Source organism: Leishmania infantum, chromosome 31 (genome assembly GCF_000002875.2).
Source record: "Leishmania infantum JPCM5 genome chromosome 31".
NCBI classification, from domain to species: Eukaryota; Euglenozoa; class Kinetoplastea; order Trypanosomatida; family Trypanosomatidae; genus Leishmania; species Leishmania infantum.
In genome coordinates this window covers 644642-706796 of record NC_009415.2, presented here as the reverse complement: position 1 = coordinate 706796, position 62155 = coordinate 644642, and the positions used below count along the sequence as shown (strand labels likewise).

At 60.3% G+C, this 62155-nt stretch overlaps 9 protein-coding genes across 9 annotated transcripts in view; all 9 read left to right on the top strand.

Annotated features, from left to right (window-relative positions):
* The window catches only part of LINJ_31_1540 (conserved hypothetical protein), a gene marked incomplete at both ends in the record, with an annotated part of 5085 nt that extends 3032 nt beyond the window's left edge, over positions 1-2053 (top strand). The window contains one exon of the mRNA XM_001467411.1: positions 1-2053. This exon is cut by the window's left edge and continues 3032 nt beyond it. Within this exon, the coding sequence (XP_001467448.1) occupies positions 1-2053 (2053 nt within the window).
* Positions 2054-4706: 2653 nt separating this feature from the next.
* Positions 4707-8153, top strand: LINJ_31_1530 (conserved hypothetical protein; the record flags this gene model as incomplete). The annotated part of the gene is made up of 1 exon (XM_001467410.1): positions 4707-8153. One exon carries the CDS (start codon positions 4707-4709, stop codon positions 8151-8153), a length of 3447 nt encoding a protein of 1148 aa, XP_001467447.1.
* Positions 8154-14847: 6694 nt separating this feature from the next.
* On the top strand, positions 14848-19458 carry LINJ_31_1520 (conserved hypothetical protein; the record flags this gene model as incomplete). Its single annotated transcript, XM_001467409.1, has 1 exon — positions 14848-19458. The coding sequence occupies one exon, from the start codon at positions 14848-14850 to the stop codon at positions 19456-19458; it is 4611 nt and encodes a 1536-aa protein (XP_001467446.1).
* A 1006-nt stretch (positions 19459-20464) lies between these two features.
* On the top strand, positions 20465-25354 carry LINJ_31_1510 (hypothetical protein, unknown function; the record flags this gene model as incomplete). Its single annotated transcript, XM_001467408.1, has 1 exon — positions 20465-25354. The coding sequence occupies one exon, from the start codon at positions 20465-20467 to the stop codon at positions 25352-25354; it is 4890 nt and encodes a 1629-aa protein (XP_001467445.1).
* A 2997-nt stretch (positions 25355-28351) lies between these two features.
* Positions 28352-31471, top strand: LINJ_31_1500 (hypothetical protein, unknown function; the record flags this gene model as incomplete). Its single annotated transcript, XM_001467407.1, has 1 exon — positions 28352-31471. The coding sequence occupies one exon, from the start codon at positions 28352-28354 to the stop codon at positions 31469-31471; it is 3120 nt and encodes a 1039-aa protein (XP_001467444.1).
* A 1115-nt stretch (positions 31472-32586) lies between these two features.
* LINJ_31_1490 (surface membrane protein gp46-like protein) lies at positions 32587-33495 on the top strand (the record flags this gene model as incomplete). Its single annotated transcript, XM_001467406.1, has 1 exon — positions 32587-33495. One exon carries the CDS (start codon positions 32587-32589, stop codon positions 33493-33495), a length of 909 nt encoding a protein of 302 aa, XP_001467443.1.
* Positions 33496-42052: 8557 nt separating this feature from the next.
* On the top strand, positions 42053-43555 carry LINJ_31_1480 (hypothetical protein, unknown function; the record flags this gene model as incomplete). The annotated part of the gene is made up of 1 exon (XM_001467405.1): positions 42053-43555. The coding sequence occupies one exon, from the start codon at positions 42053-42055 to the stop codon at positions 43553-43555; it is 1503 nt and encodes a 500-aa protein (XP_001467442.1).
* A 6119-nt stretch (positions 43556-49674) lies between these two features.
* LINJ_31_1470 (hypothetical protein, unknown function) lies at positions 49675-50997 on the top strand (the record flags this gene model as incomplete). The annotated part of the gene is made up of 1 exon (XM_001467404.2): positions 49675-50997. The coding sequence occupies one exon, from the start codon at positions 49675-49677 to the stop codon at positions 50995-50997; it is 1323 nt and encodes a 440-aa protein (XP_001467441.2).
* Positions 50998-58973: 7976 nt separating this feature from the next.
* PRP1 (pentamidine resistance protein 1) overlaps positions 58974-62155 on the top strand; it is a gene marked incomplete at both ends in the record, with an annotated part of 5421 nt that continues 2239 nt past the window's right edge. Inside the window, one exon of the mRNA XM_001467402.1 lies at positions 58974-62155. This exon is cut by the window's right edge and continues 2239 nt beyond it. Within this exon, the coding sequence (XP_001467439.1) occupies positions 58974-62155 (3182 nt within the window).

Sequence of the window (62155 nt, the reverse complement as noted above, 5' to 3'; positions counted from 1 at the left end):
CGCTGCTGTTGTTACTCAGCTCAACTCTACGAAGGGAGCAAAGACGACTCCAGCGGAGAAGAACTCGAAGAGGGCAGGGGCGGCAACGAAGGGGTCATCGGAGACTGTGACTCACACTGATGCTGTAATAGAAGACAAGCAGAGCAAGCCTTCAGCATCGTTAACTCCCATCGTGTCTGCCGCCACAAAAACAAAGACGACCAAGTCCACCGCTCGTGCTCCTGGCGCTTCAGCGACCGCGGAGAAGGCAAACGAGCTGAAGGCAGGCAACACCGCTTCCCGCAGTGGCGCCGCGAGAGCCGCCGAAACCTTCGCGAGAACAACTCCCACCGCGAAGCATGCGACCATCCCAACGGCAGAGAGGCAGAAAAAGAAGTCATCACCGCCGCGACCCCTGCAGCCCCCGGTGCCGGCTGGCGAGTATGACTCGAACAGAAAGAGCAACAAAGCCGCTCCGGGTGGCAAGTACCCGAACCCCTCCACCGCCAGCTCGTTTGGTGGCGCCAGCGCGACAGCTTGTGCACCGCCCCACCCGCCAGGGGGCATCTACTACCCGGCCCCGCCGTCGTACGAAGCCAAGACGCTGCAGCAACTGCTGCGAGACCCCTACGAGCAGCACGGCTACGGCTACCAAGTACCGCCACCGCCTCTGCCTTTCGCAGACCCGCACAGCAGCTCCAACGCCATACCGAGCTGTGTGGGCTACTACTACAGCTCCGATGGGTATCAGCCGCACGCCGTCTACGGCGGCGGCTTCGTCAGCACCAACAGCCATGCCGCTGCGTACTACAACACAGACATGCGCAGCGGAGTAGCAGTCGCTGCTGATGCCGGCAAACACATGGGCGACGGCGGCTACGGCGATTCACCATATGTGTACGCAGCGCAGCCACAGCAACTGCAGACGCTGCTCCCACCGGGCCAGCCGCCGCGGCACACGGGAACGACGAAGGAGATTCGTGGGGAAGGCTTGTTCTCCCCCGTTGGATCCTACTCGCTGCCCTCGAAGGAAGAGGGCAACAGCTGCGAGGCCGTCCCAACGGTGGCGCCCGGCAGCCGACAGGGAGCGGCGCCTTCCCTGCGGCATCACGTGAGCTTTGAGGCGGGCGTGGCCCTGTCGAAGGAGGCCGTGGCAGACAAGGCGGCCCTCAGCTCTCCAAGGCGGGCAGCGACGCTTCTGCGCCCCGGAGCGCTGTGCAGTGGTTCGCCCACCACGATGTCTCTCGCGTCCCCCAACGCACACTGCCCCAGCCACCACCACACAACCTCAATGCCGCCACCGCTGCTGCTCCAGGGCTCCGACATCGGCGAGTCGATGTCGCACGACTTCGAGTACCACCACAACAAGTCTGTGAGCGGCACCGGCTCGCACCTGCACTTTCAACTGGATGAACTCAACTCGCCCGTCACGAACGACAGCAGCATTGTGATGTCGAACGGGCATCACTGGCACCACACCAGACACGCAAGTAGCCCCTACCAGACCAGCACCACAATAATGGAGGACGCCGGGGTGCCGTGCGGCCAGGGTTGTGGTTCTGTAGGCGGATCGGTGAATGTGACGGTGCGGGTACGCCATCACCATAGTCGCACGCACTCCCACGCCGCCAGCTACTTCAGCGATGCCACCCTGGACTCTGCAAGTACGCACCATCACCACCACCACCACGACACGGTGCATCACATGAACTGCAGCACCTCCGTGGCGAGCGGTGGCGGTGTGGGGGCCGGGGCTGCCAGCCTGAACGGAACGCAGACGTCGCACAGCTGTGCGAGTTTGGAGCACTCGTCGAATGCGTTCCACAGGCTATCCGGCGCCGGGTGTGGCTCTCCTCATGAGCACATCATCGCTACGGAGGGCGATCACCACCACCACGCCTCATCCCCTCGCCAACACTACGAGCACCAGCCCCGCCACCATGCGCCTGGGGCGACGGCGAGCAGCACGCGAAGCGGTGACACGGCGAGCGCAGCGCGGATGACGGACAAGCGTACGGGAACGTACCGGTGGGACTGGCGCACGGCATCTCTAGACATGGGATATGAAGACTGAGCGGGGCGTCTGTGATGTGCGCGTTGCCTTCTTCCCTTTTCCTCCCGCTTTGCTTTCGCCACATGGCGTCGTCTCCTCCACGAATTCATCATGATGGCGTTTCTGTGCTAGCGAGTGAGCCGGCGAAGTCGTTCGCAGAGCCATTGAGCAGGAGAGGTGACTGCGGCGCGTCTGACGCGGCTCTTTCTGTTTTGTGTGCGGGGTGGCGGGCTGAAAGGGGAGGGGCGCGTATTCGTCTGTCCGTTTTATTTTCGTATGCTCTCTCTCCATCTCTCCGTCCCTCCGTCCGCCTCTGCTTTCTCTTCTCGTCGTCGCTGCAGTCCTTGACCGTGTAGTGAATGGAGGAAGGGAGACGCATCCCTCCCTCCCTCTCTGCCCTCTCCAGCTGTCACTGCGGTTGTCTTGTCCAAGTCTCGTGGAGGAGCTGTGCTTCTTTTTCGCTCGTAGAGAGGTGCTGCTGCGTGTGAAGGTCATGGAGGGAGCCAGAGGGCGAGGGGAGAGGGGGCAATCCATTTCTCTCCCCTTCACTTATGACGACGTTCGTTTGTGGGTGCTTTCACTGCCACGTGTCTTTTCGTGGTGGTGTCTGTGCAACGGCGGCTCCCTTTAGCGCTACATGCTGTTGTTGTGCTTGCGCGCTCAGTATGACGTACTGCCTCTCTTGCAGCCGCTCTGCTCTGCTCTCCTTACTCTTTTTGCGAAGGCCTCCGCACCTCTTCTCTTTATCGGCCTCTTCCTTTCTTTTTTTTTTTCGAGTCGCGCTTCGCCGTCGTCGTCGTCGATGCTGTCGTCACCGTTACCGTTGCCCTCTGCACCTTTCTCTCTCCTCCTCTTACGGCCTTTACGTCTCTCTCTGTCTGCTTACCTTCCTCTCTCTGCGTTTTTATTTTCTTCTCTGTTGTTTTTCTGTGCTACTTTTTTCCCTATTACCCTGAGGCCGGAGGGGGACGCACCCCTCTCAGTGCGTGGCATCTCAGGGTCCAGTGCACCCCCACTCTGTGTGTTTGTGTGGGGAAGCCGAGCCGCCCCCCTATCCCCTGCCGATGCCGCACCGCTTCTGGCCGTAGCAGGGTCAGGCACCTACCTACGTAGGGAGCTCGTAGCAATGTATCGCTGCTGATGCCGGCGGTGAGGCCGCGGATGGCGTTGCGTGTGAGAGATCCCCGACAGTGGGCACGCGTGTACCACCCGTGTGATGGGGAGGGTGTCGGCGTGACTCGAATGTATCCCGCCCGGCCCTCGCACTGCCTCCCGGTGCGGGGAGCCTGAGTCACCGGGAGGGGGATGAACCAGGTGGCGACCGACACGATGTGCGCGGCTGTGAGGTGCCCTGTGAAGCAGGGGCGGGCAGAGTGTGAGGCAGGGGCCCTGCTCTCAGATGACTGTGTCGACGGCTGCTTCGCACGAGGCGATGGGGCCCTGTGGCAGGCCGAGTGGAGTAGTGTATGGCTGATGCGCTGCGGCAGAGAAGTGGGCACGCTGATCAAAAAACCGGATAGGGGCCCTTCGGACTTGCCACCGTGACAAACACCCAAAAGACACGCCACAAATCTTTTTTTTTTTATGGGGCAATTCTGCAGCAAACACTCCAAGACGTATTTGCATGCAACCACAGCTCGACTACCTCCACGGCACCATGGCTGAATCCTCGTCGTCTAGGACGTACCGTCTGCCATTGACGTGATGCATGCATCTAAAAGGCTGCTTGGTTCTTCTCGGTCTCCTTTTTTCTTTGGGTGCGTGCTGCGCTTCAGCAGGACGGCGCTGCAAAGAAAACTGCGAACCCCCCTTTGGGGGGGGCTAACACTTGCTTAGAGTGACTCAGCGCCGCACTGATACTCGTGCGAGTTTCTCGCTCTCTCGACCTCCTTAGCCCTTCACCTCTGACGCGTGCGCGCCTACTGTCTGGAGCTCTCCCCTCTCCGCTGCTTCTGCTGCTCTGTCTGACGACGCCGCTGGGGAGGGGGATCAGCTGGCAAAGGACTGCGGCGCCCTTTCATGCAATGCGTGCCCGGAGAGAAAGTGACGGGACGGAGTGTGCTCCTGCTGAAACTTTCGCTGACCCTTCAGCGCCAGTGCTGGGTCTTCGAAACAAAAAGCGACACGGCCCTCGTGTATCTTTCCCCCCTTTTCCTCCATTCGCAGCGCTTCTTCAACTCATCTGCCTTCTCTCGTCTACCTCTCTCTTCGCCTTCGCCCTTGTGGTGCGTCCGCTCTCCGCACTCTACTGCCCTGCCGGGGCATGACGGTGCCCCCTTGCCCATCCATGATGGCCGTGCGCACATCCATGCCGACTCGCTCGCATACACACCCACCAACTGCTGTCGGGGCTGCGCAGGAGCAGGCGCTTCGTGCACGAACATGGATTGAAGAACAAGAAAGAAGAAAACTCGGAAATCGATTAAAAATCAACGCCAACCGACGAAGAATAGACGAGCAGAATCGAGGGCGTCTGGCGGAACTAGTTTCGTGCTCGAGAGAAATCCTACGAAGCGGTGTACGGGAATCGGACGACGGGCAGTCAGACATCAGGCGCGACCTCCGCGTGCAGTTCTGCTGCCCCTCCTCTTTTTTCACGAGAGGGCAGAGCACGTTTGCTGGCAGCGGCACCCCACACAGAGGCATACCGCTCACCTTCAGCGATACGCAGACCATGGGCGTTGCACCAAGCCGTGAGACGATCCGGCGAGGCTTCTTCAATGTGAGTCAAGCAAACTCGACGGCCGCCGGCAGTGGCAGCGGAGGTGGGGGTGGCAGCAGCAAGCGCCAAGACATCATCCTCATCCCTCTCACAAAGGAGTACTTCCCAAGCCCCGACTGTCCGCTGTTTGTGCAGTTCCACAAGGCGCGCTGCGATGCTGCGGTGAACTACTATTTCCGACGGCCCGGCAATCCGGGAGACCTTAGCCGTATTCCCAACTACGCGAGCTCCTACCGATTACCCGGAGATGAGACGCGCGCTCAGCGGCGCCGTCGTCGTCAGCAGGAGCGCGAAGCACGTGCCGTCGCTGCTGCTGCCGAGTCGGCCCCGGAGAGTGGCGTAGACGCCGATCTGCAGGCTGCCGGGCTAATGCCGGAACGAGGCCACAGCAGCAGTGAGGGGGACGACGATGACAACGAGGATGACTCGTACCCCTCACGTGAAGCCCTATACCGCGGCGTCATCGAGCACGTGGAGGAGATGCTCTTCGACACAGACGCAGAGATGCGGCAAGCCTACGAGTGGGCGCTCGCTCACCCGCACACCACCATGGGGCCCGATGGCAAGAAGCAGCGGAAGGTGCTGCCCGTCTTATGCGCCGTGGCGTTCCGGTCAGACATTAGCAAGGTGCTCAACCTGCACAATGCCGTTCCTGGTGGTGCTGCAGCGCGAACGGCAACTCCTGTGTCCTCTGCTTCCCCGCCGTCGCCATCCTACTGCGGGAGTAGTGCGTCCACGGCCATGAACAACATGCAGGCGGCGCTAGAGAGCGGCGTATACATGTTCGGCTCCATCATCAACATTGTCGGCTGCTTCGGCTTCGCTTCCATGCAGGAGGACGTGGAAGACGCACAGCGGGTGTCGACGCAGGCCTCGGCCATGGCGAACCAGACAACCAGCCTGCTCACCCCAGGTTCCAGGCAGTCGCCCTCGCTGACAGCAGGGGGCACGTATCACAATGACCCGTACTCCTTCACCAGTAGTCAGGCGAGCAGTGGTGGCATGAAGGCGACGTCGCCGATGACGAGCAGTGGAACGCTTCTGAGGACGCGTGGGGTCGGTATGAAAGGTGGCAGCTATCTCGCCCGCATCGGCACGTCCGAGGATGTCATGACGCTGCCGCCTCCGGTGGCCGCCCCGCTAGCGGCCATGGTGTTCCTCACAAAATCTGCCGGCGAGCAGAATCTTGGCCGCGTGACGTACATTGCCGCTAGCACCTACTACTACCAGATGATACAGGCAGGGCTGATCGAGCGGCAGCCCAGCCTGCGAATGGAGGGCCCGATCGCCTATCAGAGCCCGGCCGCAGCCTCGGCACCGCCTCTGCCTCCCTACGACAGCGGAGTCAACAGTGCTGTTCCCGTGCCTGCAGCGGATGCACCGCCGCCGATGTACGGTGCTGCCGCCGGCGGCGGCTCCTCTGCTTCGCCTGCCACGCTTCCGACGCTGTCGGCCGTCGCACAGGGGGCACCGCGGCCATTCCTGCCGCCGATGGAGACGTTCAGCTTCTCGAGCCTTCTCACCAACATTCCGATTCTATCGTTCCTGTACGAAATGAAGTGGCGCTGGGGCTACCTCGGTGTGCTCAAGGGTGGCACCCCAACGGCCGGCCTGAGCCGCAACAGCAGTTTCAGCGGGCCCTTGTCGAGCTACCACATGGACGGCATGACGGCTCGCGGCCCGGGCACTATGATGGGTAACCACAGCTCCGGCGGCTTGTCTGCTGTTGACCGCAGCGTGGGCCAGGGCGTCACGGACGAGATGGAGATGTGGATCACAGCGGACCAGATGATCCACGGCCGCATCTCGAAGGATCTGGCGCAGCGTCTGTGCTGGTCCCTCGCGGAGCGTCCGGAGGTGATGCAGGAGCGCGTGACGCAGCTGCCGAGTGAGGAGAGCGGGTACTGGCGGTACCGCGGGCTGGTGGATCAGGCGCATCCGCCGCCGGTTCCAGAGCCGGGCCACGTGGTGACGATTCACCCAAAAGACGTCTACGTCATGGGCAGCGATGTCCTGCCGGGCTTCAACGAGGGCGACATTTTGCGCTTCGATCCAGGCCGTCTTGTGTGGTTCGCAGACCACTCGATTCCCCTCGAGGGTGTCGTGCTGGCGGCGATGCGACCATACTGCAAGCAGGCGCGCGAGGCGGACTCCGACGACCCGGCTTGGGTGACGCGGGTGTGCGACCGTGAAGAGCTCGAGACTCTGCACAGCGGCGATGGAGATGTCTGCTACCCACCCCCGCGCGCGAGTGCAGAGGAGCTGGCAGTGCTGGAGTCGTGCCCGAACATGGTGCACGTCCACGAGCACATTGGAAACTTCTACGTCTATCGGTTTGAGCGGGATGGCACTACGTACTACCACGGAACGGTGCCGAACTTTGCGAACCCGAACAAGAAGAAGCAGGCGGCCTCTGGCGGCTCACTCGGTGCCTCCATGCCGGGGTCCCAAAATAACGCTAACCCCCCGCCATCCACCGCAGCCGTAGCGACCGCTCCTTACGCGTCCCCGATGGCACGGCCGCCACCGATCTTGTCTGCCTCGACGACCGCTGCCAGCGCAAGCAAGCCGGCGAGCGTGCCGGTGCCCAAGACGATTGCCAGCGCCTTGTTCTCACTGCTGCCAGCGTCACGCGCAACGGCGCAGAAGGGCAGCACCGACACTAGCAGTGCCAGTGGTAGTGCGGTGGCAAGAAGCGGAGCCGGGGAGCACGGCGGGCAAGCCTCTTCACAGACTGGCGCAGGCAACACGTCGGCAGCCCCAACGGCTGCGTACCTTGCCACACCAGTCGTGTCGTCAGCTTCGTCGGAGGCCATGAGCACTGCGCGAAAGTGGATGCAGGCAATATACAGCTATGCCTACGGTGTGCAGAACGTGCAGGCCACGCGTCGCGGCTCCAGCGCAGCGAACCGGACTGGCGCCGCTGCAGGGCCGTCGCGCCCGCCAGTCCTGGGCGGAGTGCCAACGCCCGGCGCTGCCGGAATAAATCACAGCGGTGGCAGCTACCCATCGACGCCAGTGCACGGCTCGCGCGGGATGACGCCGACCTCGATTGGAGCGTCCGCTGGCTTCCCAAATGTAGTTACCGTCGACGTAGCTGTGTGGCCGCCGCAGCGGCGCATGCCCGCTGTCACAACACCGCTGCTATGCCCGGTGACTAGTACTAGCCCTTCCGCCACTCCTAGCACGCCAACGCTTACTGCAGGCAACGGCCCAGCGGTGGCCCGACACTCCCGCTCCTCCTCGCGAACACAGATGCCGCAGACGGGCGCGCCAGCTGCGAAGGGGGTCTCGCCAGCGGTGCCGTTCGGCGGTATCACTGGCACCGCTGGCACCTCTGCTTCAAAGCCGATCAAGCGCTACGTGGAGGGTGGCAGCTACGAGTGGGACTGGCGGTGATAATGGACGTGCGTGCGATGTCTTCATCAAATGGGCATGCGCGCGGCTCACAAAGAGAGGGAGGCGCCGTTTGTGTGCTTGCCTATGCGTTGGCGGCTCTGGCGTGTCGGCCGGCTTCTCTCTTCTTCCAGCCACGCTGCAAGGTTTGCTGTATTTCCTCACCCCGCCTTCTCCCCTGCAAGTCTCTCTCTATCGGTGTAAGCCCCTCTGATGGTTGTCCTGTTAGAGGGGGTCCCTCCCTCCGCCGTCTTCCCTCAGCCATTCCGCGTCTCTCTTCCTTTTCTATCGAGGCGCAGCACGCACGCTGCCGTTTTCATCTGCACATCATGTTTAACGCGAGAGTAGGATAGCGAGGGAACTCCGCGCAGTATTCGGCACGCAGGCGTGCTGAGGAAGGAGGTGAGTCAGCGTCCTCCACGGGAGAAGAATAGCACCGTCGCAGCCTCTCCCTCCTCTCCCTTCTCTCCAATCTTTGCTGTTGTTTACGCAGCTCCGGGCGATACCGCTCCATGGTGTGCTTCTTGTGCTTCCTTCCCTCCCGTCTTCGTGTTTCTATCCCTTCCTTGCCACACCTTTCGTCCGAATGAAAACGTCTTTTTTCCTCGTCAGACTAAGGCACCTAAAGTTTGTAGCGGGCCTGGCGCATGTTAGGCACCCCGCTCTTCACGGCTAACGTTGTCCCCCTTTTTCCTTTGTTGGCCTTCGCTGTCTCGGCTGTGTGTGCTGGCTCGCTTCTGTATATACTTCTTCACCCCCCCTGCGCTGTCGTGTTTTCGCACTCCCGTGTTCTTGTTCCTTGCCACGCCCGGTGACTTATCTTTGCCTGTTGGTGTTGTTGCTTCGTAGGATACGTCTCAGTCGATGGCGTGGGTGGGCGGGTAAGTGTGGCCATGTGGGGCAGGGAAGGTCGCCGATATCGTAGTGCGTGTGCGACATCTCATGCCCTCTTGCTGCGCTTCACACTCCCTCCCCATTCTGTGTCTCATTGTTTTTTTTTTTCGTTTTATTTATATCTTCATCTTTTCCGTGCTCTTGTTACGTTGCTCTGTTTTGTGTTGTCTCGCTGTGACTGTTGATGGTGCGCTGGCGTGCCGCGTTTGAGTGCGTTACTCTGCTCGCGTGCGGCGCATTCTTTTCTTGTTGTTCACCCTCCCCCTTTTCGGTTGTTTCCTGTTCGGTGTGTGTGTGTGTGCCTTCGCCCGTTACGGCATGTAAGCGTTGCACAGCAGTTGAGCGCAGGGGCGAAGTGTGTGATGCACAGGTGAGTGGAGGGCGAAACACCAACAAACACATAAAAGGGAACTCTCGCAGTGGTGGTGTTGGTGGGCTCTTCCCTCCCCTTTTTACTGCAGTTTGACAAGCTGTCGTCTGGATCTTACTTGTTTCACGTGCGGCCGCTACGGACTTCTCGCCGTTTTGTCTCTCCTTCCTTTTTTTTGTTCGATACCGCCGAATACGATTCTTTGTTGGTCTCAGCGTAGGATGTATCGCTGGGGTGGGGCGAGAGAGGGGAGGGGGCTTGTTTTGTATGTTTACAAGTTAGCGTGAACCTCCACGCATGCGCGTGTACATGTGACCGACTGAACGTATGTCTTTTCCTTCCTAACGCCCGTCTTTACACATCGTCGTTTTATTCATTTTTCTTCGTTTCGCCCTTTCTGGCTTTAACGCGTCTAATACACGCGCGTGTGCATCAACGGCCTCGCATTCTCTGGCAGACGCGAACAAGGGCAAATATGTGACACTCGCGGTGACCATGCAGGCGTATCAAGACCGGCGCTCTGTGGTGAAGAAGAAGTTCACCTCACAGCACTCAGCTACGCACACCCGAGTATATTGCACATGCAGTGGTGAAAAATCGATGCTTCTTTTTTTTGCCTGTTTTTCTTGCGCTCACCCGTCCCCAACCAGTCGCGCGCCTCGCCTTTTCAGCCTTTGTGCTTGACACGCTTGTTCCAGTGCCTCGACGGCTACACTACGTTTCTTTTTTATCTTACTGTGCCTTCGGCTCTGTACCGGCTCCGTGCAGGTAGCAAGATACGTGCTACTCTGCGCACCTTTATCACGGTCTCGTGGCTGGTTGTCTCCGTCGCGGGCAACGAAGGGGCATCCGCTGCTGCTGATGCTGCTGCTGCTGCTCCTGCTACCGCAGCAGCGGTGTGGATGAGTGCGAGGGAGAGCAAAACGAAAGGCGACGTGGGGAGGCGGCTGACCATCAGCGTACGTGTGAGTGTAATATAAGAAGTAGCCTTGTTTTCCACTTTTGGAAGTGCTGTATTATTCAAGCTTTCTTTTCGCTGTTGCCTCCCTGCCGTACAAGGCGCGGACACTGCAGCGCACGAGCACTGCAAGCACGTGAATGTGGAGGTGCAAGAAGAAGGCATGGGCCTCGCAGCACGATTCCATGCGTTCTCTCACATGCTGGGCGCTGCGCACGTCGCGTGTGTACCTGTGCGGCGCGGACAGCTTAGCGTGAAGAACGGTGATGCCCATCCCCGTGAGAGCACGATGCGCCACTCTCAGTGGCACTCCCTTTACCCTTCGCTGACGCACACAAGCCTCCACTGCATTCGCTTGCAAACTCCTCTCTCTTCTTCACCGCTTCATGGCGGTGCCACCGTGCTCCACTTCGGCCTTGATGTCGTTCAGCACACGGCTCTATTATGTGCTTTCCTTCTGAAAATCTACACATCAACACGGCTTCCGCCACTGTTCCTACAAAGTGCGTACACGAACTCGAGCACACACGCGCGTAATCGTGCCTGCCCATTCCTTCGATGCGCTCCAAACCGGGTCCTCGGCGGCGTTTTGCTTCTCTTCCCTCCCCACCTTCACTCCCACTCTCCAACACGAAAGACTTGACCAAGGTGAGGCGAGCGAGGCGATCTTACACGCGACCGCGCTTCTCTTTTTGCCTATTTTTCTTGATTCGCGTGTTGTCGGCTCCTCTTGCACGGCTTATGGGAGGCGAGTGAGAGATGACATGAGGAGTATACGCGACTACAGCAAGCAGCCCTCCCCCACTTTTATCTGCACTCCTTTCGCCCCTGCTATCACGGGTAGTCTTCACTCCCTTCACAGACACGCTTGGCCGAGAGCAGTCGCCCCCCCCTGCTTGCGCCTTCTCCGGTCGTATCGCTGCGGTGCCTTCATAGGGAGGCGTGCTCGCACATGGCTGTGCGTGCTGCACGCAAGCAGCCAGTGATAAGCACGAACTCTGTTTGCGTCCCCCATACGGCATGCCACAACTCTCGTTGTTATCGACAACGTCGCATAGGGAGGACACTCTTGAAGCGCCTTCTCTGCGTGCTCTGATTCGCAGCGACGTGGCGAATGGGTGCCTCCCTTCCCACTCCAACAAGCTCGCAGAGCGGCACGCGTCTCTTCTACCGACGTTTTTGCCTTCACCTGCAACACCCGTCCCTTCGCTGTCTCAGACGCACAGCGGTGTGGTCTCTTTACAACCGCTTCTCTAGGCTCGCGTCGCTCGATCTGTGCTGCACACGCGACTTCGTGGCTGCGTCTTGGGGCGCCGCAGCCTTAATGCGGGCCGCCGAGTACTTCAAAGACGCCTTGGAGGAGTACTGCGGGCCGCGCGCTGGTTGACTGAAGGGGGCAGTGAAGGGCCTTCAGCACTGCGCCTGGCCCCGAAAGACCGTGCACAGCTGACGGCCTTGCTGTGGGCCGCTTGATCGCCCGAAGAGACCAAGGGCACAAGGGCTCCGAGCATCAACGCCGCTGCCGCCATGGGACCCGATCAATCTAGCTCACGTCGCTGGGGAAGAGGTGGCGAGGAAGATGAAGCTCACGGCTTGGCCGACGTCGTTGTTGCCCTCCCCCCCTCAGCTGCTCTGTTGGTAGCGGCGCTTCTCCTCGCTACAGGCACAAAGAGCTCGGCTCTCTCGAAACGTCTCTGACGCCTGTCGGAGCCCACTTCGTGTGCTGTCCTGCAGCTCGCTCTCTTTATCCTACTAACGCTGTGCCGGCGCGCTTGGCTCCTCCGGTGAAGTGCGACGCGCCTTGAACGACGTTGTCGCCTACGCCGCCTGCCGAGTGGATGATGGAGGCTCGGCACGTTGTGAGCGCGACCCCCGCGCTGCAGCAGGTGCTGCAGTGCTGCGGGACGCCCATCCTGGACATGCTGGGTCGGGCGGAGGCGGCTGATCCGACGGTGGCGTGTTCATCTCTTAGGCGTGAGCGGCTGACGGCGATCCGCTCCTTCGATGCCCTTTTTTTTCATCTCTGCGGGGCCAAGGGCGTGTTGGAGCGCGAGAGCTACGTTGAGCAGCTGGCGTATGATCGTATTGAATATGGTTTGGCAGAGGATGGACCGCGTGCCTTCCGTCAGCTGTTGGTGGACGCGGGTGGTTACTTTGTGAACCGCAGTTTGTGCCCTGATGTGTGGACGCTGCACGCGTGCCAGCTCATGAGACTCTACCTGGGAGCTTCTCTCCACGTACTGGATCAAATGCATTGGCACGCCATGACAGGCGCTCATGAGCGCGAACATCTGCGTAGTGGAGACGAAAGTGTTTTATCCTGGATGTGCCACGAATCTGCCGCGAGCCCACGGATGGCTCTGCAGGGAGGCGTGCTCCCTGGCATGAGCGGCTGCATTTACTGGAACGGACAGCCTTCATTTTTTCCTTTTTTTTTTCGCTGCTGGTAGGGGCTACGCTGGAGCGCTTATCTCTCGGCACTGGACGTCGGCGAGTCTCCGTTTTCGTTTTTTCTTCGTTTTCGAATTTCTTTTCCCTTTTCCTAGGTAGTGCTTGTAAGCTCACATTGCGGGCTTCTGGAGCTCTGACATTGGTGAGGATACTGCTTGGTGCTCCCTCGAGCCAGCGCTGATGATAGTGTGCCAACAGGGAAGCAAGCAAGGTTGATGCGCTCTGCCGCCGGAGATGAGCGTGTTGGTGCGATGCGGTATCCTTTCATATTATTTTCCCTTTTCGCTGTTTATCATCTTGTTTGTTACGGAGGCGACTGCACGCCTGCTTGTGTGTCCGTGTGTTCCTCCATCTGCGTCTCCACACTTCTGTTGATGTACTCGCACTCATGCTGCTTGAGTTGAATATGCGAGGCACATGGCTCATGCCGCTTTTTTTGTACATACTCGGTGGTCCCATCACACAACCGCGTGCACGCCCTCACGGTCGCCTACTTCTCGGTTTTCGTTGATTTCCAGGGGCGCCCTGCACTGACCATACTCCACGGCCTACAATAGAAGGCCTCGTGCGTGGGGGCTTCTCATTTTTTTCTTCTGAACACTCTCTTGTTCTGCATATCATCTCGCATGCCACACGAGCAGAGAAGAGTAGGAAGGGGGAGTTATGGCCGGCGAAGGAACACGTGCAAGCGCATACACCCAATACCTCAGCCGAAGCTGTTGGAAGAGGCTGCTTCGCAGCTTGGGTTGCTCATGATGATGTGTTCTCTTTTAGCTTTTTTTTTCCGCTCCCATGTTACGTTGTTCATACCGCTTTTTCAATCCCTCTTTGTCTCTCCGCTTTTCTCTGTGTGACCTCCACATCTTCTTCCTTAGTTTCGTACTCTTGCGCCTCTGATGTGCGTTCTGTAGTCAAGGCGACCCATAGCCGCTGCTCTCTCTCCTTCTTCCGCTCCCCTCCCTCTTCTCCTCTTTTCTTTGTGTCCTCTCTGAATCTGACTCATTCTCTCTCTTTAACGCTGCCAGATTTTCCGTTGGGTCTCTCTGGCTCGGCATGAAACGCTTCCTCGTCACAGGGCTTCTGCTTGCTCACCGGACGACGCCACGGCTGGTGCTGTTTGCATGCGCGCCAAAAAAGCCGCACGCGATGCCAGCTTTTATTCTCTGTAACACAGACACCCAACAACACACCGCATTGTGCGAGGCACATTTCCTTTTTCGACGCCTCTGTGATGCGCCTCTGTCTTTTCCACTACCGCCGCGCACGGGCGCCTCGTTCTTTGCATATGTTCCGCGACTCTGTGCGTGTCTGCGGAACGAAAAATGAGTCGTCTTTATGTGTGCTCCTCTTAGTGTTCGTGTGCGAGTGTGTGGCGACGCTCTCGTCTATCTTGCTTCTCCGTGCCTTTGCCGCTCACCTTTCCACCTCGGGGTCGACCCTCGCTTTTCCCGGTGTTGTTGCTTCGGCGCCGTCCTCCGTCATTCATTGCACGCCTTCCTTCACCACACGCTCTCTCGCCTCTCTCTTCGCTTCGCTTCGGCGTTTTCTTCAGCAGCGAGTGCCCGAGTGAGCGGAGATGAGCGCGGCCCATCAACGAAGGCGGGCGAAAAGAAATTCAAAGAAGAACAGCAGCGCTATTTGCGCTGCGTGACGCACCACCTCTCCTCCCCTCTGGAACGGAGTTGAGGGAGCGGGAAGGGATGTCATCCTCTTCTCTTCCATCGCCGTGCTACTTGCCACTTCTCAGACGTAGTAGAGGAGAAGAGCGATAGGAACGGGGTGCAGCGGTGAGGCAGCTCGCCTGCATCGGCCTGCTTCACCGCTGGCTGGACGCTGCTGTTTTGGATGTCCTTTTGTTTCTCGTTTTGTGTGGCGCGCAGCGATACCCCCCTCCCTGGCGCCGATGTCAGTCCTTGCCGAAGGTGAAGGAGCGCGCCAACGAAGCCACTATTGCAACCCTTTCCACCCCCTCTGGCCCATCTCCATACCTTTGCTGTTTTTTTTTTTGTTCCCCCCTCCCGAACATGCTGCTCGATGCGTTGGTCATGCGCATGCATGCGCGTGTGCGTGTATGCATACTGCACATTGCATCTCCCTCGCTCACGTGCGCCGCAACTCGCACCGCGCACGCTCTTTCCTTGCTTGGAGGCACGCGTGTGCGCGTCTGCCGCTGCGAGCGTCTGTGTGTGCGCGCTGCCACACCGCCTCTCTTCCTACCTCGCATTCTGCCGTGTACTGCGTTGCAGCTTTTCAATAACGCCATGTCTGCGCATGGTCCGAGCGTCGATGCTCCGCTTCCCATGGTGGCCGATATTGTGGAGCGTCATGTAGATTTCATCTCCAACACAGCGGCAGCTTCGTCTCCGGCGCTCGTTGGGCCCCTGCTGCGCCCCATTCAAGCAATCACAGGTCAGGCCTTCCCTGTGGTGAGGACGCGACACTCGTACGGCCGGCAGCGTGCAATCGCGGGCGAGGCAACCACTCATCTATCAGCGCTGCAGTCCTCTCCAGCATCGCTGCCTTCTGCTTCCGCCGCCGCACGTGTGACAGGCTTCAGCGCACATGTGCAGCCCCGAGATGCCATCACGGCGTCGGCAGACCCGTACGCGGCCGGTGGGGAGTTCTCGAGCATTCCTGGCACCCGTACGCGGATGCATGGAGGAGAGACAGAGCTTGCGCTTGCCGCCGGTGGCTCTGCTCAGCAGCGCTTGCCGGCACACCAGTGGTCTCTCTTGGAGTTTGAGCAGCTCCAATCTGGTTACTACGTGAGGCCTGTGGACGTCTCCTACTCAAAGACCGGTGACACTGGGAAGGAGGAGGCGGCCACCACTTGCCCCACCTCACTCGGGCCATCGCACTCGTCTTGTGTACGCGGCGAGGCGTTCTTCTCGTTGCTGTTTCAGTGCCTTCGCAGCACAGTGCGCAAGCATCAGCAGCTAGCGCTCGAGGTTCTACTGGCACATCTGCACGGTTTGGAAATGAGGACCACGGCGTCAAAGTCGGCAAGAAGGACGGAGGCGGTGGCGTTGCGAGACCGCTGCCTGCACGGCCCCAACTGCGCCCCGTTTGTCTTTTTCCTTCTTGAGATTCTCGTCTCGGCGGGGCACCCGGCGATGATTGAGCTGGCCGCGACTTGCTTGCTGCTGCTGTTCCGCGGGATGACTCGCGGCGAGCCGGCCGGCTCAACAGGCAGCACAGAAGCCCCTGCATCTGTAGAGGACGCGCTCGGGGGCTGCAGCACTGTTTTGCATTTCGCGGAGGCCGTCGCTGAGCTTGGCAGCCCGGCAGGGGGCGCTCCGGAGGAGGACACGGAGGAGGGTCGCAGCGATGGCAGAAGCGTCGACGTCGAAGGCAGCGGCGCTGAGAAACCGGCAGATGACCCTGATCTCCCGTTTAGCGAGGTATCGGAGCTGCTGCGCGGGCCAGATGCCCGGCTGGGACTGGAGCAATTAGGCTTTACGAACAAGGTGCTAGGGGCAATGCACCCGCTGCTGCGGAATTCCTCACCGGCTTCGATGGTGCCGAGGGGCGACGGAGAGGAAACGGGTCGTGAGGGCGTCGAGAGCGAGGCACACCGAGGATGCGTCGAACCGACCGCAACATCGTCGACTTCTCCCTTCTCTTCTCTCGCCTCGATTCATGCGGAGGTGCTCTTTCTGGAGCTGCTGCTCTGCGGAGGCGTCGGGGTGGGCCTGCGTGCGGCGTGTCGGCGCGTCACCGAGGACCCTGCCTTCCTGACCTGGGCTGAGACACAGCTGTCGGCGGTGGTGATGGGCCACCGCCGACTCGAGGACATTGCGGAGCTGCTGTGCGTGCTGCAGCACCTCTCGCACGTTCCAAGTGCACTGAACAGCTTTCTTTGCGGCTCTTCTGTGGTGAACCCTAACTTAACCGGCACCCTTGACTGCGGAAGCGTGGCTGCTGCGGCGGCGCATCAACATGCACAGCACCGATTCTATGAGACGTGGCTTCTTTTCTTTACTCTTGTCTGCTCCACAAGAGCGGCTGAGGTATACACGGTGCGCCACGCATCCGCCATTCTGTGGTCGATGCTCATCCTTCGCGCATGTGCGCGTCTGGGGTACAGGAGAAGTGGCACCAGCAACAATGGCGAGACGGGCGAGGACGACGCAGGGCACTCGAAGCTCGTGGCCAGGCACAGCGGTTACGGCATGGTGCAGGATGTCAGCGACACGCTGCTAGCTGAGGGGATGCATGTCGGCGGCGGCGTTGTGATGGAGATGTGGTTCCTCCAGTACGCGAGTGAAGACGGCACTGCAAGCGCTGCTGGCGACGCAATTGGCAGTTTGGACCACTACTTCCTCGACGCTGCGCGGACGGCCCTGCATCTGTGTCGGTCTCCGGGGAGCAGTCGGCCACGTGTGACCCCGACCGATGCCTCCAGCGGTGACAGCCACGACGCTGTGTCCTTGGAGGCGACTGTGGCACAACGCGTGTTGGCAGAGATTCGATGGACCGCCAGCGCACACTTCCTCTCCACTTACATTGCGCGAACGCGCCACCGCTCGCCGGCGGTGTGCCATACGCTGTGCAGCACTGAGGGCGAGACGCACGAGGCGGTGCAGCTCCTCTTGCGTTCAGTGGTGATGGACGCCGGTCGACTGACCAGGGCCTTTGCGCGCTTCACGTCTCCGCTGCTGTCTACGCCGTGTTCGGGCAGTGCCGATGTGCTCCGCAAGGCCGATGCCGACGGAGAGCACCCCCACACCACCCGTGGCGACCCCGCAGCCATCCCTGTCGGCGCCCCAACGCACCACCTAAAGACCATCTCCGCACAGGTCAGTGCTGTGTCTGCTATCCGCGCAGTGGAGCGTTGCTGGTGGAGGGAGCCGTCAGGAAACACCGAGTCCAATGATCGCGCCGTGGAGGCGGACTCCGCCGCTCGCGATCGGGCGCTGCTGTTTCTCTGCTTGGAGGCTGCATCGCTCTACGCCAACACCCGCCTTGCCGCTGCTCTGGCGGAAGTGTACCCCACCATCGCCGTCGACACGGTTCTCGGCTACGCGGGACTACTCGCACACGCGTTCGAGGAGGCGTTCCTCCGTATGCGCGACGGCACCGCTGTGCGACTCCAGGTCGATGAGCTGTGCACCATGGCAGAGGCTGTTCAGCTGTTGCAGCATCTCGGCAACAGCGGCTCTAGCGTTGAGGCGGCCGTACCGCGCTCGACCTTGCCTACCGCAGGCGCGCTCCACAGCAACTCGCCGGCCGCACGCGATGCTCGTGAGGCGCGTATCGCCGCTTTCTTCCTTGTCCACAGCATTGCTCTGTCGAAGCGCTGTCTCGACGCGGTGCCCTTATCGCTGCCGCTTCTCCTGCTGCGTCCTCAAGTGGAAGCAAAGACGAGGCCGGAGAGGGCGGATGCTGCCGCCCTGGTACCCGCCGCTACGAGCACCGCTGAGCTCGTAGCTCTCATGAACTCTCTGCAGTCGGGGATCGAGCTCACGCCCGTCTCTGCCATGCCGGCCACCGGCGACGACGCCACCGACACGTCTGGCTCGCTATCCTCAGCGGCGGCGGTGTCTGTTAGCGGCGCGCCTCGCTGCTGGGTTCTCTATCCGCTCTTCGACGCCTCTTTTACAGCCAAAGACGTGTGGGCCAGCTGGCTGCGCCGTCTTTTGGGCCTGCACCAACGCGTGAAGGACGTGCTTGGCTGGGATGGAGTGCTTAGTCACGTGCTGCTGTGGACTCTGGCGCATCGTCGAGAGTTGTGGGGCACCACTGGTGGTACCACCTGCGATGGTGCAGAGGCCAGTGTGCGTGCATCAGCCCTCTCCCCCTCTTCGGCAGCCGCGCTGTGCGAACTGATGGTGGATTTGTGCGCCATTCTGCATGCGCTGTCAGCTCGTTCCTGCGACCTGCGCTGCTCTGCCGACTCCCGCACGGCAGTCTCCGCAGCTGCTGCGTCACGCACGCTGGAGGTCTCGCTGGCGGCGTACAGCGACGTACCCGCTGAGGAGGGCATGCCGCTGCTCCTCCACGCGCTTTTGGCGTACGTGGCGGCGCACTCTTCTGCCCGCGCGGCGTTGGCAGCACTGCAGGTGCTGCTCTGCAGCCCGGTTCTGCCACCCTCCTCCACAATCGCTGCAGGCGTCGAGGCGCGTGGCGAGCCTGGCGACGAGCAGCAGTCTTCCTGCTCTCCAGCGCAGTCAAGGCCTCGCTCACACGGCACATCTGCCACCGCGCAGGTGTGCGCCTGGCTGCAGTCCTGGTCAGCAGCGCAGGGGCGGCGGATGCAATCTGCCCGGAGCATGTGCTGGAGTTTGGACGATGTCGTCGCACTTGTGCAGCTCGTGGGGCCCCACTTTCGCAACGATGACTTCAGCGGCCGCAGCTGCGCATACGAAGGGGGTGCGACTGATGGACATGGGACCGTGGACGCTGCTGCAGCAGAGGTGATGCTGACTCCCACGGATGCTGATGCGAGGCTCGCTGTGAGGGATCCCATGTGGTGTGCGCGCTGCCTTACTGAGGGCCTCCTGCAGTACTACGTGCAGCAGCGCATCGCCACCAGCGGAAGCCTCTCTACGATGGAGAAGATGGTGCTTCGATCGACGCTGCGGGATCTGGACTGGTACCCTACCATGCTTTGGCCACAGGTGGAGGGCGGCTAACGACCAAAAGACGCACAGAGACGGCGCGTGCCTCTACGTGTGTGGGGGTGCTTGCTTTCCACGCAGCGCTTCTGGTGTCCGGCGTGCGCACACGCGGAAAGAGTGATATTCGCAGTTAAACTGAAAAAAGTTAAGCAAGCAAACGGTGAGGCACTGCCGCTAACCTCACGCGTAATGACTTCGCAAACAAAAAACGAAAGGAAAACACACACACACACACACACACACAGAGCACGCATCTCGCAGTCCGTGGTGCTTCTCTCTGGTCTGGTTGGAGAACTCTCTTAGCGTCTCTTTCTCAATCACGCGTTTCCCTTTTCTCCCCGTCTCCTTTCATCTCCGCGTGCGTTTGTGCATACTGCTGCTGCTGCTCTGGCTGGCGCTGCACAACCCCCTCCCCCTGGTGACACGACGCAGTAGAAGGAAAGCATCACGGCGAGGCACAGCAGGACGGGGCACCGAAGCGCTCCTGTGGGCTTTTTTCTCTCTCGCTCTCTTTAACGCATCGCTACGCGTGCACGAGAATACGAAAACAAGCAAGCAAGCGGGCGGGACGGCGCTGAACAGCGAACGGTTTATAGAGTGTGGCTGGCGCGCTGACTGTATTTCGCTACAGCAACTGGTGCCGCTTCTTTTGGCTGCACATAAAATCCACACGATTTCGAAGAAATCGGCGATGACATCGTGATCGGCTGCGGCTGATTCTTCGTGTGTCTGTGTGTGTGTCTTCCGATTGCTACCTACATCCACCCCACCTCTTTCCCGTATTCATGCTAGCATGTCTCTGCAGAGGCGCTCTCTACTGGCCCTCTCTCTTTATGCGTGTGTGTTCTTTAACTCCCCATATACACGTATCACCACGCCTTTCTTGCGTCGTTGTGCCCCCCCCCCCCCCCCCACCAGCACTGTAGCCGGAGCAGCAGCAGAAGCGGCAACGCTAGTGTGCCACGTGTGGATCTGCACTGCCAACGGCATTGCAGGCGCGTATTTTGTGGCATCAGTAGCAATGCAGCAACGACCGCAGCAGTACCAAGAAGAACAGCACGTGCAACTCTCACTGAACTCACTGGGTGCACTCACCTCATACTGGCCGTCACGAGCACCGCTGGGGTTTGCCGCGGCTCATCCACGCTGCCGCATCGCAGCGGAGGCGCGCCTTCTTGGAACGTACATCCACGATGATGCTGAGAGCGAGTACGAGGCCGCGTGGACCGACTGGGCACGCCAGGTGCCGTTTGGGGACTGGTGGGTGTCCGACTTGGCGGAGCGCATGATGCCATCGACGCGGCGGTTTGCCAGCGAAGTGCCGTTCACGGACGCTGCGGCGGATATCGTGGACGATGCTCGTTGGTATTCCGATCACGCACCGAACACTCTCGCCGTCGCTGCGAACGCTACGTCAAGAGGAGGAGAGCGCCGTTGCGCTGCTCGGCCTCATCCACCGGGCACTGCCAGCGCATCGCCGTCGCGGTATATGCTGCCGCAGCGCCGTGCTCGCACTTACTTCGAGCACAAACAGCAGCGCGGGGTGACCGCTGCCGCTGCCATCGCCACAGGGGCCGTGCACTCTGGCCTCGACAGCGAAGATTCTCTGCGCGACGTTTCCTCTCTGCCTGAATACCCCTACGCAGGCACCAACGTCCGCTGTGCGGCCATGAGGGCTGGCTACCTGGGCGGCGTCCTGGTGGGCCACCTCGTCTCCTTCTTGGTTCGATCCACCGCGGCCGATGCCGGGCAGTATATCTCCAACCCCTCTTCGACTGTGTCCTTATTGAGTACTGGCCTTGCGGCGCAGGAGCATGCGCAGCTGCAGTGGCGGCGCGTGCTCCACTGGGAGGTAGGGGTGGAGCGGGAGGAGGAGCGGCGGCGCAAGCACGCGGCCGCCCCGGTTTGCAGCAACGCGTGCGAGGACGCGGCGCCAAGCTCTCAGAAAGGCGATTATCCTGGAGGCAGTTGGATGTACTCGCACTGGTGGCTAAGCCGTCCTCTGGTCTTGGGTCGAGCTTGCGTGCCCTCTTCCCCACCGCCATGCTCTCGTTTTGCCCACGAAGACATCCGTAACCACGTCGAAGACGATGGTATTCACCAAGTTTCGTATGATCCGACGTGTGCGGCGGCAGCAGCTCCACCGTCGACGTCCCTCTACGCATATGGTGACCATCCCGCTTCCCTTCCCTTGCGCATGACGGAGGGGTGCAATGCTTGTGCCTCATACTCGACTCGAGGGCGGAAGACAGCAGTGACCACTGCTCAGCTCCAAGGAGAAATTACTAGTCGAATGGATATGCTAGTGCCGTCTCCCGCTCGGTGTGGGCAGCAGCCCCGCCGGTGCTGTTCCTCGTTCTTGTCAGCCGTGCATCTTTACGAGTGCCAAGCACCACCGGCGCTGCCGTCGCCGTCGTTATCCGCGACATCTGACAACCCGGCGCATTGGTGGAGTGCGTTTTTGCGCTGTCCATGTTGCGCCCATCTACGAATACTGGACGTCAACTTCGAGGGTGCTCGGGCAAGAAAACTGGAGGGCTGGGCAATGGTGGCTGCGCCTGTGGGCTCAGCGGGGCAAGCGGCCGGGAGGGTTTCGCCTCCGTCCGCGTCGCCGCGGCTGAAACCGCTCGATTTGCAAGCCAGCAACGATGGCAGTGCACCATCGGACGCACCCTCACGACGGTTTCTGTTGGAGAGACGCCAACTGCAGCGGCAGACCATAACCAGTGGGACAGACTGTGCTTCCTCTGCACGTCCTCACCTCCGGGCGCCGGTTTTGCGATACGTCACAGAGGTGCACCTCACTTCGTCCGCGACGCTGCAAGACGTCGGGTTCCTCGGTGAGCTGCCCGTGCTCCGTCTCGCGGATGTCAGCTTCAACACGAGTCTCACCGACGCCGGCGTGCACGGCCTGTGCTGGAGCACGTCGCTGCGTGTGATTGATGTGAGTTACTGCCCTCAAGTAGATGCAGCCGCTGCAGAGCTGGTTCGCTGCCTTGTGGAGTTGGAAGAGCTCTACCTCTCTGGAACGGGACTAACGGATGCCACCCTGCGGACCGTGGCGGCTCATCTACGCTCTAGCGGTGGCACCCCGCATGACGCATTGCTTGTCACCGAAACTGGCGCGCCGGCATCAGGACAAACACCTCATTCGCCGAGGCCCGGCGGCGTGCGGCGGCTGCGTGTCCTGCACGCGTGTGCGTGTCGTCGGGTGCGCAATCCATACAATGCCCTCGCCCCCATTGCTGTGATGCAGCGGAATGAAAGGAGGCAGTGGCGCGGCGGTGGCGTGGCTCACGGACAGAGCTGTTGGGCAGGGCTGCAGGAACTGCGTCTCGCTGCCGTGGACATGGGTGAGCTTCACCACGAGTCAGATCGAAGCCGAAGCGGCAGCAGCGACGCCAGCGGAACACAGAGCGAAGATATAGGCAGTGAGGTCGGCGCTGCCACTGAGCGCGTGGCAGATGCAGCGGATGAAGGCGCAGGACTACTGTCGAGTCTACTCGAAAGAGGGCAGAGGGCGGCACTACCTCAAACTCCTGGCAGGTCGCTACCCGTTGTGTCGTCATCTTCCCTTCCATCGAGAGGCACCGCAGCACCAGTCGAGAAGGCGGGTGCGGCAGCAAAGGTGACGGCTACGACTGACGTGCCTCGCGCACTAACCACGCCACCGTCTCTCCTCTGGCAGCGTCTTACGACGCTTGTCTTCACAGACACCAAGTTCAGATGCGCTCTCGGAGACGTTGGCCGGCTGCCTTTTCTGCAGTGCCTTTCGCTGTTGCGTTGCTCAGTTGAGGAGGGTGCGCGGCTCGGTGCTGGTGAAGGGGCTTATCGACCTTGGCTCAGCGGGCTTGAGCAGAGCGCACTCCTCCACACGGTGCACCTTGACGGATGCAGCGCGAGCGCCATTCGAGATGCCGGTAGTCTGCAGATTCTTGCTCGACTGCCGTCTCTGCAGAACGTCTCTCTCTCCCACACGGATATCCGAGACGCCGACCTCGACGTGTTCGTGGCGGCTTTGTGCGAGAGCGGTGCCACGGCACCACAGCACCAGTTTCACCGCCTTTGCCTCCGCTCCTGCGGTCGCATCACGAACGTTGGCGCCGTGGCCCTCTTGTCCTCCGTGCGTTTCCTCGACCTTAGCGACACGGCGGTGCGGCAGGAGGTACTGGATGCGCTGGGGAACTCATCTGCGGCGCAACACCCCGGTGGCTTGCATGCCCTGCAGGCGCTGAACTGCTCCGCTTGCTCTCTTATTCTTGACCTGAGCCCTGTGGCTCACCTGCGACACCTGCGCTGGCTTAACGTGAGCCACACGCCCCTGTCCACAGCCGCGGTGGCGGCGCTGCGCTTCTGCGCCGCACTGACACACCTGACGCTGAAGAACTGTGCTGGAGTACATCACGTGCGTGATGTCATGGCGATCGCCACGCTGGAGGTGCTCAATGTTCAAGGGTCTGGACTGTACGACGGTGACGACGAGGACGAGGAAGAAGGCGAGGAGGCCATCCCAGGGGCAGAGCGAGCTACGGAGCACAGTTGGCGCCGCAGCTTCATGCCTGGAACACCACCATACAACTTCAGTAATCCTCTCGCGCACCGTGATGACAGTCATGCGCTGGAGGAGGGCATCAGGAGCCGTTCCGCCGTCGCTGACGTCTTCCCGGGCGACGATGAAGCGCTTTTCACCTCTTCTCTGCACACGCTGCTGCTGTCTCACACGCGCGTGCGACGCATCCGTCGTCTCGGCCTGCTGCCGTCGCTGATGTGCCTTGACCTGAACAACACAGCCGTAACGGACGCCGAGCTTGTGAAGTTCGTGTGCACTGGCGTGATGGCGGCCGACAAGAGAGCGTCAGATGCAAGGTCGCCACATGCACGAAATCCACCTGTGGTAGTTCACTCCCTTCGCGCGCGGCGTCTCGACGAGTGCGCTGGCCGAGGGTGTCGCGGGCCACCTCTGCGACTTCTCTCGCTACAGTTCTGCCGTCGCATCTTCTCTGTCGGCGTGCTGGGGCTGTGCCCGCACCTGACAAAACTTGACGTGTCCTCGAGCAACGTCACCAGCCAAGGGCTTATTGGCTTGCACCGCAGCACGAGCCTCGTGCAGATGCGTCTGCTTTCCTGCAAAGGTGTGCATGATATGCGCGCGCTGCATGCCATTCCGAGCTTGGCGGAGGTGGACGGCAGCGGATGCAATGTGCATAGTGGCCGCATCACAGGCGCCGGCGTGCGTGGTGGCAGTGGAACCCATGTTGCTGCCGGTGCCGTTGCTGATGGAGGGAGGAGAGGAGCTGAGGCCAAGGAGAGCGGAGGGCGCCTGTCGCCGCTACCCCTGTTTGCCCACGGTGGAAACGTAACACATATGGCGGCTCCTCTTTTGCGCTCGGACCTGCTCCAGGAGAGCGGCTCAGCTGCCGAAGACATCGCTGCAGTGCGGCGTGCGACAGAGGGGACTTCGTTTCTCACGATCGCGCTTTTACAGGCCAGCACGTCCCTTTCTTCTCCTCTTGGGCTTACACGTGGTTGCCAGAAGCTCGTGCTGGATGGCTGTGTGAACATCTGTAGCTTTTTAGAGCTCAGCATGCTCTCCTCCTTGCTGGAGCTTTCCCTCTGCAACTGCCACGGCATTACAGCTGCGAGTGTCGCCGAGCTGATCTCACTGTCGCAGTGGTGCTCAAGGGCATCTGGCACAGACTCAGCTCAATCCGTCGTGGTATCGTCTGTGCTGCCACTGTCTGCACCGTTTCCTTCGTTGCGCACTCTGCGCCTCTCGTCGTGTCGGAATCTCACCGGGTCCTTGGCGGGGCTGGAGCTGCTGCCGCAACTGCGCTGCGTGCATGCCGACCGATGCGGGATTACGAGTGTGTATGATGTCATACCGGCCCTTCAGAGTCGCGTCGTGCTTTAGTGGCGCCGGATACGACTTGAGCGAAAGGAGAGAGAGAGAGAGCATGTGGCTCTGTGCTAAACGTCTACCCACAAGCACGCAAGCATACATTCTTCTCCGTCTTTGCCCCTCCGTGGTGTGGCGCTGATCAGCATTCACCACCTCTGTAGCTCCCTCTATCCCCTCTTCTTGTGTCTCGCGAAGGTGCACCACTCCCGTCTCCCTCTTCCGATGTTGTCAGGCTGGGGCTCCTGCTCTCCAGCACCGCGAGTGACGTTGCCGGAGTTTCCCCTTCGCTGCCTCTTTCGCGGATTGCACTTCTATGCTTGTGCCTCTTAACGATTGCTCTTCTGGGCAAGGTGGTGTGCGCGTGGCTGCGTATGTGCCTGCGTGAAGGAGTGCATGTGAGCCACAGCGCTTGCTGACATCGCACTCTCTGTTGGCTGCTCGTCTGCTTCTCCACCCCTTACCCAACTAGCACCGCCTACATCCTCTCCCTCCACTGCCCTCATTTGTTTTCCATCCCCCCCCCCCAAGCGGAGAGGAGGGGCTAATGTTGTTGCATAGATGCACCTCACTCTGCGCACAGATGCGGATATCACCAGAAACGTGCCCGCTCGTCCTGTGTACAATCTTTCGAGGCTGAGGAGTGTGCATAGGCGTCTGCCGACGCCAAGCTAACGAAAAGTAAACCTCAAAGCGGCCCCGGCGGCGTTTCTACTCGGGGCTCATTTTTGCGCTGCTCTGTTTTCCTGTGTGTGTGTGTGTGGAGGGAGGGAGGGGGCTGAGACTGCGACGGCCACGTTGTCGGCCTCCCTCCATTTTGTCATGCTGTCTTCCCCACCCGCGTGCGCGCTGAGGGTGACAGCCAGAAGCCGTTCCTCCTTCTTTTTCTTGCTGACCTCTCTCAGGGTTTGTGGTGGGGTCCGCTCACCGGGCGCCTCTCGCCGTGCGCGCTACTCTTACCCCGAGGTGCCGATGCTGTGCCGCTTTTTCTCTTTCTCTCACCGCTTGCATGCTCTCTAGGTGCCCCGCGCGCTGATTCCTACATATCATTCGATGCGGACACTGCCTGTGTCGTGCGCGCTCTCCAACCCCTCCCCCCATACGTATCTTTGACCATGCGCGTGCGTGCTGCTCACGTGTGCATGAAGCTGCACGCACACGCACACGCACGCCTCTCCCTATACGTTTTCCACCTCATCTCCATCAAGTGATGCACCCAAATGAATGCTTGCATCGCCCGCCTCGTTTCCTATTCTCCCGTTGAACTGTGTCCGTCGTCGTCGCATCGCCTTTGCCTCCGCTCGCTCTTCTCGCTTCGCCTGTCAGCTTCTCATTGTGCTCAGGCCTTTCACACACACGCACACACGAAATCGTTTCTTCTTCAGTCATTCCCTTCAAAACGTTGTGCGTGTGTGCGTTCTCGTGCGCATGTGTGTGTGTGTGTGTCTCCACCTGCTCTTGGCTAGCCTTGTCCGACCGCGACTCAGGAGCGACAGTAACAATAACAACGCCAGAATACACGAGCATCGGCCACCTCTGTCCACTCCCTCCTCCTCTTTATTCCCTCGACATGCGCACTCGGACGCGATCCCTTTGTTTTTGATTCTATGTAGTTTATGCATGCATGCTTCGGCTCAGGTCGTTCGTCAAGTGCATCTCTCCCTTTCTATAGGTGTCCGTATTTCTCCTGTCTCTCTCTCTCCCTCTGTGCGCGCTGGGAGTTGTGGCAGTGTTGGCCCCCACACATCGAGAGTGAGCCCAGTACGTGCTATCGCTCCGTCCTACGCCCAACGTAGCGGGCCGCGAGACAGGCGCAGGGCACGTCCAAGCAACACCGGAGGCGTTACACAGCAGCAGCATTGAAGATCGAACGTCAAGGAGACGCTGGCGCACTTGGCAGGCACTATCCCGTAACCCCCATCCGCACCACCATATTCGCAGATGCGCCACAACAACAGAAAAGAGACGCAGTACCGCCGTTTTTTTTTTGTTCTTAGCGCTCTTTCCTGGATGTTGCGAGAGTGGAATTCCCGTAAGACCTCGCTGCAGTGAGAACCAAACCTCCTAAATACAATGCGCGCACATGTATGCGTGCCGGTCATGTGGGGCGACTTCAATTCGACGCAGCCAGATGTTCACGCTCTTTCTCTCCCGAACGCAAAACATCTTCTCCCCTCCTTCACGTGGGAGGTGTGAGAGAAGGAACAGATGAACGCCACTTCAACTGCTTCGCTATTCGGTACCTCGCTCTCGGTGATGAGAGGTGCAGGCTGACATATGGGCATGCAGGCGCACACGTACGCATGCGCACTACCGCCGAGCGGGCCGCTACTAGTGTATTTGACGCTGTCTCTCTGTGGGTTCAGTGCACTGCGCGCTTCCTCACTGCTCGCCTTTCCACGCCTCTTTTTTTATCTTCTGCCTCTCTGCTCCCACACCGGCGCACTTTTTATGTGCTCTCTGTGCGTGCGTGTGTGTGTGTGTGCCTGTGTGCACGAATCGCTCCCCAAGCCGCGCAGCAGCAACGCGCATTTCGCTTGTCGTTTCTTCATCTTTCCGCCGAAAAAGAAAAATATCTCCCCAAGAGAAAGACGGCATATGGACTTGGTGCGGGTATTATCGCTTCGACGACCGTGTCTCCGTGAGACCCAAACCCCCTCCCTCCCCCTCTGAATTCGTTCCCCGCCATCCATACGACTCCTATCCAAACTCATTTCTTTTCGATCTTCACAGACGCGTAACGTAACTCTCTCTTTTCCTTTTTGTTTTCCCATAGCTGTGCACCGAAAGGCACATCTGCACAGCGACGCGCAGCGCTCTGCTCGCCGGCTTAGGGATCGCGCCAGTCGGAGGCCTCTTCCGAGTGCCCCCCTGCCGCGCTCGTTGCGTTGGGGGGGGGGATATTGGTTTTCCTCTGCAGCTCTTTGCCGTCTTGTCATTTCCTTTGTGGACGAGCATTGCCCCCTCCCCCCCACTCCCCCTCCCCGGAAGACCCGCCCTCTTCGTCGCGGAATGTTAGGCGGGCCAACTCGCCGTCTTCATGTGCTGTGGGGTCAGACCCTCGCCAGCTATGTACCGCCACACAGCCCCTCCGGCCTTGTGCGTGGCCATCTGCTCCGCCGCTACCCCGTCTCCGGCGTTGTCACCGCTTCATCGCCGGCGCGAAGGAGCGACGCAGAGGTCGAGGCACACGTGACGGCTGCGCAGTGGCTGCCCGCACGTACCCCTGCCGAGGTGGTGCTCAACGCCAATGAGTTTTCGACGTTTCATGCCGTTCCTACGGCGAGTCCGGAGGACGTGCGGTTGTGCACGCGTTACCTCCTAGCCACTTCCAACACCTCCGCAGCTTCCGTTGGGATGGAAAACCCAAAGTTGCAGGAAAGGAACCTGCCCACCGTCACATTCATGAGCGATTTGCGGGACACCGCGAACAGCTCCTATGAGGCACCCTCTGGCAGAGTAGACACCGCCTCTCTCCCCTTCCCCTCCATCATCACCAATCTGAATGCTCTTCGCCACGTTCTCGGCGAGCATCGGTGCCTTCTCGCTGGGTCTGAGGCTCTGCAGACGGGTGTTCCCATCTCGTGCATCTTGGCGGAGCACGAGGAGGCGCAGATGTATCTGACATGGAGCCTTGGCTCGCACCAATCGGGCTCATGGGCTCAAGGGATGCTGCCCAAGCCATCTAATCTCGCGTTTGATGATGATCACGATGGCAGCGCTGGTGTTGCAGCTGGATCGAGGGAGGCGGCGGCGCCGTTGACTGTCGGATGCGTGTTCGCGATGGAGGAGGCATCGGGAGGTGCTGAAAGTACCGCCACGCCCCATCAACACCTCGACCCGAGGGAGAGGGCGAGACGGGAGCGCCTGGCACGACTGCGCCGGCGCTTTCAAAGCGAGGTGGCACACCTTCACGGCCATGGGCAGCGGGGCGCTTTTGTGGAGGCCTTTCGGGGACCGATGCCCATCAGCGCGGAAGGCGCACAAGGCAAGACGTGCCTGCCTATGGCGGAGCCCCGCGTTCCTTTGCTGACGGTGGCGACGTCAGCAGGTAGCGGCCTCGCCGCTGCCATAAAGGCGGCAGCTGTAGCATGGGCGTGTTGCGCTTGTGAGGTCGGGGGCAGTAGCGCCAGCTCGTTGCGTTGCTGCGTGTATGCGATGGACATCTTGTGGCGCCCGGCACCCGCGACGGCACTTGTCGCTACATGGTGGGCCGCACTTCTGCATCAGCACCAATCCTCAAGCAGCACTGACAACTCTGCTGAAAACACGCATTCATCGCCTTCCGATGCGGCGGCTCAACACAGCTTGGAAAGGCACCCGCCCACTTTCACAGGCCCGGCTAGTGAGCGGAGCGAGGGGCACCATAACGCTTCAGTGAGGCAGGTCGAAGAAAGTAGTGCTGTCATTGCGTCCTCGCTTTCGCCATGCACGCACAATTTCCATGTCCTGATCACCGGTGGCGACACGGCCGATCATTTTCTCCTGCCTTTGATGGCTGGTGTGGATGACAGCATTATTAGGACACACACTAAGAATGCCCATCCGAGCGAGCGCATCGACGTCACTGCACAGAACGGCGATCGTAGCGGCGGTAACTTAGCAAGACAACGTGGTGGCGATGCGGCTTGTGCGTCTTCTTCAGCACCGTCGGTACATCGCCGAAGGACTGAAACGCTTGCCATGGTGCTGTGCTATGGCTGTCCCGCGGCTCAAGTAGCACATCTGCACGCGATTCGCCATTCGTATCTCGTCCAGCAAGACATGCCCGATACCTCGGCAACTGTCGAGTCTCGAGGTGCGCTCATCGGACAGGGTGATGCGAACGTGACCTCTGATGGAGAAAGTACCGCAGCGACCTCTGGCCAGAGCGACAGTTTGCCGTCGATGAGGCAGGTCGATTGTGCCACCACTGGGGTTGTGGAGCTGTGCACCGAGACTCCGGCGGTTTCCATGGTTACAGTATTGCCTCACGTGGCGAGCGCTGCTACATCCTCTTCAGTGGGGGCTTCAAGTCCGTTATCGCTCTCATATCATCTACGTGGCTCAGGCCCTTCCTTGTCGCCCCCCTCTGGGGCACAGCCGGTGCTGTCGAATTCCACAGCAGCAGCACAACCGATGACTCTCAAAGAGGTGGCAGCGTGTGTCTTCGAATCCAGCTTACTGGAGCGGCCGCTCCGTCACGCAGACCTTCGCCCCCGTCGCCGGGGGGCGTGTGCTGGCGCTTCGCGGGAGTCACCACGCGAGCCGCACGCGGTGGTTGCGCCAGCAGCGCTGCAGGGGGGCGCGTCTTTGCAGCAGGGGTGGTGCTCTCTCTGCTTTGCACCGCAAACGTATGCCCCAGCGCTCTTGAGCACACTGGCGGAGAGCCACTTTGGACAGCCGCTACGCTCCGGTCACAGCTTCGACGCGTTGTGCCGAAGAGGGCCGGCTCCGTCGCCGACGCATGTGCATACGGCACAAGAGGTGCTGCGATGCGCCACCAGAGGTGGGTGTGGGCACAGACAAAGCCCAGAAGGCGGACATCACATACGCAAACACGCGGACGCGGGCTCGTCTCCTTCACGGGCACCCGCATCCACAGCGTTCACGCTGCCGCGAACGTGTGCGAACGAAGGGACTCTGAAGTGCGGTGTGCTGCGTGAAGTGCAATGGAAGCACGTGTGTGGCGGCTTCCCACTTCCTCTGACCGCCGTAAGGGGCCGCAGCTCCCCGTACTTTGTTCCATGCCTGCTGTTTACCGACCTGGCCGAGGTGGCGTCGACGATCTTCACGAAGGGGCATGAAGGGCGACTGCACCACGCAGGTATCGACACAATGGAACCCAGTTGGCCTGCTGCATTGGCCTACCCGGATGGGCATGATGGTTTGCCACGAGAGGCACTCGGCGCAGGACTTGGCGCCTCGCCGCAAGCGACTCTACAATACTCTGCGAGTGAAAAGTCCAGGCAGACACAGGCACAGGTGGCATGCGCCGTAGCGGCAGTGGAGGACAGCGTCTTCGAGCTGGGACGCACGCATGATACGGAGATGCTGGGCTACCGCGGCGTGGTCGCTGGCAACTATCTATTTATATGCTGCTACCCGGATGCCTGGCAAGACGCGGTGAAAGATGCGTTGATGCGGAGGTAGTGCTGCGTTTTTTTTTCTTTGCATCTGCTTTCCTGAACGCGTGAGGATGAGGTAAGCTGAGCGCTAGTGGACGTTGCTGTTGCCTCGTCACGCCTTAAGCGCTCGGATCGCAGCGACTGTGCTACAAACCCTTCTCTTGTTGTTTTGATGCTCCGGCGAGTCCTCTGCTCTGTTACTTGGCCAGCTACGGTGGTGCATCATGTTCGCGCTGGCCATTTGCTATTGCGCGTATGCGGCCTACCCGGCACCCGCTCTATCTCTCTTAGCAACAACGGAAGCAAAGAGAAGTGCCTAAGGTTGTAGAAACGCAACGGAAGGAAAAGAGGGGGTGGGGAGAAGAAAGCGACACCTCTCTACTCAGTGAGCACCCCGTTGCCTCTTTCTCGCCCCCCTCCTCCCTCTATGCCATTGAAGTAGGAGAGTGTTGTCGTTCTCACTGCCCTTGCTCTTATCCCATCACCGCCCCGACTACCGCCACCACCGGTTATCAGCGCGCTCTCGTCCTAAGCCCTTCCTAACCTTCCTCCCACTTCCGCGGTCCGCCACCCCTCATTCTGCCTTCCTCTCACGCGTTAGGCTCGAACCCCCAACGAAAAAAAAAGAACCAATAGTGAGGGATGCCCATCTCCTTTTTTCAGCCCCACTCTGCTGTTCGCGCGCCTTTATTCGCTTAGTCGATTTTATTGCTGCTCTTGTCCATCACGCTCTCCCACATCGATCTCAGTGTGGCGTGCCGTGCGCTTTCCTCTGAGCATCTTCCACGCCGATCCCATCCTCTCTCTTCCCCTCTCTCACGCTTGAGGAATACCAAAACGCGCGCCCTCCTTCTCCTTTAGCTGCATCTCGTTTCCGCCCCCGCCGCCGCCGTGGTGCCGACGCCCAGACAAGGACTGCAGCCACTGTACCCGTCGTGCCGCGTTTTCGCCGTTGAAAAGGCGTGCCGTTCGGGGAGCGCCTTGTGCAAGAACGCCAGCTCTGTCTTCTGCACCGGCAACGCTGTCCCCGCAAAGGGTGTGGCTGTCGCCGCAGGAGGCGACGCTGGTGGTGCTTGTAGCGTCGAGCACCGATAAAGGCGCTTCGCTCTTTTTCCCTCCTTCTCCCTCTTCCTGTGCTTGATGATGCCCGTGCTGCTGCGCCGGGGCGTTATGCAGCGCCCGCGAGCCGCTCTCCTCGTTGTGGCGCTAACCCTATGCCTGCTCCTGTCTCCCGTGCGTGGCGCGGAATCACCGTTCACCCACTACAGCGCCGTGCAGAAGGCAAACACGCGCAAGTTTCTGCAGGCCTTCGTGGACGCGAACCCGCTGCTTGAGAAGCTGCCGTCGGTGGACTTCTGCGAGTGGGTCTACTCTGAGTGCACGAGCAAGGGCGTGGATCTGTACCTGGACGAGAGAGCCGTGGTGCAGCTGCCGGAGATGTCCTCTGGCATTGTTGGCAAATATGTTCTGGTCACTTCCATCAATCTCAGCTACGGCAAGAACACATTGAAGGGCACGCTGCCGGCGAGCTGGGGGAGCCTGACGCACCTCGAGTACATCTCCATGTACTCGAACTCGCTGACGGGCACCCTGCCGCCGGAGTGGGCCAATATGAAGTCGGCGAAGTGGTTCCTGCTGTACCGCAACGAGCTGACGGGCACCATTCCTGAGGCGTGGAGCCGTCTGCGCTACATGACGTGGGCGTGCCTGAACGACAACAATCTGACCGGAACACTCCCCTCGTCGTGGGGCAGCGCTCCGCAGCTGACGATTGTTGAGGCCAGGAGAAATCAGCTGACCGGCACATTGCCGCCGACCTGGGGGAGCCTGCGGAAACTCAGCTCCATCACGCTGACGGACAACAATCTGACCGGGCCCCTTCCAGAGGAGTGGGCGTCTGCCCAGACGCTGTACGGTGTGTCCGTGGAGCGCAACAATTTGTGCGGCTGTGTCCCGAAATCGTGGGTGTCTCACAATTTTCTCTATGGCCTGCGAGTCGATGACAGCCTCTTGGCCGCGGATTGTTCGACAGCCAACGCGTGCAAGTGAGGCGTGGGGCATCGCAGACCATCGCTGATGGACAAGGGAAGCGGTGCTGTTGATCTGAATGCGCGCATGGGACTTGCGATTGTTTGATGTGTTTTCCCGCGCATCGCGCGCTGGCGTCCTGCCGCTGGCACACTGTCACGGAGCAAGGCAGAGAGGGAAACGGGAGGGGCAGGGGGCGAAGATGGAATGCGGTCTGATGGCGAGGAAGTTGTGCACAGGCACAGGGACTGAGGCGCTCACTGATGCCGACGTTTGTGGGCCGCTCTTGCCACCTCGGCTGCCTTTTTGCACTTCTCTGTTGTATCCGTCTCTGTCTGTCTCCCTCTGTGCTTCTTTCAGTGTGCACTTCCGCTGATGCACGTGCGCGTCGGGTCTGTCTCAGCGGTGCATCCATGGAAGAGCCTGGGCGGCGGTACACACTCTTCCTTCGACTTATCAGCCTAAGGGTTTGTTTTATGTTTTTCTTTCTCACCCCCTTCGTTTTGCTCATGGGGCATCTCTTGCGTGCTTTATACTCTCCCATTTTCTCTTGCTCTCATACTCCCCGCAGATGGCCGCATGCGCCACGCCGAGTGACGGGCGGAGCAGGATGTATTAGCCTGCGTTTTGTACGTGTCTCTCCTTCCCGGTTTTGACCACTACTCCGCTGTACCTCTCCCGCATGTGCCCCCCGAATCCTGTATTTGCATGCACCGGCGCTTCTCGGCTCTGCTGTCGTTTCCCATAGGCTTCTCCTCTCCTCCCCCTCCCCCTCACCCCTCTCCCTCTTCCGTGTGCCTCTATGCGTGCGCGCGAGCGTGCTGTGCTCGTACGAGTGCAGAAGAATACCGAATCCAGTGCGCCAAACGAGAGGCAGCGGGGTGGGTGGATTGAAACAGAAAGCCACCAAAAAAATCTAAACAACAACTAAGTTAAAACGAAGGAAGGGAAGTGCGGCGGCGCGCCACACAAGTCGGCGAGGGCATGGACCTGCGCGACGGCGGGGAGGAAGGAGGGGGAAAACAAAACAACGCACGGCAAACAACGAGCACACAAGAAACGATGATACGTGGAAACGGGCAAAACGTAAAAGGGGAAGGATGATGCCGAACGCGCTTGTCGTCTCTGGATCCTGACAACTGTGTTGGATCATCTCTCTCCTACCTCCCATGTATGCTGGGTGCGCATGGCTGTGCGTCTCTCTCTTCAAGTGCGCGCGAGAGGCACTGCAACTCCCTCTTTTCCTTCTAAACGGCTGTTCACGGTTTCGTACTGCTCATTCGTGCCTCTCCGACGAGTCTGTGCCCCTCTTTCTTGTCCTTTGCCGTCACCTGCTCGCTCGCTTTTCTTGTGTTGTTCGTCACCCTCGTTCCCCCCGTCTGGAGTCCCTACCTGAAAGCGCTCATTGCTCTCAGGCCGTTTCGTTCTACTTGTGTGTGCGTGTGTGTCTGGGCCATGCCACTGGTGCGCCTGCATGTATGCACACTTCCTCCCTCCCTTCCGCCCTCCCTCTCCCTGTCTTTTTTTTTTGTGTCTTTATTTGTTCATGTTATTTTTTTCTGTTTTATTTTGTGCCATGTCCGTCTTCGTATATCCGCTCGCTGCTTTCTCGTTTGTTTGTCTACTCATTGCTCCCGGTTTCTTGTCACCTTGCCGCCCTCCCTCCCCCTCCCTCTTCGCCAACCTTCGTGGGCAGAAACGGAGGACCCAACGACACAGAAAAGACGCGAGAGGTCCCCCTCCACCCTCCAAAAAAAAAGAAACATGAAGCGCGCTTCACCAGACGCATGCCATTCTGATTTTTTTTTGGTTTCGCAAACAGACATGAGATCGCATGCGTGAAGAACGTCTCGACGAGCAAAGCAGAGCAGAAAAGGAGAGGGGCGCAGGACATCAGTGCAGCAGCGGTATGCCACCTACGCTAGCAAGCACATGCTGCCTCACACTCTCTGTGGTGCGAGGATGTTGCCTGACTCTCTCTCTCTGCCCGTCTCTGCCTCGAGTATTGCCAAGTTCTTTTAGTGCTAGCCTAGAAGGATAGAGCACCCCTTCTTTCCCTCCCCTTGTCTCTCTCTCTAAGTATTGATCTTCGTCCGTTCTGCTGCCTTCTTATTATGTTTATTTTTTTGTTAAAGGTTTGCGTGATCTCTCTTCCCTGAATTGGGCTCATGGTTGGGCGTGTGCATTCCTCTCCCTCTCCCTCTCTTTTTTTCGCTTATCACCTTTTTTCCGTTAACCACTTCTCCCGCTGTCTTCCCTCCCTCCTTCTCCCTCTTTGTTGGCTTTTTCGTTTGTTTTGTGTGCGCGTGTGTGCGTGTGTGTTTTCCCTTTTCACGTGTTCGTGCTCATCACATCACGTGCTCCTGTCCTTTCTTTCATGCGCCCTGAAAAAGAAAAGTCTGCAAGCGGAAGTGCGCCTTTTCCCTCCCTCTCTCCTTCTCTTCTTTTACTGTCGCACTGGCGGTCTCTCGTGGTGCAAGCGAGGGGGTGCGACGAAGAAAGCGAAGTGAGGAGGGGTTGATGGTTGAAGGGGTGAGGGGACAGCCTGCAGGGGGGGGAGACGAACGAAAGGGAGGTGAAACATTGGAACAGAGGAGGCAGGGACGCTGCACAAGCACGATGAGGGGGGATGAGGCCGAGATCTCTCCGCCTTGTGCGTTGAAATGCATGCGGCCGACGAGACCAGTTCTTTGCCTTTTTCCCCTCTCTTTTCGACGTACCATCGTTTGTTGTGCGCACTGCGAGCGCACGATGGCTTGTGCTGAGGTGCGCCCCAGCTCTCGTGTTTGGTAAGTGCGCATGTGTATATGTGTCTGTCAGGACCGTAGGGTTGGAGAGGAGGCGCCCCTCACGTCTCAGTGGCGTGCGTATCTCGTACCTTCATTCTCCTTTGCATCCCCCCTACACTTATACGCGGCAACTGTGCTCAGTTGCCGAGGAACGCGGAGCTAATGATCCTTGGGCTCACACGTGCACACTTGCACATGGACATTTTCAGGTAGTGCCCTCGTTACACCCGGCAGTTCAGCTAGGTGGCTCACTAATGGACACAGTTTTTTCTGAAGCCCCACGCCCCACCCGCCCGGCTCCTTTGGACCACAGGAGAGGGAAAACGAAAACAGCGAAGATGCCTCCCCGTCCCCACGCTTCTTTCTCCCCGCTGCTTCCACAACACCTCCGCCCCTTTCGGCGTCTTCGCCCTTCGCTGCGGTGCACTCGTTACGATGCGCTCCTTCTGTCGCTCTTATTGTTTCTCTTGCTCGCACATGCCTTTTTCCGGGTACGCTTTATGGGCTTGCGTTTACTGTGTGCTCCTCTCTGCCCCCCTCCTTCCCACCCCTTGTAAATATATATATATTTGGTGTGCTTTCGGTTTGTGTCTTCGATAGCTTTTAACGCTTATCTTTCCCTCCTTCCCCTCACTCGTCTTCTCTTCTTCCCTGCCTCCCCATCGATCCCTCCATTCATTCCGCCTGTTGAGGGCAGCAAAGAGAGAGCGCCACCCTACGGCTTGGTGCTCTGATTTTGTTCCAGTCTTCTCTCACCCACCACACCCACCCTATTTATTCTCGTTGTGGCCGGCCTATGCGCCATCCATCGCAGAACTTCAGGCGGAGCTTCTTCTGTCACGTGCTCGCTCGGCTGCTTTTTCTCCTTGTCTAGCTTGTGCTCATGTTCCTCTCCTTCGTTCTCGCGTTCGCTCGGTCACAAGGCACAGCTGCGCGCGCGTGTGTGCATGGACGGCACACCCGCTCATGTGTTTCTTTCCCTTCTTTTGTTCAGCGCTCGGCACTTCTCCCTGTTTGTGCGTCACCTTCCCTCCCCTCCCCTCCCCTCCTCACCGTTCTACTGGTCTTTCTCCTGCGAATACTGTTGCCCTAGAGGCCATGGTATTGCCTCGTGCCCCCCTCTCCCCCCCAACTCCTTCCCCCGTTACACGGAGGAAAGAGGCGACGGCATGAGTTGTCGCCGTGTATCAGAGATCAGCGAAAAGGCAGCAGTACGATTGGTGGAGGGGAAGAGGGCGGCGGCGCGTGTTTCTCAAGCGGTGGCCGCTGGCGACTGACCCGAGCGTGAAGGAAAGGAGAGCGTGACGGACCAGTGGTTTCCGACTGAGCGTGAGTGCGCGTGTGCTGTCTGATATATCGCGAGTGCCTTTCTTCTGCGTGTCTGCTTCTATGCCCCTCTGTACACATGCGTCTGTCTGTCTGTTTGTGCGCCTGGGAGCACGTGCACATGTGCGCGGCTGCGTACATCTGCCCCTGTGTGACGCACACCCGGTGCCCCCATCGCCCATTTACTCGCTGGTTTGTTTTGCTGGGCTCTGCCAAGCAGAGGAGGGGCCGGCAGCCGCAGCGCGCTGAACGAAAATCGGAAAGGAAACGGATGTGGGCCGCCCGGGTGCATCCGATGGGGGGGCGCTTTGCCGCGCGCAGGCTGCAGGCGCCTCAGCGAACCGCGGCACCACCGCCTCGCTGCATGCTGCCGCACGACAGCGCGCTGCGCCGAAGCGAAGGAAAAAAAGGAAAACTCGAACACTGCAAAGGATCGCCGTCGGTTTCTATAAAGGCTTAACCCAGTGAAGCAAAGGAAAAAGAAGGAGGACTCCCGCCGAATCAGCTCGCGCAGTAAAGCAAAAGTGGGAGGAAGAGGGGGCAGCGGCTCTACGCACGCCATGGGATCAAGAGTCACTAACTGGAGCTGCATGCGCCTTGCGCGCTCTTTTAGGAGGAAGGGGTGGGGCCATACACGCTGATGCGCGTTCCTTTTTGCCTGTCCCCGCCACTTCCTTCCTCTCTCACTGCGCGCGCAGCTTGCGGAGAAGGGGCGGCGAGTGCACGCCTAATCCAAGAGAAGGGCTTGACCCACGAGGTGGCTCGCGCACCCCGGAGGAACATGTGCGCATGCACGCGGAAGAGAGGCAACGACGGGTTGCGAGAGGCGCAGAGGCCCCTCTTGCGCTTGGCCGTGGCGGAAGCACTTGCTCTCTTGTGTGGTCTCTCCTCTGTACTTTGGCCATGGCGGTGCAGCTCCTCACCACGCTTCTGTCTTCCTTCAGCTGTGCCTCACCTTACCTCCTTGTGCGCGTCGCTGACGTTCTCTCCTCCACCCCTTCTCTTGCTTCATTCCTTCGCCTCTACCTTTTGTGCGTCTCTCATCTACTGCCCACAGCAACGCGGGCGCACATACATGTACACGGCAAGAGACTGCCACACACAGACTGCCACACACGGGTGCAGGCAAGGGTACACCGCTGTGGGAGCTCCGGCAAACGCTAGATCCTGAAAAGCACATCAAGAGGACACTTCGGCCCCGCATGCAGACAAGATCGATACAAACGCGGCTTCTTATCAGCGTGCTGCTCTTGTGCTTGCCCGTGTGCGCCCTTGGAGGTGTCGCGAACTACGATAGCTACACCGCAGCACACAAGGCCCGCACTTGCAAATTTTTGAAGGCGCTTATCGCGTCGTATCCGTTGCTGGAGGATTTTACGTTGGGCACCTCCCACCACTGGTCGTATGTGGACAGCGCTATGATGGGCGTCCGTTTCTATCCGGGTGTGATCTCGGCCGCTGATTTACTGCCAGCTGTGCCGCCGGATGTGCCGGGCAGCAGCAACCACCTCACCTCTACCGGTAGCCAGCGCGCTGAATAGAGTCTTAACGGTGCGCCTCCGCCGAGTTTTGGGGAGGGGCATGCCAAGAGTGCAGTGCATTTCCATGTGCGAAAGTGTTCTTACCGGTACGGCCCTGGCCGAGTGGTGTGGCAGGCGCGAACTAACGTGGCTGCTGCTCTACAAAACCAGATCACCTGGGCGCGGTCTCGACTGCCTTGATTGCGCTGCGCTTTCTGACACAGGCAAAAAAAAAACAAAGTGGGGTGGCGGTGGTGGCGGAACCGGTGGTGATGGGAAGAGGGGGGATAAACGGAGATGTGCACGTCTGTGCTCTTCTCTGCCTTGCCAACTCTTCTTTTTTAATTTCCGCTCTCACCAAAAGTGTCAGCCCTGCTTGTCTTCCTCGCGCTCAGTCCCTCACTAGTGGCTACATTTTTCATGCGCGACAGTTTTTCGTTTAGCAGGGCTGCGCAGCTTCCGTTTGTCGCGTTTCCCCAGTTGTGTTATCACTAGCCTTGAGCTTTCCCCTCTGTCTATACATATATATGTATTCCCATTGGCGCTGCCGATCGTCCTGACGATAAATAAAGTGGCGGTGATGTGGTCAACTGGGTTTGAAGAGGACGGAGAAAACACACACACACACACACACACAGTGTATCAAGGGCGGTCGATGATCAAGCAAACAAAGAGAGGTTATCCTCCGTTTCACGCCGAACTTTACCTTCCCTCGCTTCCCTCCCGTTGCGCCGCGCACCCGTGCCCACTCGCTCACTCGATGCAGACAATCTTTTACAAAACAGCGCGTACGTGTTGCACCCTTGATCTTTTCCTCCTTCGCCTGCTCCTTCCCCCTTCCATGGCATAGTTTCGTTACCATGGAGGGATTTCTTATATATATATATATTCATTATTATTATTTTATGATCTGTGTTTTGTTACTGTTTCATCTCTTCGTTTGTTGAGTTGTGCGTACCTGTGCGCGCCTTGTAGTTTGTTGTTTTCTCGAACGGCCACCGACGCCTCCCCTTTTTTATCACGTTCTTTTACATCCACGCTGCCGTGTCCTCACATGCTTTCCTCAACGAAATACTTTGCGTTTTTGTTTTGTTTCGTTTTCGTTTTACGCGATGTGGTGTGAAGTGCGCGCGCTTCTTCGTGTGCTCGCGCGGTGCAAGTCAGACGGCGCCTACAATTGTCTGTAAAGGTTTTACACTCACCATGTGGGTGTGGGTCGGGGAAGGGGGAGGGGGCGGGCTCACATGAGTTCCGTCAGCACCCATATGCATTCGCGTGCCCACATATGCGGACAGTTGTTCTGGTGTGTTTCCCTTCTCTTTTCATGTGACTTGTAACGGTTTGCTGGGTGTCTTTTTTCCTTTTCTGCTGCTTCCTTCTCGTTGGCGATGCGCCATCTTTTCTGTTTTGTGTGTTTCGTCCATCCCCTTCCACCCCCTCTGACTCTGCCTGTGTCTGTCCGTCTCTCAATGTGTGGGGTAGTCGAACTCATCCCCCGCAGTGCATCGCGCACGCCCTGCCTAGCAGACGGCTAACTGGAGGGGGTGTGATGCGAAACATGGCACCAAAGGAAAAGGAGTGGTGCGCCGCGTAAAGGTAGAGACGGCGACTCGCTCTAGACATATAATGTTTTGCACGCTTTTAGGTGGACAGCGTAGCACAGAAAGGAAGTTGATCGGAAAGCAGACGGCATGCATCCACATGCGTCTTCTTCACACACTGAAAAAGAAGTCGCGGAACTCATGGGAAAAGCGAAGGGCCTGCCCGAAACGGATATTATGAACGGGGCTCGATGACGACGGCGCCAACGTCCACCGGCGGAACAATACGCGGAATAGTTGGGGGCGGCAACCTCTCAAAATAAAAACGAAAACGAGACTAAAGGAGGACACATCGTTTGAAAGCCTCCGCGGCGTACGCGAATCCTTTTTCGCTTGCTTTCAACACATCCGTGCGCCAAGTGAGGACGGCAGAAATGCACCGGAACGCAACACGACGGGTATGCAGAATTTACACAGAGAGAGAGAGAAAGCAGAGTGATAATAAAGACAACGAACGTGCGTTCATGGCAGCGTGCGACTCTGCAGGGAACGGCGGGAGTCGACTGAGAGAACGGCACCTGCGCATCTACTCTTGTTTTCTCTGAACTGGTCCTTCCAACCTCTCTCATCCCGTCATGCCGCTAACACCCTCGCGCTGCGCTTCGAAACAGCGTTGCCGACAGCCGCCCTCATGAACATCTCCCTCCTTTTGCAGCCTTTCCATGCGCTCCCCTACCCTCTCTCTGTCCGCCCTTTTTCTGTCTGCGCCAATGCACCACGCCCCTCTCTCTCCACGCACGGATATGGCTATTCTCTCTCCGCTGCGTCGACCGCGACCATCCCTGGTGCTGTCCAGAACAACACACACAACATTATACGCACCCCTTCCTTTATCGTTTCTCACGCACTCGTCCAGTAAGGACCGTCTCTTGTGTTTGCTGTTCGCCCTCATTACTCTCTCACACTCCCCACTGGCTCTCGCTGCTCCCACACCTCTTCGCACGCTGCCTCACCCTCCATCCTTTGCTTCCCTTCCTGTCTGTTTTCCGGTGCACTTCAGCCGCATCCTTCACGCGCGAGTGTCGCTTGATCGTGCACCCTACTCTCAGCGCATAAGCGAATTCAGCCTCACTCTTCGTATCATTTCTCCTTTTTTTTCGGCTTGCTGAGCCGCCATCAGCAGCTGTTTTTTGTGGGCTCCTCCGCCTTTAGTCCGTTGGCCATTTTTGTCGACGCCTTTGCGAACGGGTATCTGTCTGAGAGTGCACGAACTCCTTCATCCTGCGCTCATCGCTTCGCACGGCTTCCTCATCAACCTTCAGAAAGCGCCTTTCTTTCGCTTTTCATTTTCCCTCATCCTTTTTTTTTTTCGTTTCATTCTCTGCCTGCGGCGCTCTGCAAGATGCTGCGGCGTCTCGCCTGTGCTTTCTTAACCGCAGCGCTGGGCGTCTTTTTCGTGCTACTCGGATCTGATGCCGCGATGGCCCACGCTGCTGAGGACATGCCTTTGTCTTTGCAAATTGAGAAGGCGAGATTCAGCGATGCTGAACCTCGCTACTCATTTACGACGGTGCAGAAGCTGAACACGCTGAAGATTCTGCAGGCGTTTGCTGAAGCGATACCGTCGCTGGGGTGGACCGGGACAGACTTCTGCAAGTGGCCAAGTGTGACATGCTACCAGTCGACTGTCCTATTTACGGTCAGCGGCATCAGCGTGAAAGGCACGCTTCCTGATTTGCCTGATGCTGTTGACTACTCGCATGTGATGATCACAACCATCAACTTGTTTAATCAGAAGTCCTCAATCAGTGGCACGCTGCCGAGCAGCTGGGGAAAGCTGCAGCACCTCGTCACCCTTAACATGGGATCCACCAGCGTGTCTGGCACTCTTCCTGCGTCATGGGGCTCGCTGCGTGCGGTAACGTTCATCTCACTTCCGAAGACGTCAATCTCTGGCTCGCTGCCCGCCTCGTGGAGATCGATGAGCTCTCTCGCCACGTTGATCTTGTACGACACTCAGCTCAGCGGTACTTTGCCGCCGGAGTGGAGCTCGATGGCTTCTATGGGCATTCTCCAACTGCATCAAAACCAGTTCACTGGTAGCCTCCCAGCGTCATGGGCGCAGATGCCTGCATTGAGAAGGCTCTCACTGATCGCCAACAACTTCTGCGGCTGCGTCCCTGACTCGTGGAGGCGAGCTTCCTTTCGGGTGACTGTCGACCCCCAAAACTCTGCCGCCAACTGCGCTACGGCTAACTCCTGCGACCCGACGACCACGACGACCGAGGCACCGACGACCACGACGACCGAGGCACCGACGACCACGACGACCGAGGCACCGACGACCACGACGACCGAGGCACCGACAACCACGACGACCGAGGCACCGACGACCACGACGACCGAGGCACCGACAACCACGACGACCGAGGCACCGACGACCACGACGACCGAGGCACCGACGACCACGACGACCGAGGCACCGACAACCACGACGACCGAGGCACCGACGACCACGACGACCGAGGCACCGACGACCACGACGACCGAGGCACCGACGACCACGACGACCGAGGCACCGACGACCACGACGACCGAGGCACCGACAACCACGACGACCGAGGCACCGACAACCACGACGACCGAGGCACCGACGACCACGACGACCGAGGCACCGACAACCACGACGACCGAGGCACCTTCTGAGTGCGAGGTGCCGCATTGTATTACCTGCGTTCGCGGAAACCCGACGCGGTGTGATGTGTGCGCATCTGGCTACATGGTAACTGCAGCGCAATGGTGCATGAAGCGGCCCAGCGCTGATTTGGCTTCGTCGCCGTCATCGACGGCGCTTAACGCAGCCACGTCCCTTGGTGTGCTTGCCGCTGTTCTCCTGTCGATGTAGTACGAACCTGCACTAGGGCAAGTAATCGCAAATGCCACGAATGGGGAAGAGCTCTCGCTCAGTGTACGTGCGTGATGGCATTTATAGGTTTTGTGCCCCGTGCTGTTGCGCAAGCTCTGCCAGATGCTCTTCGAAGCAAGGCATGGGGTTTGCGAGGAAGTGGTTGACGGAGGATAGCTTGCGGTTTTGGGAAAACGGGATAGGTCTCTGTGATGCGATAAGCTGTGCCGGACAGCCCCACCCCTCGCGTGCTCGGGAGGGGCAAAAGGGAAAAGAGACAACGCCGATCAGCTGCTGCATTGCTTGCCGGGCCCGACAGCACTTCCAAATTGTCGGGGCGGACGCTTACTCATGGCGGTGTGTGCGATAGAACTTGCTTGGGCGTGCGACAGGACAGGGCACCGACAAGGTGCGCTCCGTCAATGGGTCTCAGCAAGCTAAGGCGGTGACGCGGTGGCACTTGGATGAGCTTCATTTGCTCTAAACATCGACGCTGGCTTCTCCAGGCATGTCGCCCTCTTTTCAGCGTTGTTGTTTTTCTTTTTGATATTGCGTCGCTACTCGGTGTAGCGCCAGCCACGTCGTCGTGAGGCTGTTTTCTGCCTTTTTCTCTTCAAAGGATCCTCAGAGCCAAGCCAAGCCAAGGCAGGCAGTGCCGTGGACGTTCTGCCGCCTCCTCTGCCTACCCCTCCAGAAGAACGAGCACGAAAAAAAAACAAACGAACAAAGAAGACAGCAGACGCGTAAGAAAAATAAAACACAACATCACCGCTGGGATGGTCGGAAGTCTCCGTTAAACCGTGCCGCCCGCCTCCCCCGCCCATTCGAGATGGAAGCAGGAGGCCCATGCTTTTATTTGCCTCTTTTCTTTGCCGCTCTTTGGTATTACTTGCCTGCCAAGCGCCGATTTGTCAATCGGCAGTACGTGCCGATATTCTCTGGTCTTTATTTTGTTTTTCAAACGTTCATGTACCACGTCGCGCAAGCTCGAGAAATGTGTGAATGCGCCCATGCTCCCCTCTCCACTGACGTGATTGCCTGTGCACTACTTGCTGCGTGGTCTGCGGGTGGAAGCCGCTGCGTATGCGCATGTTTGTGTGTGTTTTTACTTGCTCGTGCATGTTCTCCCTTTCATGCTCATTAGCAGCACTTTCTGGGGATCGTCCGGCGTCTATTTCTTCTGCACCCCTTCTTGATTTTCTTATGGTAGGCCGTTAGCTCTTCCTCGGCTCAATCGTTCTTTTCGCTCTCCCTCCCTCTACGCCTCACATGGGCACTTGGTGTGCCCCCCCCCCCCCCCCGAGTGCCCATACTACAGGTGTGCCTCAAGCTCTCCATCTTCTTCCTCCTTCGCCCTCCCTGCAGCGTTTCACCATGCGCTTCTTTGACTTCTTTTCATTGCGTGGCTCACCTTCTTCGGGCATGCGACGGCATATCTGCGCCGTTTCGACCCCTCGAGGCTCATCGTGAGACAAAAGAGACGGAAGGAACGATGGCTTATGGCACTCACGGGGTCCAGGAACAGCTGATGGGGGGGAGTTATACGCACTCTTCGAGCATGCTTTGCCACCTTTCTTGTTTGTTTCGATATACATTTACGTGTGTTCGTTTCTTACATTTTCTTCGAGCCGGCGCTTCGTGCAGGGCTCGGGACGCATAACATTTGCACACAGCGAAAACAGAAAGCATTACATGATATACTTGGATGGCATGCGCTTCTCTGCACGTGGGTAGACGTTCTGGGCAGAACTGGTATGGCGAGCCTTCTCGTCCAGCATAAGCAGTTGCCTCTCATCGCAGCGTCGCCTGCTGCTCTCTTTCCCGCAACGCTCATCACCTCACTCTCATGATGTTTTTCGCCAGCTCTTATTTTTTTGCCCGCCGCTCTCTTGAGCTCCTTGCTGGGCTCTCCTCATTGACGCCCCTTTTTTCATCTTTGTGGCTGCCTTGCCTGCGACCGACGGTATGCGTCTCTCTCTGGTTTCTGTGCGACTGCAGCGCGCACAGGACTGATAAACTTTCTTTCTGTTCCTCCTTGGTCGCCAGGCTCAGCACCGTCCCTCCTCCTCCTTCTCATTCTCGCCTTTCCTTTGCTTTCTTCGCTTTTACCCCCTGCCCTCGCGCCTCACTCTCCTTTCTATCTCATCATCGACATTTTTTTTGTTTTCTTGTTTTGGTCTCGTCATTGTCTGCCTTTCCGCCTCCCCCTTTTTGCTTTCTGCCGCCTTGGGCGTGCTCTCATTTCCCTACGCACCCACCCGCCTCCCCCTCTCTTCTTTAGCGTGGTGTCTCCTATTCTCATCCGCTGCGCGTCTTCGCTGTTGTCACTGTACTGCATGGCGGTACCTTTGCTTCCCTTTTCTTGCACGTGTGGGATGCTTCATTGTTCTTTTCCTCCACGACCCCACGATGCATATCCGACATCCATCCATGCCTTCTTCCGCCTCGGTGCCCGTCTCTACCTCTCCCTTTCCTGGCACTGTTTTCGTTCCACCGCACCGCTAAACATCTTCATGGGCACCTAAGCCCGCCAATTCTCTCTCTTGTCCTTCGGTGCTGGAAGCACACGTGACCAACACACGTGTGGGCGCGTCGAATGGAGACAGGGTGCCGTTTTTATTCTCTCGGGTCGCTTCATGGCGGTGCGTTGAAGCGGCTAGAGTATGTCGACTGGGGGCACCGACGACAGCGCGCGCCGGCGCATGCGGGTATTCTCGGCGCATTCGAGAGCTTTCTGCGGCCGGTGCCTTTCCCGGAAAGAAGGGCAGCGGCTCATATGGCCTTCACCTTTCACAGACACCGAAAGATATTTCATTTTCATTTTCATTTGCTGCTTTCTTATCTACTGACTTTGACTTCATATCCACTCGTGCCTCTCTCTATCTCTTCGGTGGCCCTTTTCTAGCTTTCCCGCTCTCTTTTCTCATCTCCGTCTCAGGCTCAGACGAGAATCCCACGCTGAGGCGAAGTATTGCCTTGGACAGCGGGCGCACACCTCCGCCCACCGTTCTCTCCCATACGATGCCCTCTGCTTCAACCCTGTCCTCTTCTACAAACCGTCCGCGAGCCACTGTTGCCCTCTGACAAGAGAAGGCGGGCATGCTTGCCCTGATTTGCCTTCTCACGCGCCGCCAGCGTTTTGTGCTCGTCTCTTTGCCCCGTCTGCTGTGCCTGGGCTCCGTTGTTGCCACACGGGACAGAGGTAGCGAGGCGCACCGAGCAGAAACATCCCTACGGCGCGTAGGTACCACTTTGCGTCGCGGGGCTCGGTGTAAGCGGCGCGGTCGCGCACGCCGTGTGTGTGACTGCCCACCTGTGCGTATGCTGCGGGTGGCGGCGCCCATTTCGCTTCTGCCCACTTTCCCTGCCTCGTTTCGTCCTGTGCTCTCTTACGCCGGCAAAGGAGGGGCAGTGCACACAGACACACATGCATATGTGCATATATGTGTGTGCGTATACGCGCGTGCCCGTGTGTAGGCTGCTGCCTGTTTCCGTTTGCCGTTGCGCGTGCTTTTATGTGTTTGTGCTTTGCGTGGCTTTGGCGGTGCAGCGCACGACTTCGCGTTGCGTGTGTGTCTCGGTGCTCGTGTCGGATGTCTGCGCAATACGGTAGCCGACGGGGATTGTGTCGCCGGCGCCCTCTCTCTCATGCGCGTCGGCACCCCGCGGAAGCACCTGCATGGATGCTGCTTTGCTGTCGTTGTCCGCGCACGCGGCTCTCCGCCTCCTTTCGCTTGCCCCTCGGCTTTGCGTGCACCCTCGCCGCTCTCCTGGTCTCGACCCCGTCGTTGTGGGGGCGCGTTTGCGGGCGCGGGCGTACGGAAGGCTGCAGGGGGCCGACGGTCGCGAACAACGTTGCGGGGACAGCGAGGGTGAAAGCGGGTTCGTACGCGGCACGCCGGAGGGAAGAGGAAGCGATGGCGCTTGGCGGTGCATACACCAGGCTTCACGATCTAGAACATGCGTGAGGGCAAGGGAGGCGGCGAGCACGTCAGCCAACGCACCACCGCCTGCCTCACCTGATTCTCCCTTTGCCTCTCTCTGTTATCCCGCTCGCATTCCTTCCTGTGTGTGCGTGGGGCTGATGCCTTGCTCTGCTCACTCGTGTGCTGTCGAGCGCCGAGGCGACCCGGTGTGGCATAGGGAGGGGGCGCCACAGAGAGGGCGGAGAACGCGTGCCCCCTCCGGCAATCGAAGAAGCGGGACGCCCGTCGCTTCTCTGCGGGAGGCGGACAGAGAGTGTATGCTCCTGCCGTGGCCAATGCCCGTGCGCACGTCGACGCTATCGTTATCGTTTTGGCTGTACTCGTTTGCCCCGCTTCCGCCATTCGGCCCCGTCTTCCCTTCTGTGCGGTGCTCGCGCGCTCTTCTCCCTTCCTTTTCTCTGTTGGCTTTGCTTTTGTGTTGCCATGACCTGTCCGACATCCTGCACCATCCCTCTGCCCCCGCCCTCTGCAACAACCCAGCGCGCACCGGCACGCAGTCACGCGCATGCACACAGGATGCCTTGGAGCGGGCGCACTTCCTTCTTTCTGTTTTCGTTCTCGTGTGTGCTCTTGCCGCTGCGCCTACTGGCTTTCATCGTTTTTGGTGTCTCGCCGCGCTTCCTCGGCCTCGCATCCGACCCGCCCCCACCCCTCCGCCGCCACGCAAGAAGGGGCGTGGGTGAGCTCGCCCTCTCTTTGGCGGCCTCCCTCGCACTAGTTTTGTGTCGAGATGGGCGAAGTGCAGATCGCCTCTCTATCCGGCGGCCCCCCTCTGCGCCGCTCTGCAGAGATCGACTCGGCGCCTTTGCTGTGCTTGCATTTCGACTTGCCAGGTGAGTTGAGCACTGGAGGTGGCGGGCATGCGCGCACTTGCAAGCTCGCGCGCAGAAGTCCATTCGGGGTGTGCGTGCGCGTGCTGCAGCCGAGATGGGGGGCGCTCGGCAGTGCGCTGCATGTCGGCCTCTGCGCCAGGGGCACTTCAGCGCACATCCCCTTCTTTACTGATTCGGAGGAGAACAGGAAAAGCGTAATGCGCGTATGCGCGAGGTACTGAGAAGCCCCCGACACGAAAAGACGAGGCGGCATCGCGTACCGCTCGGCTTACGACCCCCTTGCCTCACGCTTGCCTGCGCACAGCCGCCTCGCTCTGGAGATGGCTGTGCTCTCTGCTGACGCCCGGCCCCGCCTCCTCAAGGGCATGGGTGGGGAGAGGGGGGCGCCGCCACGCGGAGACGCAGAGGACCGCGCCCGGGGCGTGTGGGGGGCGGAGGATGGCGAGAGAATGGACGTGCTTGCGCTCGGGAAAGGGGAGGGGGCGAGGGTGTGAGCTGTCTGCCGCTAGAGTGGAAGCGCGGAGCGCGAGGGAGGCAGAGCCGACGTCGATGCGGCTTCGCGCATCTGCGGCCGCTGCCGCTGTAGGAGCTGGGAAGGCAGAAACGGTTGCGCCCCCGGTGCCGGCTGCCCGCTCTCTTTTGTGCGCGCGTTTGTGCATGTCGGCGTTGCCGGCCTCGCGATGAGGCCAGCGCCTTGTGCGAGCCTCCGCGCGTGCCGACTGTGCGTTGACGCCATGCTGTGCGCACTGCATCTGCCTTTACCACCTGCCTCCTTCTTTCCTGCCTTGCTGCTCTTGCCGTGTTCCTCAACGCCGTGCCGGGGCACCTGTCGTGGTCGACGCACCGGCATCGCTTCGGACGCTTCGCACCCCTCCCGCCCTTTCCTGCATGATTCCTTCCAACACCACTCGCCACATACCCGCACCGCCACCACCGGGCGGCCCTCTCTGCAATCCGTCTCTCGCTCTCAGACTTCGTCGCAGTGCCTCTATCAGCTCTTCTTTCTCACTGCTGTGATTACACACGGCACAGCGAGACCCTCACTGTGTGCGCCCCTTCCCCTCCAGGCCTCTAGGTGCACCGTCTGCCTCCCTATCCCCCTCTTTTCCCCCCGCCTTCGCGTTCCTCTTCGCACCGGCTCGCCCGCTGCGGCTCTCTTGTGTGACCGAGGCGCCCGACAACAGCAGAGGTACGCAGGCACGACTGAGGCGGCCGCTCTGAGGCATCTGCGCCATCGACACGCAGCAGCGGTCTGCGTTTCTGTCGCCTTCCTCTCGAGCATATCCCTCGCTTCGACAGCATGACGCAGCTGCACCGTCGTGTGGCGCTGATCGCCGTTCTCGCAGCGGCGGTGCTGTTGACGCTTGCCGCTCCCGTGGCGCGTGCCAGGGTGGCGAGCCCATGGGATGCTGTCGAGGACGACGGCCTTGAGAGAGAGATGGATGCCGATGATGAGCCGTTCTTTATAAGTGAGGCAGAGAGGTCGAACACGCTGAAGGTGATGCGGGCGTTTGCTGCGGCCATGCCCTCGCTGGGGTGGAGCGGAGCCGACTTCTGCACGTGGGCTGGCGTGAGGTGCTTCGATACGAATGTGAGCTTTATCGCCACTGGTAGCTTGGCTACCGGCACGCTGCCTGAAATGCCTGATGACGTGGACTACTCGCTGGTGAAGCTCGATCAGATCAACCTCTTCGACCAGAACACCGGTATCACTGGAACCCTGCCGAGCAGCTGGAGCAAGCTGCATAAGGTGAGGACAGTCAACCTTGGATACACGAGCATCAGCAGCACGCTACCCGCGTCGTGGAGCTCGATGAGCTCGCTGAGGTTCTTGACCCTGAGTTCCACGGATGTATTCGGCACGCTGCCGGCTGCCTGGAGCTCGATGTCGGCGATCGAGCAAATCGTCATTTCCAGGACTCAGATCACCGGCACTCTTCCTGAGGAGTGGAGCACTATGCCGAACGTTCGGAGGATACACTTTCAACAGTGCAACCTGTACGGCTCCTTCCCCGCGTCCTGGGCACGGATGCCGTCGCTTGAGCGCTTGGGCCTTCAGAACAACAACTTCTGTGGCTGCGTACCGGACTCGTGGCTGACGTCACCAACGCTATGGGTGGGCGTGGACGCCAAGCATCGCATGGCTGACTGTGCGACTGCCCACGCCTGCGCTGAGACTACAACGCCCGAGCCCGTCCCCAGCAGCTCCGGCTCGGCCGGCGAGGTGTCCGGGTCGTCGAGCTCGAGCACCGCCACGACCGCGGAGCCGACTCCGAGCAGCTCCGGCTCGGCCGGCGAGGTGTCCGGGTCGTCGAGCTCGAGCACCGCCACGACCGCAGAGCCGACTCCGAGCAGCGGCTCGGCCGGGGGTCGCGTCCGCCACGACCGCAGAGCCGACTCCGAGCAGCTCCGGCTCGGCCGGCGAGGTGTCCGGGTCGTCGAGCTCGAGCACCGCCACGACCGCGGAGCCGACTACGAGCACAACGTCCCCCACGCCATGCCCGACCCCGTGCCGCGTTCCGAACTGCATGTCGTGCGCACCCGGCAACTCGATGCGGTGCAGCGTGTGCTTCCCCGGATACGTGCTGACAGCTGGCGGGTGGTGCATGAGGCACACTGGTGAGGATGCTGCTGTGTTTCCTGTGGGGACTGCTGCTGCCGCTGCTGTCTCCGCGACGGTGGTGGTGATGGGCGCGGTGCTTGCGTAGGGTGAGGCTGTGGGCGTGAGCTGGCGGTGCAGTGCTCAGCGGCGCGTCTTCGTGCGCCTCGGCGCCTGTCTTGTGCATTGCGACGTGTGTGCCTTCTGTTGCCGCCGGCGCCCACGGGGTGCCCTCGGTGTCCCCTGCGGTGCGAGGAGGCGAGAGGGTGCGCCTGCAAGAGGCTGCCGGGCGTCACCACGCATGCGAGTCCCGCCCTCCCCTCTGTCGTCCTCGTGTCCCGCAGCAGACTCTCGCCTGCCGACACGCGACTGCCTCGTGCGCTTCTCCGCACTGGTCTCGCTGGCCCTGTCACCGCTTGCTCGCTGCTGTGGCTGCGTGGCCGCTGCTCTCTCCTCACCCTGCTTCTTCCGTTTTCGCGCCTTGCGGCTGTGCGGGCTTTGCGCCCTGCTGGTCCTCTTTCCTGACTGACGTCTGTCTGATGCTTCGGGGGCGGGCCGTTTCCGGTTGCGTGCCGTGCGTGCCGTGCGTGCGGTGGGCCGGCGCTCTTTTTGTGGTGCGCTGTGCTCGACTCCGCCTCCGCCTCCTCCTCCTCCCTCGTCGCTGACCTTTTGTGCGAGTGGCTGCGCTTCACCGGCGCCTCGAGGGCATCGCGCTGCGCGCTGCCGTGTGCACTTGCTGGCGTGTGCGAGGCGGGACGCGGGGCGGCACACGAGAGCCGGGGAGGGCGTGGGGGTGGATTGTGGGGTTCTGCTCGCGTGCGCCTTGTGCCTATTCGCTCACTCCCTCTGCTCTTCTCCGTCCTTGTCAGGATGCCCTGTGCTTCCTCTGCCGAAGTGCGCTCTCTCGTTGCCAAGCTGCTACCGACGCGTTTCTGTGCTCTGTGCTTGCTCAGCGCGCGTACGCTCCGACGAGGCCCTTGGCCCGCCGGGACGTGCCCTGCCATTCTCTGTAGGCCTCGATCGCCGTGGCGAGCGCACGCGGCTGTGCTTCGCCGTTTGCGGCGCGGGTGCTGTTCTCTCACTTGTCGTCCCCGGCTCCTACATGTGGCCTCTGCTGTGCGACTGCAGGTGGTGGCATACATTTTTGTGCTGATGTGAGGTGGGGGCGGTGTGAATGGCGAAAGGGCGACGCGCGTGGGAGAGGAGGGGGCTGTGGGCGCCGTTATGAGGTCGTGCACTTCAGCTCACGAGACGGGCCGGGGATCGAGGGGAGGGCAAGGAGGAAGGGAAGGGTGCAATATCCGGGCGATGCGCCGTCGCGGTTGCGACCGGCTGTCTCTTGTGCTGTGCGTGTTTTGCGTCTCTCTTTTTATTGCTTTTGTTTGTATCGCGTGCTGGCGTCCGTGCGCGGGCACTCATCGCACTGCTGCTCGCCATCTCTGTGCGTTGACCGCGCTGTCGTCCTCCTCTCACGAGCGGAGGCAACTTGTTTCGCTTTTCCTTTTCATTGTTCGTGTTTCCATTGCACGAGTGCTGTGGTGCCCGGTCGTGGTTTGTGCCGTCCGCCATATGCTCGACAGGGGGTTCTCTCGGTGAGGGTGCCCCTTTCTCCATTTCGAGGTGTTCCTCTCTCTTTTCTTTCTTACAGTTTTTATTACTTGGCTTGGCTGATGCCGTTCATTTTTTGTTTCTCATTCTCTCAGTCTAACTCCGTCCATCAAAGGCTCTTTCATTCTCTGGTGCATTGTTTGCTGCGTTGTGTCTGCTGATCCGATGCCTCTGTCGCTCTCTGCCTCCGGAAGCCTCAGAGCGACATGGAATCGCGTACGGAGCGCGCTTGCTGTAGCGGAAAGGCGATGAGGCGGGGATGTGCTTGTGACGGCGCCGGCGCAGCAGAGCGGATGACGCCTGTAAATGCAAAGGAGAAACGCAACGCTGCAGACAGGGGAGAGGGGCAGCCGTTTACTGTACGACGTGGTGGAAGCCGCGCGTCACTGGTCTTGTGCTGTGCACTCGGGTGACGCCGACGGCGCACCTGTGCTCCTCCCTCCCCACTGGGCTCGCTCGCGTATGCCTCGTCTGTGCGTCTGCTTTCAGGACTTCCGCCTGACTCCGTGGCGTCTTTTGCTGCCTCGTTTTGCGTTGTGTCCAACGATTGTCGACTGCTCTCCCATCGGCTCCTCCCCGTTCTTTGGCATCCTCACGCCCATGTTTCGGCCTTCGATGTGCCGCTCTTTTTCTTCGCACCGGCGAGTGCGTGTGTGCGCTGTGTTCTTCATGCTCTGTAACATGTTGCCCCTATTCGTTGTTTATTCCGGCTCCCTCCCCCACGGCTCCTCTCTCCCCTCCCCTTCGCTGGCGGCTGAATTGCAGCTTCCACGCCCTGGCCTGCGCATCAGGGTAGGGGTTTACGGGAGGGTCTTCGGCAGCTGCTTCGTGGTGGTCGTGTGCGTCCTCGGTGGTGGTGGTGGCTGTATCGATGACACGAGAGAGACGTCGGGGCCGGCGGTGCTGAGGCGGATGCAGCGATCTGCTTTGCCGCCTTGAGTGGCTGCTGCCCGGACCGCGTTTGCCCTCTCTGCCTGTCTCCCGACTCTTGTCGCCATCTGAGCTGGATGCGACAGCAGCACATCACGAGCGCTGCGAGACCGAGGGTGAGGGGGGATGGTCTAAAGGCTGCCATGCTCGTTTCACTCTCTCCTTTGGCCTCTTGCTTCGACTGCACGTTCTCGACGAGAAAAGAGAAAAAGGCGCATGCGCCACGCGGCGCTCTTCCCATTTTGGCTGTGGTGGGGGTGGGGAGGCGGAGTGCTGCATCGACACCTCTCACTGCCCGCTGAAGCCTCCGTCGCTCACTTCCCCCTCTCTCTCTCCCCGGTGGTGAAGCCGCAATGCCGCGTCGTTGAGCCTCTCTTGCGGTGCAGGCTTGGCCTTGTCTCCCCCTGTTCATTTTTTCTTTGCTGTTGTGATTGTTTGTTTCTTCACTCTTCTCTCTCTGTGCAAGCGGATGCGTGGCTGCGTGTGCCGGTGTCTGCCTGGCGAGGGCCGTGCACGTACTCCTGTGCGTGTCGCTGTGTCCCCCTCTCTGTCGCGAAGCTCTGCGCAGGACCTGCATGGACCTACACCGGCTTCACGCATTCACGCACGCATCCGCTCGCTGAGCGAGGCCCTCGTCGCTACCGCCTTCGCTTGTTTGCAGGTGCGGCGGACTCGCCGGCCCGCCCTCCTCCTCGCCGCCTGCGGTGTGACGACAAAAGAGAAACGAACGCAAAACAGGGCAGGCAGGCACGGGGAGGCTGCTGGCGGAGACAGGAGATACCCGCATGGACAGCCGCACACGGTCGGACGGCCTGCTCCGTCCCAGCCTGCTCCTGTATCCCCTGCACGCCATTCCGCAGAGCTGACGACAGCGCGAACTGCTATGCGTCTCGGTGCGTATGTGCCGGCTTGGCTGTACTCCTCCTGCCTTCTATGACTCGACTCTCTTTCTTCGCCGTTTCTTTGCTTCCGGCCTGCCCCCGCTTCCGTTTTCCCACCTCCCTCTCTCGCAGATGCAACGAGGGATCTCCCCGGATGTGACGCTGTATACGATCACGCCCAGGAAGGAGCCATAGAGTGAAGATGCACGAACGGAAGGGTGCACGCGAGCGGCGGCGCGGGAGTGTGAGAGGGCGTGGCACCCACGTACACGGGCTACTCGTCTCTTGTGGTGTTTGGCGGACAGCGTCCTGGAGAGGGCTCGCAGCGCATGGGGGGCGGGCGGAGATGTACGCTGGTGGAGCTGCGACCGCATCGTTGCTGGAAGATGCAGGCGCCACGTGGACGAGCACGCGTTGCAGTTGCGTGGGTGAGGGGAGGAGGCAAGGTGGAAGCCAGCGGAGGGCAGGGGAGGGCTGCGCCTCTTTCTTTGCGTGCCCCTCTACCGACGAAGCCCTTCGCAGAGAGAGCGTGCCCGCTCCGCACCTACACCGCACCCGTCTTTCCAGTCAGCCGCGAGGCGCTACGTGGCGTTCCTAGTCTTTTTTGTTGCGCTCAGCGTGTGCACCTTGGTGCATCTCCTTGCACCCGCTCAGCTGCTCGTCTGCCCCCTTCCAATCACGCTGTGGCGTCCCCCCGCCATCTCCTATATCATGCGTGCGCCACTCTCTCCGTTGCCCTGTCTCTCTCGGTGAATGTCTCACCTGACGCGCGCGCCGCGCGCGTGCCGCTGCCCGCCTCAGCGCCTGCGCGAACACAGCTCATCGCCGACAAACAGCAACTCCCAGTCCTCGTGAGCCTGCTGCGCGCCATCCCCCTCTTCCAGACTGACGGCTCGCCGGCGTCTCACCAAAGCCCCCATTCGGGGAGGACTCCTCTCGCTTTACTGCGCGCGATCTCTCCTCGACCGCTCTCCCCACCTCGCTCCCCCGCGTGCTGCCGGGCACACATTCAAGCCGGCGCCACAGCGGACAGTGCTTGCCACCTCTGTGTCGCAGTGATGCATGAGCTCTATCGTTGCTATCCTCCGACGCGCGGGCGTGTTTGAGGACACGCCCCTGCTGCTTTTGTGTGCGGCGCGACCCCTGCCACGCTCTCATCCACAGACGGACGAATGGCACTGCCCTTGCAGGCAGCTTGCCTCCGCCGCTCCGCCGTGTGACGCGCCCGTGGAGCACAGCACCCTGGAGGGCGTAGCACTTCCACTGGATGCGGCGATGCCTGATTATGAGCAGGGCGCGACGCGTGCACCAGACTCTTTCACTCCTGTGCAGTGCTTGAACACGCTGAGGGCGACCCGTGCGTTTGCTGCCGCGACGCCATCGCTGAGGTGGGCCGGCGGCGACGTGTGCTCGCGAACCGGCGTGCCGTGTTGGATATCTGCTCTGGGGCCTGCCTCGATCGGCATTGCTGCTGCTGGCTCGCTGCCTGGGATGCCGGATGACGTGGCCTGCTCGAACGCAGTGATTGCAGCCGGCAGCTCGTGGAGCCCGGGAGCCATGAGCAGTAGCACACTTCCGTGCCGCTGGTGCTTGCTGCAGTACGTGGCGGTGGTGTACCTGTGTCGCGCGAGGGTGGGTGGGGCGCGGCTTGCCTCGTGGAGCTGGATGGGCTCCGCGGCAGCATGGGCCATGCAGGCCACTGCTGTGAATCGGACGCTGCCGAATGTGAGCATGCTGCAGCTGCCGAGCGGCAAGCTCCACTGCCGTTACCCTGCCTCGTGGCCGCAGGTGCGGCCCGTAGCACCTATCGCATCGCGGGGGAGCAGCTTGTGCGGATGTGCTCCGCAGCCCGGGATGGACGCACAGACGGTGCACTTTGGCGTGGATGCGGAGAGCCGGTGCTCGGACTGTGCGACTGCCCACGCGTGCACCGCGACCACCACCCCGACTACTGCGACGACGACGACGTCCCCTACGGCATGTCTGCCGCCGCGCCGCATGTGCTGCTGCGGGTACGCGCTGACGGCTGGCGGGTGGTGCATGAGGCAGGGGCGGCGCCGCGATCTCCGAGTCGGCACGCTGCTGGAAGGAGGAGAGGTCTGCTGCGGTCTTCACCCGTTTTCCGCCCTACTCTCTTTCGGCTGTTTTCTCTCGCGCAGCGGCGGTGAGGCGGCGAGTGTGCTCTGTTTGGCTCCTTTGTTTGCTCTGCTCTGCCTGAGGTGGTCATGCTATGCGTCCGCTCTCTGCGCTTGCCACGCTCACATTGGTGCACGCGCGGGAGGGTCGGGAGCCGTGCAAGCTGCATCTCCTCATGAGGGTGACGGCCGGGCGCAACGGCAAGAGCGCAAACACGGTCCGGTAGCGAAGGGCTGCCTAAACGGGAGCTTCGGGAGGGGGGATACAGCGGACACTTAGATGTGTGGAGAGCGTCATGGCGTCACTGCAACGCACCTTGCTTCGAATGAGCCGCCGCCACTGCGCCTGCGTGCGCGGTGCACGGAGAGGCCGCGCTGGGTGTAAGGGGTGGCTTGCGGTCGCATTGCCTGTGCCACCGCGACACTCCGTGAGCCGTCTGCTGCCCCGGTGCGCACCATGGCTTTTGTCTTCTCTCGGGCATCGCTCTTCTCAGGCTGCTGTGCGCATCGCTGCGCTGCACAGAGCCTTTGCACCCGCTCACATCAGGTATGGCTGGGAGGACAACTGCGTGGCATGCACAGCTTGTGCGCGGCCGCGTGCCGTTGTGCTGCTTGCCTTGCTCCATTTACTTGGCTCCTTCTCTCCGTGCCCGCCTCTGTTTTGACCACCCGCTGTGCGTCGCCCGGCGACCCTTTCGCGGTGATGCCTCATGGCGGCAGCGCATCGGCACCACCGTCAGCGCACACAGCGCTGCGTCTCCTTCTTTCACGGCCTGTGGGTGCCTTTGAAGCCTTTCATCTCCGCATAGCTCATTGCACCACCATCGCTTCCTCCGGCGCAGGAGACGTAGCGCCGGACGGTGGCCAGCGAAGAGCGTCTGCTTGCCGTGCTGCGTCAGACTGTCTGCTGATGTTTTGTTGTGACCGCGCCGCTCCTTCGCCTCGCCCTCGCCCGCATCCTCTCGCCGCCTTGCCGCCCTTTGCCTTACCCCCGTGCGCTTGCGTGCGCGCAGGCGAACGGGCCGGCTCTGCGCTGCTCACTGGCTTGGCGCGCACTCGCTTCTCCCCACCGGTATCGGCTGCTCACCTCTTCTCCCTCTCTTTCCGCACGCTCGACTTCCTTCGCCGTCTCGGCTGCTCGACTGTCTTTCTGCGCCTCTCTGTCTCGTGCTCGCCGGCGCCGGCACGCACGTGTAGGGCACTGCCTCCCCCTTTGTTGCTGACGGCGTGTTGTTGGCCCCGCCGTCTTGCCCTCCGACACGCGCACAAGGTCGGAGCCAGACCCCCTCTTCCTCCTCCTCCTCTCCCTCGTCTCTTTCCAGCTGTCGTGCACGTTTGCCTGACGCTGCGCCGCGCTGCCCTTGCGCGCCTCGCACGGCAAGCCGGTGTTTTTGCCTGTGCACCCCGACAGCGCGTCCAGCTGCTCGCGTGCTCGTTTTGTCGTTCCTTTGCTGCGCGCCCCTCTTTCCCCCGTGCGTGGCCGCTCTCTCGCTCGTCTCTCTCGCATCACGTTGATGCCGAGGCCCGTACGGCGGCACGGCCGGATTGCGGGTTTCTCTCTTCCGGTGTGTGTGTTTCTCTTTGTCCTATGCTTGCTCGGCTCGTATCGTGCCTTGTGACGCCGGCGCACTCGCTGAATTGCCGCGCTGCCGCCGAGCTCCACCTCCTTGTGTGAGCCTCACCGTCTTCGGTATCGGCCACCGCCGCCAGACGTATGCGAAGCGAGCGGTGCTGAGGGGCAGATGTCTGTCGGCTTGCGCAGGCTCTTCTTTTTGCATGTGCGATTCAAGCGAGGTGACGCGACTCTGCCCTCACCCCACACGGATATGCATCTGATTTCTCGCGTCTTGGCACACGCAGATCACAGTCTGCGTCTTCTACCGCCAAGCATCTCTGCCGCGTTGTCGGCAGCTGTGGCCCGTTTCGTCTCCGCCGATGGGTGTGGAGCCGGGATCGCACTCACGCGTCGCTGTATGCCTGCGTCTCTCGCTCTCTCTGGTGAGGGCTCGCAGCACCTCACTTGCCGCTTCGCTCGATCTATTCTTTCTCTTTTTGTGCTGCACTGGGCCGCACCACCACCGCATTGGTGACCGCACACCGCTCCCCACCGAGGCTTCCGCGGCTGCTGCACGTGCGTGGACGGCATTCGCGCAGCTCAGCTGCCGGCATTGGCTAGATTGACCGTCTTTTTTGCACAGCCACCCGTTGCAGCGGCGCGACACGGCTGGACCAGTTTTGTGTGCCCTTTGGCTGCTTAGCCCGCTGCGATAGGCGTGCCGGCCGGCAGCTGTCGTCTCCCCTGTCACCGGAGTGCTCGCTCTCCCCGCACCACATGCATTGCGAGCCGCCAGAGCTCTACACGATCATCTTAGTCTTTTGGCACACTTGCTGCGCCCTTTCGGCGCACGCTGCATCTTGCCCATCCGAGCCTGGGCTTTGGAGATTGATGAGCAGTCAACGACCGGAGATGCCAGAAGGAGCGGCGAGTGATAGCGTCTACTCGTTCGGCGAGGTTAACCGACGGTTGTGGCTTCTGCGTTCTAATTCGTTACCGAAGGGTAGCGCTTGTGATGATGCGTTGGTGGACTGGGCTGCGATACGCGGGTTGCTGGAGGAGGCTCCGGAAGAGCGGAGCGGCGTTTTATCGCGTTACCTGCTGCGGTGGCTGAACCCATATGTTATGCTTGCGTGGAGGGAGCGGCTGGAGGAGGCGTACATGCCTCCACCACAGCGGGCGCACCGCGCCGTGTGCTGTGGCGCTCTGCTAAGCCGCGCGTTTCGCGAGGAGGAGGTTCGCGGGGGCCGCGACGCGTGGCGTGCGCGCGTTGAAGCTGCGCTTCCAGTGCAGTGTGGAGCCTGCGATGACCCCTCGGGGGAAAGTGAAGTGATTGGCGGCGATTATAACGGGCGATGGGGTGGCGCGCGCGTGGCGGCTATCAACGAGCTGTCACGTGTGAGGTTCCGTGGTGAGGAGGGTGTCCATGGACGGCTGCGGTGGGTGGGGTACGTTCGATCGAGCGACACGCCGCACACGCTTTTGTGCGGTGTGGAGTGGGACGCTGACAGCGCGTTGCCGCCGTATCGTGCGCGTGTGGCTGGTGATGCGGCTGATGAAGTAGTGCACGACGGGTGCGTGCAGGGCGAGCGTCTGTTTTACCAGGTTCAGGATGGGCGGGCGCGGTGCACGTGCGAGTACGTGCAGGATCTGGTGCCGGTTTCGACGATTGGAATCGCGGATACTGGGTGCCCGCGTATGCCTCACGCTCCGTCGCTGCTTTGGGCGCTACTCCGCACGTTTCGCTCCGATCTAATGGCGATACTGCCACCTTCGATTGCCGGTATGATATGTGAAGTGTCGACACCGTGGTTGCTGCAGCAGTTTGTGCTGTTCCTGCAGTCGAGCAAGGAGCGGGCGGAAGCGAGAAAAGGGCTGCTCTTCTTCTCGATTCTTGTGATCGTGAAGTTGGTGCAACCAGCGTTGATGAACAAGGAGATGCACCGCAGTCGGCGTGTTTCGAGCCTTTTCCGCACCTCGACACTCGCCCTGATTTTCGAAAAGTGTCTGACGATATCGCCGGATGCGCTGTCGAGACCGGACATGAACACTGGTCGTGTGCTAGCGATGGCGAGCTCTGACGTTGAGAACATCAAGGAATTTCCCACGCGGGTGATGTTCCTGTGGATGGCGCCGACTATGCTGACGCTGTACGTTGCCTACCTCTTCGTTCTCGTGGGGCCGAGTGCCCTGGCTGCTGTCCTGGTTTTTGCCGCTTTACTGCCTGTCCAAGGGGGGCTAACGAATGCTATGGGCGGCGCACAAGAGAACCTGTCGAGCTGCACGGATCAGCGCTTGCGTCGCACGAATGAACTGCTCTCCGGCATCCGTGTCGTGAAGATGATGGGATGGGAGTCGAAGTTTGTCTCGGCGATCGAAGATAACGCACGGGCCGATGAGTTGCGATTCCGACGAAGACTGCAGATGCGTCAAGTCGGGCTGTGGGCATGCGTGTTCTCTACTCCGACGTTCATGATCGCCGCTGTTCTCACTACCTACACCCTCAGCGGACACAAGCTTGACGCATCCGTGGTGTTCCCTCTCATCGCAGTTGTCAGTGCTATAACTTTCCCTGTAATGATGCTTCCGGAGGCCTTTACGTCGCTGGCGAAGTTCATTGTGTCGACGGGGCGCGTCACGCAGTTCTTGGAGTGCGACGACTCGCACATCATCGTCGAGCACGCGGAGCGCATGCTCAACAGCACAGGGAGTGGCGGCGCTGCTTCCGGGGACGCACCGCTGCCGAGTGCCGCTTCGGCCGACCTTGCAAGGGTGCTTGTGTCAGTGCCCGCCGCGCTTCCCGTGTACGAGCCGCGACACGTGGGGCTGCGCCGCGTGGCGCAGAGGATACTGTGCGCGGTGCTGCGCCGCCGTGTGCCGGTGGAGCTTCAGTGGCGGAGGGCGGCTGCTTCCCCTGCCATGGGTGAAGGCGGTAGGAAGCCTGCGCGCGTTGCTGTGGGGAACGATGATGGCGGTGTGGCTGTTGCGGGTGGTGAGAACGGGCGCGGCAGTGATAGTGGCGTGGCTCTGTACGCGATGGTGGACAGGGCTCTCCTGCGCGATGTGCGCGTGTCGTTCCCGCGCGCGCAGTTGACGGTTGTTGTTGGCGCGACGGGGAGCGGGAAGTCTGTGCTGCTGGCGACGCTTTTGGGTGCGTTCCGGTTCGAGGGGCATGTGAGCGTAGCGAAGTCGGTAGCTTACGTGCCGCAGCAGCCGTGGATCATGCAGGAAACGTTAGAGGCGAACATCACGTTCTTCGAGGGCGATCGGCGCGGCGCTGCTGGTGGCGCGGCGGTCGATAGCAATAGCGGCTCTGCGCAGGCGTTCTCGCCTCTGAGGTGCGCTGAGCAAGCTGCTGGCGCTGCTGCTGTGCCACGGTGCTTCAGCTGCGGCCGTGACGCGGCGAGCGAGCGTCTTGCGCGCGCTGTGCGGAGCTGCCAGCTGAATGCTGATGTGGCACTGATGGCGCGCGGGCTGGGGACAGAGATCGGCGAGCGTGGCATCAACCTGAGCGGTGGGCAGAAGGCGCGCGTGAGCCTTGCGCGCGCCGTGTATGCGGACCGCGACGTGTACCTGCTGGACGATCCGCTGTCGGCGCTGGACGCGCACGTTGGGCGGCGCGTGATGGACGAGGTTGTGCTGCGCGCGTTGGCGGGCAAGACGCGCGTGCTAGCGACGCACCAGCTGCAGGTGCTGCCGCACGCGGACCAGGTCGTGGTGATGCGCGAGGGCTGCGCCGTGTTTGCGGGCAGCTACGCTGCTTACGCTGCGTCGGAGTGGAAGGCGTACGTGGAGAGCGAGGAGGCCGCCGCCGCGAGCAAGAAGAGCGGGTGTGGCGGTGGTGATACTGTGGCGGAGTGCACCGAGGCCAGTTCTGCGTGGTCGTCTGCGGTGAACGTGGAGTCGTGTGTGGGCACGCGTGAGGAGCGTGACCACGCTCGGTGTGGCGGTGCCGATGGCCGCGCCAGCAAAGACGGCGGTGAGTGGGGGGAGAACGATGGCAGCCCTTTGCCGAGAATGCACTGGCAGGGCTCATGGGCCAGCGAGAACTCAGAGGCGGAAGGCTGCAACAA